This window comes from Ixodes scapularis, unplaced genomic scaffold, assembly GCF_016920785.2.
Source record: "Ixodes scapularis isolate PalLabHiFi unplaced genomic scaffold, ASM1692078v2 PGA_scaffold3__209_contigs__length_174095766, whole genome shotgun sequence".
In the NCBI taxonomy this organism is placed as follows: Eukaryota; Metazoa; Arthropoda; class Arachnida; order Ixodida; family Ixodidae; genus Ixodes; species Ixodes scapularis.
Window position 1 is genome coordinate 68,477,360 of NW_024609868.1, and position 72,089 is coordinate 68,549,448.

Here is a 72,089-nt window from a genome sequence, read left to right on the forward strand (position 1 = left end):
CTTATTTATATATGTTATAATATATTATATAAACGGTCGTATTAAAAATAGTTTGAATCGAGATAAAGGTATTAACGTTGAATTTACATTTATCATTATTAAAATGTTAGATTTGGTCAAAAAATGGTTTGACGTAACCATTTGACATACCTAAATTAATATAAAGTGAGCGAAACATTCCACTATATCGATCACAGATTAAAAATATAGCTGTGTCATAAGCGCGTCGGGCAGAAAACGTCCCACTAGGCTAAATATATAAAATGCAAAGGACTATCCAGGACTCGAAGAAGACAGGGCAGTGCTGTCCTCTCTTCTTCATGCCCTTGTCTGCGTTTTGTCCTTTATATGTTTAGTATGTTAAGCCAACTAACCTACCTTAACATTTTAGTCCCGGTAGGCTATCCACATTGTATTGAAGCATGTAAACTTATATAAATTCTGTTATTAAAATAGAAAAACAAGTATTTATAACTTTGCTTTGATAATGTACTTATTTATAGCAAGTACAGACCATCAGTTGGTAGCTTCTTTTAGAGGCATAAGAACATTTTTTTTTCTATTACGACGACCAATACAGTGTTTACACAAATAAAACTATGTGATTTGTGCACTCAAGAACACTGCCATTACGTACTCCCAGTGAGTGACCGTTTTGGCCCGATAAACTTCTATACTTTAACAAATGGCATTTTTTCAGCAGTAAAATATTTTACCTGATCAGATAGCGTGGTATCACATAACAATTAGCATATTCGTGCTATTCAGTTTGCCTGTAACTCCACGGCTACACTACTTTATATATTTGTGTAATTAAAAGTACAATTTCTCTGTAACCCAAGGCTGTGTTCAAACATGTGTGTGGTTCTAGCATGCTTTCAAATTAGGGTTCTGAATCGGAAGGTTGTGTTTTGGATAACTTCGTTTTTTATCTTTTTTCTATACTCTTTCCACAGTTTATTACCATTCTTGGAGTATTCTCTTTGAGCCTATTTTTTGCCTACCTGCTCTACCTCACCGTGGAGGCCCCCCTGCTTCGTCTTGAGAAATTGATCTTCGAACGGCCATCCGAGCTAAAGTCAGAAACAAATGGCAAGCTCGTCCTTGAAGTGAGATCGGAAAAGTCGCAACTGTGAGTTCTGGGAACTCTATTACCAAACGAAAGTGCTTCGACTATGTAGAGATTCTATCATGGCTTTTGCCTCTACCCAATTTTCGGGTACGGCAACTTTCAAAATCGCACTTCACAAACTCTGCTGCTAGAGGAAAAAGAAAAAGCTGGGTTGAACTCTTAGCAGAAATTGCTGATTCTGTTTGGCAATTTGTGTCGTGCGACATATTGCGATATATTTTCAAGTGTATAAGAAATGTTTATCTTTGTTGCTAATTGTTCATTACGTTATCTCAATGAGTGCATGATGTATTTGCAAGGTGTGTAATCACAATTCTACGGGTTCATGTTTATGTTCGATGTGTGTTTTATAACTGAACACTTATGAAAATCAGGTCGTGGCACAAATTGTGTGCGTGTTTTTCAATTAGAGATCGTGTACTTATCGCTTGGCTATTGGTGTGATTTCATTGAATGGCTGCTAATAGCGCGTTGATTGGCTCGGTTACGCTTCCATAGAATAGGTCGATTCGCTCGTTGGTTTGCGACCTGGTCTAAAAACATAGACTTTTATAAAATACGAAGTTGCACACACCATGTGTCAATCTTCAGTTACTGTATATAAACCCAAAGCGTAAGTATGGCTCATTGATAAAAGTCCATATAAATATCTTTATGTGCCTAGTTAACCTTCCGTGTGTGCCGAAAAAAGGAAGAGCGCAGAAACATGCACTGTACTCTCCAGCTTGCAAAATCTGGACAGGGCCACGACACCTAATAGTTCTGCCGCAGGGCGTGAACCCTCAGTTGTTTCAGTTACAAATACGCAGTCTGTTTCGTTGATATGATTCAGTCTGAGAGTTTACATGCGTGGCGTGTCATTAACGTACCTGGTCGTGTATCTGTGAGAGCACCATAAGTACGCGCTTACGAATTTGACTGTAAATAAAGAAGAATTAAACTGGTGTGAATGTGTATTCGTGTTATGATTTACAAATATATGTAATCTTGGATACTAAATAATATGTCCTGCATGACTGGATTTAAACTAAACTTATACAGAAAAAATAAAAATTCAACGTGGAACATAAAAAAAAAAAAATTAAAGGGACATATCTTTTTGGTGTCTTTTCTTGGTGTGAATTTCTCTGTCTGTTGTGGTTTTTTGTCCGTCTGATGCGGGTGTTTGTCCGCTGGTTGACACGGTGTATATGGTTATCGGTTTTCCATTCGTTACCAGTCTTAGGCTAACATTATGTAGTTAATTTATTAGCTTTCATCCACTTTTCTTTTTTTTTTTAATTCGTTGCGGGTTTACTAAACCTAGCATGTATTTTAGTCTGCCCATTTGAGCTGTAGATATATAGGGCAGGCGACGAACTAAAACGCTGTGCATGGTTAACAGCTTGCCTGCACTTTGTTTTGTTTTGTTATTAGTTTTGTAAAAAATATATCTTTTTATATTCAAATTGTCTCTGGAAAAGTCTCGGTATAGTTCTTGTTCTGAGCGAAGTATCACGCTCCTCAGATGTCTCGGGTTTGGAAGCTTTGGCAATTTTATGTTCCAGCAACGTTTTTTATGGGATTCATATTGTGCGACAGGTGTCATGATTTATGTTAAAAAAAATGTTGGAGAGAAAGGCGAGGAATGTCCTAGAAAACAATTACTTTGACAAACTAATTGCGTGATTAAATTCGTGGGTGTTATTTATGGAAATATGAACGCCTACTGGGCACATGTTTGAACAGAAAGCATTTTGTCCATATTACCTGCTGCAGGTTGATGCGATAGATGGCACAGGAGCTCCTCCAGTGTCGCTGGTACTTCCTTTCCCTGCCCTTGATCGCTCGGAATGTTAGATTTCGGCTTTATTCGGCGTCACTTGTGTGCAGCGGCAGCCACGGACGTTCTTTTGACATCTATCAACAAGGTGCCTCCTATTCGCAACTCTAATGTGCCTAGAGTGCAGAAATGTTCAAACTGGCCGGTCGGAATCACGTGGTCTACGGACCGCGTTGGCAATACGAGCTCCGAAGAGGTGAAGGAAACATTGATTATCTGCGAACGTCTCCGCCTCTCCCCCGCCGCTTTCCTCCCCAGTACGCGACAAAGCAACGCATGCGCACTTGCGACCAGTCTGTCCGAGAGGTGTGCGCCATTACATCGCAAAAGTTCTTCGTGTTTTGGGTTGCTCCCTCTCTTAAATCGGGGCTTTCTACGATACTCCAGAGGAGGCGCCGCCACCCAGCGGATAAGACGCGAAGGAGAGAAGCAGGGAGCTACATTCTATCTATGTGCGCATCGAAAACTGCCGAGGCCTAGTGGCCGAGATGTGAAATGGAGGGACGGGAATTGAATGCAGGCGGTTGCAGTTGTGATTCGCTCGCTTGTATCGGCTTTGCGCCATATACAGGTTGCATAACATCGGGTAATAACCCCACGGCTCACCATTGCACGGCGGATACTGCTCTCTCGTCCGGTTGCCGCATCGCCTCGCGATTTCACCAGTTCACGCAACCACGAGGTAACCCTAAGCACGAAGGTATAAGAGAATATTGCGCAAGGTCACCAGAGAGACTGCACAGGAAGACTTCACAACAGAATTGCACCAGGTTATGAAGACTACTCCTCGTTTTCGGCCCTATCTTAACTAAATAAAAAGCTTGTGTTCTTACCAGCAATTACAAAGTGTTTGAAGCAAGTTACTTGAAATGCTTGGTTGTTATATTAGAATATGAATATATTACAACCAAGAATTTGAGAACACGAAATGCGAAACATCGCGCAAACGAAAACAAAAGCCCCCTAAAAAAATAGGTGTAACTGGAGAACGTCCATAGTCATTAACTTAGTTTAGCCTAAGAAGAACTGCAAAGCAGTACGTTTAGGAGAAGAAGCAAACATATAAAAGACGAAGCGAATATATGTGTTTATTCTCTTTTACCCAGTCTGGGGGGAGAAGAAGCCATTTACCTAATATTTGTACTGGTTAGCAAATCTCACACCGTTTTTACTCTTTTCGGCCTACCCAACTAAACCCGCCACTTCTACGTAGCATGTCCGATAGGAAAGAGACATCCTTATTGAGATAAAAAATTCTCGCGGCTTTGTTGGGGTTTCTACACACATAAAACTACAACGATATCTACATTCACCACGCTTTCTCGGAGATGCCAGCACGACGCGTCCTTGCAGCCGATGGTCTCCACCCAAGTTTTCCCTTCTGGCACTTCATTATCAACAGGTCATCATGAAAAACGCCAACCAAGAACCAGCAGGATGGAGCGACACCCCGCCAACTATCAGAATCCCCAATGCGGACGACACGGGAAGCCATGCTTCGCCCAACACAGTTTACTGTGGCACACAGTCAACATCCACCATGCCGAGGATGCCGCAGTCGTCCGATGTCAACTTCCGACAGAGGAAGAGCTCCTTGAGGGATGACCACGCGCCCTAGCGTTCTGGTGCAGAGCTCTAGAAATCCCCCCCCCCCCCCCCCCCCCCGAACCGCCGACGGGTACCCGACGCTCGCCGAGAGTATGACGCCCCAGCCACCCCTAAGACAAAGAAGCGCTACGAGGCTGTACAACCTCCGCAGGGCAGCTGCGCCAAGTCCCCGCCCAAAGGAAGATTGACCATAAATTGGCGAGTTCAGTTTCCCCACTCAGAATTACGGTGCCTTATTTCTAAAAGTACGAAAGTTATCTGATAAGCGAATCAGGCACGAGCTTCATCAATCAACGCTGCAAGTGAACCGAAAGGCAGGAATCATACAAAAAAAAAATCAACGCTTTCCTTTCCTCCCGCTACGACAAACCTTGATCAACACGACCGTGCGTCTTGGCAAAACGTTCTCCAGGAGGCCTCTCTTAAACTAGTACAAATTTCTATCAATCATAGCGAAAAACAGATAAATCAATTAACTACAGCTACCACCGCCCTCCTCCGCTCAAATGACCCCCTGTCGACAGAGGAAATAACTACCTTAAAGGCGCTTGAGGAAATGAAGTACCGAAGTATCATAACCACCAAACTACGTAAGCTCGAACAAGTTTGTCCAAAGTATTGTCTTCCACAGAAAAGGGGGAATGAATAGACAACCTGGGCGATGTCTAAATGACCGCCTTTGAGAACACTCCAACAACATCGTAAGCGATAACACTAACCACTTGGGGATACACTGTCGGGATTGTGGGTGTAGCACATTTCAACAACAGCACCATGTTGGGCAAAAGTGTAAACCAATTAACAAGGGAAATCATCGAAACCGAGAACATCATACGACTAGAGGACAAATGTGTTAGTACGCTGTCCATAACATTATCACGAAAAGAGATTAATTATTTAGCCGCAAATTAGCCTAAGCGTTAGACGGGATTTTTTTACTGATATGTCGTCCTTTTTTATTTGCACATTGTCTCAAACTGAAGTAGAAGTGGAAGCCGAAGTTAAACACGCAATACAAAGTTGTTAGTGAGCGCTGTGTGAGAGGAGTGTTCTTTGTGTGTGTGTGTGGGGGGGGGGGGTGCTTGAGTGACAGTTTTTCGAGTGCGCAAAACGTCGACAAACATGAACAACCAATTCGCCCAACTCCAAGTTCTTACACCTGGGGAAGTGTTAATGGCCATGGCGGCCTCTAAAAAAAGGTAAAATTAGGTAATTGGTTAGCTAATTAACTAAAAGGTTTTAACTAACTTCTTAATTTTTTACTTGAGGTCACATAATGTATTTCGGGAATTGAAGCTCGACCTCAATATGGTCTAGCCCTGCCATCAAAGTTTGGTTAAAAAATTTGTAGTAGGTCTTACGAGGTCAAGAAATGTCACTTTGGTACACGGCGTCAAACCGAAACTAAACGAGAAAGAGCGCCGGTAAAGTAATCGCTCCGCCCTTCCGGCCCCCGTGGATCGTCATTATCGCAGCCAGCTTCGCCTAAGCAAGTGGAGCCGGCCGCGATAACAAATCGCATGCCCGAAAGGACGGGGCGAAAGCTTTACCGGCGCTCTTTCTCGCTTAGTTTCGGTTTGACGCCGTGTCCCAAAGTGAAATTTATTGACCCCGTAGCACCTACTACAAATGTTTTAATCAAACTTAATGGCAGGGCTAGACCATATTGAGGTCGAACTTCAATTCTCTAAATACATTATGTGCTCTCAGGTGAAAAATTAAAAAAGTTAGTTAAAACATTTTAGTTAATGAGCTAACTAATTACCTAATTTCACCTTTTTTCTAGAGGCCGCCATGGCCAAAACACTTCCCCAGGGCCTAAATTACTTTATCTCACGTTCCCTTTTTTTTAAATTTGGTGCAGCTAAAACAAAACAATATATATACATATATAAAGGTACGATTGATAATATGCAGATGACGAATGAATCAATATTTTACAAAACCACAGAAAGCCAAAATATACGGCGGAGTCGGGATTCGTACGATCAAGTACGCTTCCTTCAACTGTATTTTTTCGATTCTTTCCTCTTCGGAGGCCACGTACGATGATGAAAAGTGTCTGTGATATATAATGAAATAGGCAACTTAAACGTAAGATTAAAGCTTTCAAATGAAACAAAAATCGCATGCATTGAAAGTGGTCTGGAGTGCCGCTCCCGTTTGTCGCTTATGAGAAACTTTTGGAGCTTGTCGGTCAACTCGCTTCATTTGTAGTCGAGAAAGCTTCTACGAACGCGTACATGGGCTCCAGATGTTAACGGGCTGAAGGACTTTCATGCGCTGTCGCAGAGCGCGCCTATTCAGGTTCTGTTCGTTCCTTGTAACAGCTTTCCCATCATGTGACGGAAAAGATTACGGATCAAAGTCGTCTAATGGAGTCCCTGTTTGTACATAGAACTGACACCGGGTCATTTCCATGACGAGCGGGAAAGGCCGCAAGCAGTTGGAGCATAGCTCTTGCAGTTTCCTAAGATTAAAGCATATTTCGGGCAAATCCAGAAACAATTTGCATGCATCCATTGTTTGGCATTCTCATCAGATGTATTTGACCAATAATATCGAGGCACTTCAAAATAAAGCTTTCCGGTTAACCGCTAAGAATTATTCTGGTATTCCATGTTAGTCACTAACATAAACTTTCTCTCAACTTTTCGCCACTTCATTGTCTACATTGCCCGCATGTCCTTCTTTCACAAGCTCTATCACGGCTCATATCCTTTCAGACGCGCATACATCCATGTTTCATAATGTTTTGCTTATCATGTTTCATCTCGCATTGACCATCCCTTCAAAGTACTCCTCTTGTTGGCCCGCAACAACTTATTTAAAAGTCTCAATTTCTTCTCGCCATCTCCGAATGGAACAGTCTAGTCAGCGATATTGCAAAGACCACCCCTGCCCAAACGTTGACCACTTCGAATCACTAGTATAACAACGTATACAGTGATGTTTTAGAGTTAACTCGTTTTATGTGTGAATTTCTTTTTGTTTCTTTGTTTTGTTATCTCCCAACTGCATTGTTTTTTTTTCTCACTTTCAAAGATTATTATTAATTGACCTTATGATCCCACCCCCTATGTAATGCCCGAAAGGGTCTTTAAGCTAAATAAATAAATAAATTAATATATTCGTGCACACAAAGCAGTTAGTTTAGCATAAAGTTGCCTTAATTATCTTGATGTCACACAAATGTTCAGACAACTTGAGGTTCTCGGCTAGGAGATTTCATAGGGGTGTTGTTGGGTTTATAGTGAATTTTCCTGTTTTTTCTAGATTCCCTAGACTTCATTGAATAATTGGCGGACGGGATCAAATATTGTTTGACTGCCTTTCTACTAATAGGGCAGTATCACGAAACGACATTTCACTTCCACTAAGCCGCGTTCTGCCATGTTCATAAGCAGCACGTCCGCCACGTCTATTAGTTTGCATCCAGACGCAAAGTTATTGGCGTCGGTGTTGGTACTAGTGAAATGCACAAGCGTGGATACTTCGTCGACGACGGAACTTAGTAAGTACGACCGAAGACGTATTTGGCCGCATAAACTCTCGCTTATTCCGCCTTTCTTGCCCCCTTTCGAAGTCACCCGACTGCATCTACAGGGGCTATTGTGGCGCCCACGCGTGGACTTTTAGATCGCTGACACGTCTACTGAATGAAGACGGGTACGTCAAAGTCGAATTTCAATCGGTACTCTCTTATCCTCTCGAATATTCCGGATGGCGCAGTCGATCACGACGCAAAAAAAAACTCGAGTAAACTGAAAAAGACTGCTTTCCGCGTATCCGAAGACATAGGGTGAATGTACGTCAAACATGGCGTCCGGCGAGAGGGTTCTATCCGGATGTACGCCACGTAAAACCGTCCTGTAAGAATGAAGAAAATATAACGGTACAAATGTCGAAAAAGAAATATATATAATGGGTGATTTCATCTCAACTCAGGCACGGATTTAGGGTCGAATTTTTAATTTTGACGAAAAAAAATATGTTTTGGGGCAATTCCTATAATAAAAGAAGATGGAAACGGTTATTTCGTCGGATTTTTCGTTCTCAAGTTATGGACCGTTGAAGCGGTCAAGGTGGAAATTGATGTTTTTCCAGCCTATCGGAGGTGCCATATTTCACTCCATCCCTTTTCCCTACTTTTTATGCTACATCAATATAACTTTTTGGGAACACTCTAGACATAGGCTTTTTCATGATAATAAAGCGTCTAGGTCATAACATTCTTAATGATTTTTTTTATTTGTCAAACCGCCTCTCTGTGACGATATTTAACGAAGTTCAGCAAGCTGTGCTGTGTGACCTAATCAACATATTTTTATGATATTTATATCACAGTAAAGCACCAATTATGCTCTTTCTTTTGAATATAATTTCAATATTTTGCCACAAGCATATAATGCGCTACATGTGCCTGAAAAACGAATATTTCGAAAAACTAGCAAGTTTGGAGTCGATTTTCTAAAAAAACCCACTTTTTATTTTTTTCAATTTTTATTCACAGTTAGTTAATATAGTAGTCTATCAGGAACTACCAACAGAACTTGTAATATATTGTTTGTATGGCCGCTATTAAGACTCGAATCTCGTGCTATGAGCGTTTTGAACGGGACTTCGCACAGGCGCTTTGCTGAGCATAATTTTGGGCAATCTAAAGTTTTCTATTTAATGTTAGTACTTACCACAATAACTGAGTGTAAAAGCAAGTGAAGTAACAATATTTATCCTTACAATATTTATTTACTTGGCACTGGGGTGATTTGAAAGGTGCGTGAGCTTCGCCTTATGTATTGACGGAGAAGTACGTAACATCTAAACTCACGGACAAACTTAAGTCACGAGGGAAAGTCTAAGTAACCTGGCATGAATCACTGCAAATAGAAATGAAACCTAAACACATGACTAACGCATTTGAAGCCTTACACGCCACGAAATGCTCGTCCTTACACGCCACGAAATGCTCGTTATTTTACGAAAGAGCCCGTATGTGCACAAAAATGACCGTACTTCCTAAGCGTCAGATACTAAATCGCACATATGTATATGCACTGCATATCTGTTTGACTTAAGAAAATATGACAATTACATATAAAGTTCGGAATTTTATACTCAAGATGCGACACGTAACCAGAGAAGGGAAGTAATATTTCATGTTGTAGCTTAAACATGTTCATTTCATAAAATATATCAAAATGTGTTGACCAAATGTCTCATATACTCCTAATTAACATAAAATACACTCAAAGTTAATACAAATATAAACTTTAAAACGAATTGAACACCGCCAAATTCCGTCTGGTTTACGGATAGACGACGCAGTCCCTTTTCAATATTTCACGGCGCTGCTCACACAAAAACAGTGATAAACACCTGGGATAGGGATAGTCATCTTTCGACGTAGCACATTTCGAGACAATAGGTTGATGCGATTCTAAGCCAGTTTTCGCTTTGTCCAAATTGCAGTCAGTTCAGTGTCAAAGTCTATGGCGCGTCGTCTGATCACACAGCGCGCACTCACAGGGGGACAAGGATGAACGCACTGTTGAAACGGTCCGGCCTTTTCACGGTCCCACCATTTAGCTCTGTCTATTCTGGGGTTTGGTAAACTCTTTCTAGGACCACATCACCTCCCCCTTCCCCCATTGCTTTGCTCCACACATGAGAAGATTGGATGCCTTTCGATGGGGTTACCTTCTGCCACCCCTTCCTTTTAAGCTCCCGATAACGGGACAGCTCCTCTTGGTCGATGAAGAGAAGCGTTATCCCCTTGATTTTCTGGCCGAGAGCTTTAACGAACGTACGCGCGTTAGTTACGGAGCTCAGCTCAGTTGTTTTCAAGTTATGGAGTGAGGCATGATGCTTCAGCACACCACCCACTCCATCGCACGCACTTTTGCCGTGCCCTGACGCCGAGTATATCCATCTGCTGACAACAAACTTCTTCTGAAATTCGTGTGATTGGTGCCGATTTTTGAAATGGCTTGGAGCGCCGTCCGAAACATAGATTAGCTCAAAAAAAACGAGAAAGAGTTCCTCGAGCCTGTCTTCAATCATTGTGAGCGCAAAGAGCGCGTGTGCAGAATCATGACAGGTATCGTCACTCACGACGCCGAAACTTAGTGTTCCCTTCGTGGTCGTCGCAACGCAGGTGAAGATTGTTACCATCTTGGTTTTCCAGTGGTATCTCTGCACTGCATGTTGGAGCACAATATTCCAGTTTTCGGCGAAATCAAAGTGGAGGACTACGACACGTGGCTTCACATTTGCCTTTTCAAGCCATATTGCCCTCTGTTGTGCGCGCCGAATATAATAGTGGGGTATGTATTTCTTCGTCCACTTGTTGAGATCGTTAGAAAAAACAGTGGCCTCCAAATGTTTTTTCACCAACTCGCCACCAGAATCCCACAGTGCCAACTCCAGTTCATCTTCAGCGCTCATCCCTAGCATCTCGAGGGATATGTCCTTCCGGTTCGAACAGGCTTCACACCTCAGCAAGAAGCAGTTTTGGGAAAGATTTTCACAAAGAAAAATTTTCTGGACGTCTTCAAAGGTCATGGTCTTCCCCGCCGCATTTGACAGAGATGTCAGACAGAGTATGAAGTTGGCGCGGCATACACACACGCACTCTTCATGTACAGGGTGTTTCTTAACCCACTTGGGCCGAAGAGAATAAAATTTTGTCAGGCCCATTTTTGACTCGGGATTGGCCGCCTTGAATTCTTTGTAGGTTTCCCTAATAGATCTCGTCATAAATCGCTTCGTGACCGAAGACTTCCTGACCATCAATAAAAAGCCCTACGACATCCTTCTTGTTCGGGCTTTGTCTTGAGCAGTCTTTCGCATCTGATGTGTAGTAAGTCAACGCAAGAGCGACATCGTTTTCGTTGAGAGCATGTCCTTGGCATCGGTCAGGTGACGCCCAGACCCCCATTTTTTTTTTTCAGCTTTCTTGATTGGTCCAAAGCATGCTTCGTCACTTGAGGAATCGCTTTCAGGATATCTTTCTTTTTGAGGTTAGATGGAAAGAGAGTTAAGAGGCGGTAGCGTTCTAGCTGCGACGCGCTCTTGACGTAGGCTGCTCGTAAATTGCTGACCCAGTCGGAGCACGAGGAGCATGGATCTTCTTTGTCTGTGCCCGTAAGTTCTCCGTACACGTCACTTAGTTTACGACCAATTTTCTTTTTGAAGTCCGCAGTTATCTCGGATCTTTTTCGCTTAACATAGCCGGTACGACTTCGTGGGGTCACGCTAGAAGGGAGTTTAAGTGGTGTCACACTTACTTCGGCAGCATCGATTGCTTCAGATACTCCTTGGACCGGGGCTTCCTCGTAAATGAATGATCTGTCCGCTGGTTTCAGGGATGATGACGATGAGCTTGATGACATTTCCTGTCCTTGCTTATGTTCTTCAATCTGACCCAAAAAGATTGTGTAGCAGTTATTGCACAGAACATCTCCAGGGCTTGCGCGCTGGGCGTCCTCAGCCGGTAGAACTTGCTTAAGAAAACTTAGGTTTAGCTCCGAGACTTGACGAAAATGGCGTCCGTAAAACACTCTTCTCTTGTGTCTCCTTTGAATAGTCGGCGCACACTTTCCGGTATGAACTGAATAATGTATTAGCCATGGCAGTAACGAACACTCCTGGCTTTCTGAAAGCAGGAGCAGTTTTAAGTTCATCCAGCTCAGACAGCACGGAGGTAGAATGAGTACCACCTTTCCGCCGTGGCTTAGGAATTCAAGTAAAGAGCCAGAAAGGGACCGAGAAGGCTATTATCAGTTAGACGACGCGCGAAGATTCGGCTTGCTTTGGGTCCCCAATCTTCCCGTCGATCCATACTTAAACATTCGCCCTCCTCCTCGCGCGTAATCGGAATGCCACGCAGCAGCGGCGTCTCTTGTAGTGCCCGCGGATTAGTGGCACGGTTGTGTTAGAAGGACGAGGAGGGGAGCTTGGAGAGACAGAGGGGGGCTTGCGACGTAAACTCTAACCTCGAAACGTCTGTTCTCCCGGCAATCAGGGTTTCCGTGTCGGTCGCATCCAAAGGCATAATCCTTAGAGGCTCCAGGACCCCGACGAAGATAGAGGCGGTAGCCCCGTGATGTTCAAAATAAAGTATTTTATACACGCCGCCTGACTGGGGTGGCATCTGTAAAATTTCGGAGCCGAAAGCAAAAGGCCTCAGAGGACTTCTCTAACGATCTGCATTCCCCCGTATTGGGAGAAAAAAGTGCGCTCGCACTTGTGAATACGGACTTCTAAGTAACTTTTTTTAAAAGCACTACTCAAAAATTTTTTTTAATGTTTATGGTTGGATATTAGGTAACTGCTAACGATAAATAAAAAACCTTATATGAGCCAAAATTCTGCTCAGCAGAGCGCCTGTGCGAAGTCCCGTTCAAAACGCTCATAGCACGAGATTCGAGTCTTAATAGCGGCCATACAAACAATATATTACAATTTCTGTTGGTAGTTTCTGATAGACTACTATATTAAATAACTGTGAATAAAAAATGAAAAAAATAAAAAGTGGGTTTTTTTTGGAAAATCGACTCCAAACTTGCTAGTTTTTCGAAATATTCGTTTTTCAGGCACATGTAGCGCATGATATACTTGTGGCAAAATAATGAAATTATACTCAAAAGAAAGAGCATAATTGATGCTTTACGGTGATATAAAGATCATAAAAATATGTTGATTAGGTCACACAGCACAGCTTGCTGAACTTCGTTAAATATCGTCACAGAGAGGCGGTTTGACAAATAAAAAAGAAATCATTAAAAATGTTATGACCTAGACGCTTAATTAGCATGAAAAAGCCTATGTCTAGAGTGTTCCCAAAAAGTTATATTGATGTAGCGTAAAAAGTAGGGAAAAGGAATGGAGTGAAATATGGCACCTCCGATAGGCTGGAAAAACATCAATTTCAAACCCTGACCGCTTCAACGGTCCATAACTTGAGAACGAACAAAAAATCCGACGAAATAACCGTTTGCGTCTTCTTTTATTATAGGAATTGCCCCAAAACATATATTTTTTTCGTCAAAATTAAAAATTCGACCCTAAATCCGTGCCTGAGTTGAGATGAAATCACCCATATATATATATATTTACTAATTTGCCTTGTCCCCAAGCTTTTATATTCAAGATACAAATAACGAGGACACGCACACCCGTGTTATCCAAGGGGCATAGTAAGACGTTATTTCCAGAAAACCTACACTCTAAAAAAAGCCCGTGCGTCTGCTTTCCCGCACAACACTCGGAGAGCCAATCACCGCAACTTACGGAGGCAGCTCAGCGAATGACGATGCCGAAACATATGTTTAGACCAAGAAACGTAGTCTGAGTTGTGACATTAAGCAATACAAAACGTCACGCTTGCATTGCTTAATGGCACAACTCAGACTGCGTTTTTTTTTTTTTTTGGTCTAAACCATCGTCGTTCGCTGATCTGCCTCCCTAAGTTGCGGTGATTGGCTCTCCGAGTGTTGTGCGGGAAAGCAGACGCACGGGCTTTTTTTAGAGTGTATAAAGCTAAATAAATATAAACCAGGCCTCTAACTATTCTTTGTTAATATATTTCGTTTTTTAACAATTACGTCTGAGTTCGCAGCGTTTTAATTGATATGCCTGGTATTTGCTGAAGTGCAATACAAGATAATTGATTATAGACTTGTTGCAGTTTCTTGAACTTTTCGAGTTTTTCTAATAAGGTTTAGCGTTTTCAGTGAGCGAGACAAATTTATTTAGTCCCAACATAAAGAACAACGGAATCAGTTGGTAATATAAACGCTTGACTGTGTTTAAAAAGCGTTCTGGAAGAAATAAAAGAAACACTTTTTTAAGCAACTTAATATTATATTTCTACTACATAACCATTGCAGCTCGCTATTACTTCAAGAGAAATATAAATAAGTCTAAATTTCAATTGAATGCTTCATGACAGAAGTACTACCAAACTGATGCATTGTTTATAATGTTAAATATTCTGCACAACCAGATAAGGTAACACTTGATTGATCATTTTTGCTGTAATTGAATAGCGGCACGTCATTACAGAAATTTGACCTTTGTCTTTTAGTTTATTTTCGTAATAATGTACATTTGCACTGCAGTTGAGTTAGCCAATACTATTATAAGATACAAGTGGAGTATCTAACTAATCTTTAAGATTATTGCCCTTTTAATTGCCCTCCCAACCGGCATCAGCTTAAAGCAATAAGTTTCAGTTGACTACTGAATTCAAGAAACACTCACTCCCTTTGCTTTTCTGCACATAATTAAGACAGGCAGCTGGCATAACAGCGAATTCTCACAGTAAAAACTCCATAAGTATTAACCGAATACTTTTTTTCGCAAGAGAAAAAAATATAAGGCGCCTATGCAGCTAGAACTTTTAAGCAATAGTTTTCAAAACTCTCTCTTCCTTTTTTACTGAACTCGCCAACGATGTACAATTTCCATTTTTACGTGCCAAACTGACCAAGGGCATCTGGCGCGCCCTAGCGAAGGACGACCAAGGGGAATTTTCTTGACGGGCATCTGAAATCTCGCTTACGTGGGGCCCTCTTCCTAATTAGCCGTCGTCACTTTGCGGGAATCTCGGCTGGAAATCGAAACCGACAGCTAGAGATTCCTAGGCTTTACCGTCAAAGTCAGAGAGGTGGCTGAAATCGTCAACGTTTCGACACCTCTATTCTACAGGTAATCTTTGTATTGATTGTCTTTCACGAAATAAATACTGCGGCTTACGTACATTTCCTTCGAGTCCTTTTCTGGAAAACGCATGTTCACAGCATTCTATTCAATAAAAAACCGGAAACTTTGTTTTTTACGCTGTAGCCTCCTTATCGCTTCTTCATATGTCAAGTTCCCGCGAAGCTAAAAGGTCCGTTCAAAAGGAAAATACAACTCATCAGTGTAAAACCCTAATCAAATTATCTTGTATCCTATTCAAATATCAATTCAAAACCTATCAGCTCGCTTTAGTGCGTTCCATTGTACTTGTTTTTGAGCGATACTGAACTGGAACAAAGTTTATCCCTGAATATAGCTCTGCCAACATAAGAAATGAAGAACGCGACGAGCCCCGGACATGGTATTATCGCTCCCCATCCAATAAGATTGCTAGATTAGCCATTTATAACACAGATGATTGAATCACGAAGCAACCGACGTGAAAAATAATGAGTCACTGTCCTGCGTTTCTTAAGCTTTCGAAGGACCTTCGTGCATGCCGGTACATTGCTACACTTCGATTGTTTATATTTTCTATTTTTATACTTCGACGACGAACTTCTCGAATCATTTACCTAAACACGGTACCGCATATTCCCTCGCATTGGTCACCATATAAAGGTTGATCACCCTTTTTCCAGAAATGCAGCATTCTTGAGTTTTTTTTTTTTTTTTTTCCACCGATTTTTCTGGTCTGAAAGAGTCAGCCTGCAGACATAACTCTACTTAATACATGAACTATTTTTTGCACCATCTTAATTTCTTTCTTTACTACATTTTATTTTCTCAAAGATATCCTTCTCAAAGATATCCATAATTAAAAGTGTGAGACACACAAAAGATTATGGATTCCAGTGACTTTTACTGTGATAGGTTACATATCCTACGAAGGTTTGCGAGAAGTTGATAGTAGCCGTAGGGGTGGGGGGAGAGAACTAATCCCCGTCCGAAGCAGCACAGGGAAGAAATATAAGAAAAAGGTAATGGTGCGGGTTCGCCGACAAGAAAGTCGTTGTGCCTGAGTGGTGTGCCGGGATGGATAGAGGGTGCAAGGGTTAGGAAGGAATAATACAATTTGTGAAACAAAGAGAGGCTCTTTCACCATGCAATTCCCTTATGCACCACCCCGACCTCCGAGTTTTTCAACCGCTGAAACCAAGAACCAGGCAGCACACCAGAGAAACGACTTACTTGGCTTAAGTTTTCCAATATTATGTACCTCACTTGGGCCAATGAAGAGTTGCTCCAATGTGTTACTTCAGGTCAGAGTACATTATCTTTGACACTAAAAAGCCAGAGAAAAGCCAAGTCCAGCTTTTATTTAGTTTTCAAAACATTATTTCCGAGTGCATGATATGAGCTGAAGATCTCATTCGACAAACGAAAAGTGACAGTGAAGCCTAATTCTGGTATTCGCTCGGGAATTAAGGCCCAAAAAAGCACTGTGAGAACATATCAACCCTGCGGTGACGCTTAGCTCTGTCACTTATTTGGCAATTTTGGGCTGAAATATACAGACTTCAGTCAAAGTGTATCAAGTTATGCCTTGGCTCCTTTGGGTTTTCAGGTCACTTTCAGGCCGAGTGGGCTAGCGCACACAAGCTCAGAGCACTTGGAGAGAAAGTTTGCGCTGCAGAAACCAGGAATTTCGGGTTCAATCCGCACCCCTGCCAGTTTTGATCTGGACGAGTATCGTACTGGCGTGTGGTCGTGTATCACTACTGCCTGGTGCACGTTAAAGACCCTAGGCTAGCGGTGTACTGCACTGGCTAAAACTCTCATCTACAGCTGGGAGACAAGTCGCCCGTTGAGACACTAATTCAGTCTGTATAAACATGCCCACAGAGCTTTTTCTTTTTTTTGAAGCTTCGCCTTTAAGAGTGGAACACTATAGCGTTATTGGGCCCTGCTCACAAAGCTTCTCATATTCAGCTTTTTTTTTTTGTGGTTTCTTAGTTTTTAGTAAACAAATCAGTTGCGAGTGAGCGCCTGTCCGTCGTGCCTGTTTCTTACTGTGTCCTCGTCTTTTGCGCGCTTTAAAATAAGGATGAATAACTGCCAACTAGCTAAATTTTCCACCCTTCTCCTTCTCAATAAAAACCCGCGCTCGTTCCCAAGCCGTGCAAGGGTGTGTGCATGGTCTGGCCGGTAGCGTCACGTGTCACGTGACGATAGATGACGTCGCGTGTGACCTCATGCCCCGTGACGTCACACGGGGCTGTAACGTCATGACTCTATCGACCCGCTAAATTTAGCGGAACATTTTCCGTTAGATTTATTGGGGAAATGTTCCTCTAAATTGGGCGGGAAAATGTTATGCAAAATTTAGCGGAAAATTTTTCCGCCAAATTGAGCGGGTCGATAGAATCACGACGTCACAGCCACGTGTGACGGCAAACGCGTGGCGTCATTCATGGCTTCGCGCGTTGCATTATGGGATTTTTTTTGTCCCGCCGACGACGACGCCGGATTTTCTGCGGCACGAGCTCCTAAACGCTGTCGCGTTAAAACGACGAACGACATGAAATTTCCGGCGCTGCTTGTTTGGCTCCACCGAATCCTAATGATGGCTGGGGTCAGAATTAATGTGAAATAAAAAATAGTTCTTATAGTACAAGACAATTACGATGCATTTAAGTCGGAAGGAAAACGTTTCGGGCACTCATGCGGAGTTGGTTCGGACACGATGGATTCTGTTCTACAGCATGCCACGTAGTTTGACACATCTCCACACAGTCGCGACGACTTTATCTGATAACGAGCTACCACAGCCCGGCCTTGGTTCAACGACGATGACTTTGCCATAATCTTGAGGACGGAATCACCTCAGCCACTGCCTGATGACCTTGACCGTGTAATAACCATCGAAACCGGGGAGTTGGCTGTCTTTGAGTGTTACCTCAGAAGCTAATAATAATATCTTAGCGCGCTTTTGAAGCATTACAAGAAAATGCATAAACGAAAATACAAAAACAAAAACATGTTTAACACTTTCATCCTCTGCGCAAGCGGTGCAACTGTTTGGTAGGGCCAAAGACACTTAAGGCTGAAATGAAGTCCGTGGAGCGAATGTCTTACAGAAAATATTTCAGGCAGTCTGTAGACCCGGGGTGGCCAAGCTGCGCCTCACGAGCAGCATGCGGCTCTTCACGTGTTAAAGTGCGGCTAGTGGCTTCCTTCCCTAACCCCCCCCCCCCCCCCCCCTCCTTGTACCGCCTCCCTCCCGGTAACACCAGCACTTTCCCGAAAAGAGATATGGAACGCGTTTCACATCGAAAGACAGGTCGCTGTTTGGTACTCTTGTGCTACTGCTACCTTACGTACAGTTGGACTGCTTTTGACTCGGACAGATTGAAAGTGGTTCGAGTTTCGTTTATTTCTCCGGACAAAAGTTTGCCCCCCCCCCCCCCCCCCCACACTCTCCCGCGGCTCTTGGAAGCATCGCGGTTTTGTTTGCGGCTCTTAGGCGGGGTTAGCCTGGCCGTCCTTGCTGTAAACAATCTATCCACAATTAACGACTCTTTCAACTTTCTATCCAGGCACGTCGCATCGACAATTTTCAATAGACTTTCTAGAGACACTTTTTTAATACATGTCTTTGTGACGTTCACTCTGATGCACATGTGGCTGCTGCGGTGCAACAAATGATACCAATTTAGCTTTCTTCAGCGCAGGGGAAATAGACTCGCATTGCTGCCTGAAGAAATTTTGAAGTAATTTCGTTAAATTTTAAAGGTCAATTTAACGTGCTATAATGACTTTTAGCCCGTGTGAACTTGTAAGGCAAATAAATACCATTAGACTATTTTTGATGAAAGCAATTATAATGGTATTTTCCCTCTAGGTGAGCTTCGTACCCGTTGCGGCCGTGTATCACTATTGCGGGATGCGGTCGTACATCACTGGTTAAATTTCTTTTCTACACCTAAACCAGTATCGCCATACCTGAAAGACAGACTTACCTTACGCCATCTAAAATCGAATTGTTTAGTTTTAAATTAGTAATGTTATTTAATTACCTTTTAAAATAAGTTTATTTTTAATATCAGCAATCCATCGAGTCTTTTTGGAAGACTCTATTTACATCTATAATTTATACACTGTAATTTATAATCTATACATTTAAACAGAATAACAACAAACGCAAGTGGAGGCAAGTTGGCACTCAGTCACTGCGTCTATTAAGTCACCCTTCTTCTATCACAATCAGAGGTTACAAACTAAACAAAGAGATATCCTCCTTTTCGAACGCCCGCAAAGAAGACAAAAATGCTTTCTGAAAGAACACACACCAAAGACCCGTTTTATTTTTCCGACACATTGAATTATATTTTTCTAGTCTTAGGTTACTTTACATAATTTTATGGAAGGATTAGGAAGTTAGTACCTGAGATGATATATGTATTCATTAGCGTACAACATCAAGGCGCGTCAATATATTTGCTTAAGTTTGCATCTTTATTTGCAGTCAATCTCTCAAAGACATACTAATTGGACTGCCACAGCTCCCAATGCAGTGAACGAATGGCAAATTCATCAATCGTCCTTTAGAGTCAGGTTATTGCATAAATATGCCTACTTGTATATAAAACATACAAGGGTTTATTTAAACCAACAGAACGATTAGGGTACGTCCTTCCGTCCTTATTTTTAACTTGCTGATGTTCAGAAAATGTTTCTTTATTATTAAGTGTATGGCAAAGATATAAGATTAAGTTGAAGCGTCCACATTATTATGCCACATGCATACACTGGGTTTATATACAGGGAGTTTGATTTTAATTGAAACAAATTGATACAAAAAAGTCACGACAGATAAAATAATGCGGTCTCTGGAAGCGACCTATACGGTCAGGGGAACAAAATTTAGGGGACCAATTGTCACGAGAAGTTAAATAATCAACTAAAACTTGTTAACCATATTTTAATTAGTGACAGTTATCATATGGTTTTAATTAGAAACTTTCTGAGCAACATCTACAAACACTAAATCAAAATTTTTAGAAATATTTAAAGCGCGTGGTAAGCCGGGGGTGCACTTTCCACTCATGCAGCAGACGGTTCGAAAACGCGGACGGTAACCTTTTCATCCGGATCTTCTGACCGCCAGCGTTGCGCTTGTTGCACGGGTGGAAACTTTAGCGCACTTCCGCGGTTACCACGCACCCTAAAATGTTTTCAAATTGACTGGTTTTGTGGTTTTATATAACGGTCAACTTTTTGAGTAGAACAATAGGCGCATTCTCACTAATTAAAAGGTTGATTGAAAAAGTTAGTTAATAATATAACTTCTCGTGACGATTAGCCCCCTATATTATCTCTCCCTCGCCGTATAGCTCACCTGAACAAACCATTAGCGGAACGCAAGTTCGTCTGCTTCTTTTCCAGGGGTTGTGATGACGTCAGAACGTCGAGCTCTGATTGGTTCTGATTGAAGGACAGTGGGTAGACCTCAATGCAGCTTGCTTTGAGGTCTACTCACTATCCTTCAATAAGAGCCAATCAGAGCAGGGCGTCAATCTGACGTCACAACAATACCTGCGCAAGAAGCAGACGACTTGCTCTCCGCATTACTCTACCTTTCATGTTTTTTTTTAATCAAAATAAGTTTGGTCGAACTAAAATCAAACACCCTGTGCAATGACTGTTGGTTACCACAAGGCACACATAGCCAATGCGGTATTTTAGCAATGCCCAGCCTGTATTTAACAAACTGGAGTAATAAAAGCTCGTGCACTGCAGTTTTGACGTGATCACTGTGATGTTGAGGGCATCCTTCGATTGGACACGAGCGATGCTTCAGCTTTCGGCTGGACCTCGTGTCCAATCAACACGTCGAAAACGCTCGGTGTTGAGCCTGGGTCCAACTGTTCAGTTGGCGCCATCCGAGTGTGATGAAGCTACGTGGAGGTAGAGGAGGGCGTTTACAGGCTTCGAACATTCTACAGCGGGTGTTGGTTCAGCCAAAATTGTCAATATTATGCGGGTGAAACTTCCAGTTTTCCTCTTTTCCACTTACCCCTGAATAAAGAGACACTGATCAGTTTCATCGGCAAGTTATAAGCGGTGACCCAATGAGACCAGAGTAACGGCCAAGCAGTACGTACACGTTCTCCAATGCAAGAAGACAGGCCCAATATGTGTCGTGACCTAAGATTTCTACGCAATCAGTTCCAAGATAATCACGAGACACGTAAATAACACTTCGAATTGCGGTCTCACAAATCACAGTTTTGTTATGCACACATTATTATATATCCTTGAACACTATACTTCGTTTCAGCTTCCGCCCGAGCGCAGCCAAAGGCTGAGGGACGGTTCGCAACTTCAAGAAGAGCATTCCTACGCACCACAAAGTAGTCCGCCAATGATTTTTTTTAAAATAACTGTTGTTTGCGTAAGCATTGCACAATATCCCAAATGTGTACTGCTGCAAATGATTTGCAACTAAAGGAATTAAATAGCTGAAGTTTGTGTTCTTATTAATATATGTAAATGCATGTGGTTTGGTGAAAACACGTACATCCGCTGGCAACACGACTGCAGCGCTCGGTTTTTCTGTGTGATTTCGCTCCCGTGATGGCCGATTCATGTGTTTTGCTGCGATCCTCACTGAGTCGCTTCAAAAGTCCTTTCGCAAAGGCACGTTTGGGCGTCAGGCTCGAGAGGTCCTGATGAGTGTCTACTTTCAAATTCGGCAGGAGACTTCGGTCGCGTCCTACCGCGAACGCGTTTCTGTAAACAAGAAAAGCGTCCGAGCCACTCCAATTCACTGATACGCGGCGAAATCAGGGAAACCTGCCGATCAAATTGAACGGCGAGAAGCTAGTGGAAAGGACTGCGCTTTGAGCCCTGGTATATCCAGACAATACAAGGAAAGATCAACGGCCGGGGAATCGAGCACTTTGCAACGTGTACTTACATCTCGAAACTATCTTGCCGAACAGGTGGAAAGCTCGGACACAGACACCAGCGGCCAACCTACGTACTGACATCCCCTGTCACTAACTATCAGAACGTGAAAGGACCATTTTTAAACTTGTAGCAGACGAAATCCTCGGCGAGCGCGGGCGGCGCGGATGACCAGCGGCGCAGCGGAGTGATACAAAAGTGCAGGCGAAATCGTGTGCCCTATTGCCGGCGTGTGAGTGGCTCCGGTCACACGTAGCTTTGGCTGCGCTCGGACGGAAGCTGAAACGAAGTATAGTAAACAAGGCTAGAAAACTTGACGGACTTAAAGATATATCAAACTATGAAGCAGAACACCAGTTATCACACGTTGAAGTCGGGCAGTCATATTTGAACGCACTGCAGTCTTTAAAGTGTAATTTGTTTTTGCGAAGCCGTGACTAATACTTTAGCAAAGACAAACACAACAGTACAAACCGCACAACAACATGCTCTCACGTCGTTCTGACGTCTCCAGAACTCATAGATGAGACTTCTCTAATTTCACTTCAAGGGTGATCTGGCTGTCTATTTCTGGCTTCGGGTTCGACGCCCTATCGAAGATTAATTTCTGAAGACCAATCAGGGGCGCTTCCACGGTGAGGTACAGCAAATAGCCGAAGAAGGTGCTCAACGTAAACACTCCGAGAGACGTTGTGAACTGTTAGCCAAGCAAGGAGAGAAAAAAACAGAAAACAAAGCATAAAGGTAAGAACAAACACTTTTTTTTTTTTCGATTCAGAACCTAACTGTTAGACACGCTAATATTAGTACACATCTTGAAACACAAACTTTAGGGACCGGGAGGGCCTAGATTTTATCCGCAATGTATATATTGTAGAGCGAATCGCTCAAATCTACAGAGGGAGCTTGACCAATGACGAGGCTGAATATACTTTTAGACCTCCCAAGAATTGTGCGCCTGTAGCATAATATTTCATCGCGCTCAGTGCGACAGTGCAGTCTGTTCTTTTAGGTTTAAATAGGCTTCCAGCCTGGAAATTCGCCGAACGCCTTGGAACTTTCAAGTGTTTTGCAGGCAAGAAGACGCTGCAGCTTTTTGTGTGTGTGTGTGTTTCAGAGTCACGAGAGCTTCAGAAATTCAGCGCGCGGCTGATGATGCTCACGCTTCTTGCTCTCTGATTGGTCCTTCGGCGCTTTTATCGGCTAATGACGCAATCTCATTGACTCCAACTCGATAATAAAATGCACGGCACCCTTTATGCCCTGCGGATCTTAAGCTGTCGATGACTGTATAGCTTCAAGTTTAACGAACGTTGCGCTCTCGTGCACTCGAATGTCCACCGTGATGTAGCAGATTACCGGAGTGCGGCACTTTGCGATCATATTCGCTGTTTGTGTGTGAACGCGCATATGACCCAACGATTCTGAGTATTACCTTAGAGCGGCTAACCGCAACCCACGACCTGCAGCGGAAATAGCACCCCCCCCCCCCCCCCGGTAGCCGCCATCTTGCCTGTTTGCCACATTAGGGATCACGTGACATCAAGATGGCTGCGACAAGAGGTGGGCTAGATCAGATTGGCCAGATCACGGTCAGAAAAATCCGAGTTACTCGTGCGGATTATGTCACGTGACGAGACAGATGGAGCAACCGGACGCGGGTAGGTTTTCGAACCTTTAACCTATAGTGAGATCAAGTAAATTTTGGAACACGCCTTGCTGACTGTGATCTGGCCCGACCTCTGGGCCCAGCCTTCTTCACGTCATGCGATCACTAGTGCGGCAAATGGGCAAGACAGTGGCAACCGGAAAAAAAAGGGGGGGGGGGGGGGAGCCATTTTGGGCCGCTGGTGTACCTCTCTAAGGCTACTCAAGCTCGTTGATCTGGCCAGGTATGGGAATATCTTCCTTAGAATGGTTTGTTCTGGAATTTTAGTGGGCTGAAACAATCGCGTAATGGAGAACAAGCTATAGTTTTGTGTTATTTGTATCAGCGTGTGTAACCCTGTTTCTCTTTTTTTCTAAGGGGGGGGGGGGGGGGAGGCAATTTAGAAGACTTTAACGGGTATTAATGCATGAGGTAAGAACATCCAATACTTTCTTGAATACTCTTTGAAAAAAAATATAATATCAAGTAAATAAAAATAATTTAAAAATATATTTTTTGTTTTGTTTTTTAAACATTTCTTGACTTTACCAAGCTTTTTTTTATTTTTTTTATTTGACAGGTTGATGACTCTCGTGCATTTTAATGTAGCTGTTTGCCCTGAAATGACCAACATAATGTGACATATTTTTCAAGTTGCAGAGAAAGAAAAAATCAAGCCCGCTTAATTTACAGTTAAGATATTTATCTGAGCTTAATAACTTTTCTTCGCAACAATCTATTAACGTTGTAATCTTGTCAAAGACCTTGAAATTATTCCTGGAGTAACCTTTACAATGTAAACGTAATCTCAAAACACTGTAACGTACCAGAAAATATTCGTCTCCATTAACGTACGTCCTCATTCGTATCTGTCTGAGACCGTAAATCAGGACATGCACCAGGTAGATGGAGAACGCCAGACGGGAAAGTGGAAAGAAGAACGTCCACCCGAAGAACTTGTTTATCAGCCCTGAACGAAAGAGAAAAAAGACATGAAAAGGAATCACCACGAAATGACAATCACCAGAAACGTTTGCGGTAGATAATTTTATAGATAACGATTAACGAGCATGGAACAGGAATCTAGCAGCTCCGTTATTTTACATAAATTATTCTCTCACTTCAAAATGTAGGTCTTTTTTTGTACTCCTGACCTTGAAGACAATTTGCATGTTATGTCTAAAGTTTGAACGCGATAGGCAGACCTGCATAGTACGCTTTTCCGCAATGGCCGAACTATTTGCAACGGAACTGCATACAGTCCAGAAAAAAAAAAAAAAAAGGGGGGGGGGGGTTTGTTGGCTGGCTTAATTGCAGAACACAATAAAACGAATCACGGCGTAGAATAGAAGGATCCTAGTTCTGAGCTACGTTATTCACTGTGATTCTTCTATTTATTCCCGTGTTGCGCGTTGTCTCGTCTTCTGCACGAAAGCAAACTCATGCACATACCTGGCTTAGTAGAGAGAACATTTGGTCTGATAACGTGCACTGCACGTGTTTTAAATAACACATAATTTATGTCATACTGAGATACATCGTCTTGATTATATTGAAACGCGTATGCATAGTCAATTTAAAAAAAAAAAAAGAACGGGCTAAGGTTTTGAATGATTTGATACTATATGACGTTCGGCTGCGCATTTGTTATTTTAATTCAGAGTGGGGACGCTCTGGTGGGTGACAGCTAATCTAAGAGTCACAGGCCCTGGCTCAGTACGGTCAAGGTTGTTGCTTTATAATTCATTCTTGGGCGTTCTTTTCGGCGAATGCTCTAAGCTCGAAGGCTACGGAGCCATACCAAGAAGGGACTAGTCACACGTTGCGTTTCTCATTGATTGCAGCATTTTTGCTTAACAGTATGCGAGACTTCCGCATTTACTGAGGAAGCGAAGTAAGTTGACAAACAAACCTCCACGCCCGGTTGCACATGCGTAAAAGGGCCAAACGAACACGAGCGACCACAGGTGCCGATGAAAACCGGCGTACAGTGCGCTCACGACGACGCCCGGGAGGTGACCATTGTTCCAGTCATAGGTCACAAACATGACGAAGCAAGCCAGACCAAACGACGTGACCCACAAAGCGGCTTGCAGGATCTGTGAAAATAAGATCGTTTTGATTATTAACAGTTTTTATAACTAATTAAGGGGTTAACGTGCTGCTTTATTTTATGGGCGAGCTCGGGATTTCTACACAGTGATTTATAATAAGAGCCTTATCGGGTGAGATAATTATGTGAGGCACTAATGCCATAACCTCGTTGGATACGCAGCAATAACAACATGCTCCGGACTCGCCACGTCCCGCGTTTCCAAGGCTATGAGAAACTATGCGGAGCGCAAGTTCGTCTGCTTCTTGAACAAGGGTTGCGGTGACGTCAGAACGCCAAGCTCCGATTGGCTCGGTTAAAAGGATAGTGAGTGGACTTCAATGGCTAGCTGCCCATGAGGTCTATCCACTATCCTTCCGATTCAGCAAATCGTAGCTCGTTGTTAAGATGTCACCGTAACCCCTGCTCACGAAGCAGACGAACTTGTGTTCCGTATTGGACCTGTGCGGAAATAAAGACTTTTGTTGGTGCTGAAGGCCCGTTGCTGTCTCCAAGAATTTTGGAAGTGATCATCTGGCGAATTTTTTGGCCTCAAATTAAAACGAAGCCACTGCGTCTGCGGGCAAGCACGAGACGTGTGCGAACGCCAAACCGTTTGGGTGCTGTAAGACAGAAAACGTTCACGTGAAAGCAAATCGCGCGTAGAGGCCATAACGAGGTTTATAGCGGCTCCAACTCAGGCCTGAAAGTTCGCACTCGGTCCGTTGCTATAGCAGCTATGCCGCTTGTGTTGCTGTTGCAGTATTTCTTACCGGGTGCAATGACACGTTTTTATGCTGGGCGGAGATATAGCCGCACAAGACTCCAGTGAGGTAAGAGCTGACCTGTGGGAAGGGCCGCAGGTACGTGTACGTCATCGTCCGCGCCAACTTTCTGTAAAGTGTGAGAGCAAAAGTTAGTGATCGCTGTCCTACAGAGCCGTACCTACGGTGAGACCGTAGGTAATGCTTGGTACCTTCGGTTTCACCGGAAATACCGTCCCTCCCCCCCCCCCCCCCTTTCCTTCTAACCTTTCCACCGCGCGCTCCCCATTTGGCAACTCCAACGCTATACTTACAATATACGTTCGGACTATTTGGATAATCTAGAATTCGGACGGCATAAACCTTGGAGAACCCAAACGTGCTTTATTTCTAGACTGAATGTCCAAAACCAAACTTCTTCGATACTCTAGCTTGCACGTGACGTCTCTTGCAGCAGAGTAACCCCGTTGAAAGCAATGCCCGGGTCGAAATTCAGTTCATCGCACAAGCTGCCATAAAACAGATAGAAAGCAGAACTTCTCTATGATGTATTGCCGAGGCTTGTGGACGACGCTACCGCGGCGGTGAAGTGTGGGAGCGGTGAGCGTTGATGAGAGTCACCCTGGTCGCGTCTGCTTTCTACCGACTACCCTGCCGCTACCACGAAGTTTAGATAATCAGGAGCCTTGGAGCACCGAGATTCGGCGGTCGCTTTTTTGCATGGTTTACTGTATGCATTTTACTCTTTAGTGACGCGTCAGCACAGTGCTTCCGTGAGTCACCGACGCAGGAATTTTGAGCCCGTTTTACTCTGGAAACGAGCCCCGTGTACACCTTTAAGGTACGGCCTTGCTTCAAGTTCCTATGTTTAGTTATTCATGAAGATAGATGGTTGAAAAATTAACTCAATTGTATACGAACTTTATGTTTCGGGTATTAGAAACTCACAGCTATGCTTACAAGGCAACATGTGTTCATCGCGAAAATGACGTGTACAATGAAAAAATGAGAAAGTTATTTTCACCGTTGATGTAGTTTGAAAGCGGTCCCGGTGTAGGGATAACCATGATGAATGTGAAACTTACCTAGCTCGTATGTGTCTTTACCGCTGCAAATGTTTTATGTGCGTTAGTTTGTTAAGAAAAAATTACCGAGAAAAAAAAACTTTACGATAAGGAAAGAGGGACATTTAAGACAAACAGACAAGACAGGGTTTCAAAAGCCTTTCAAAAGCCTTCGAAAGCCTGTCTTGTCTGTTTGTCTTCAATGTCCCTCTTTCCTTATCGTAAATTAATAACCAACACGCTTAACCATCTACAAAAAAAAAAAAAGGAACTATCAACAGATTCTTGTATTTAAGGAATGCACCAAACGTTTTCGCAACTGCTGTTAAGCAATGATTTTCATAGTTTGGTAATAAAAGAAATTAAAGACGCGTATCAACGAAATGTATATTTGAAAACAAATATTTTGAAACCAAGTCAACCTAATATATATAATAAATACACAGCCACTGCACCCAATAGGAGTGAGTGGACGAAAACGTCTGGTGGATTTCAAGCTATCCGAAAGCGCCTCTTAGTGTTAGCTCCGCTTGTACACGCAAGAATTTATAAAAAAAAATGGAGATATATACCAAATTCACATCTAACAAGAACATTCGGCATAATACAAACTAAATATAAGTCACAACTTCACTCTGAAACACAACTGTTGTGATGTTGAAGGTTAAATATTTCCTCGTTTGCTCTCCGGACTTAAATAAAAAGAATTCCAATCTATCCTTATATATTATTTTGATAATTAATTGTCAAACCCTCCTTTTATACCGAATGTATTAAAAACAAGGTTGAGTGTTTTTTGTGTTTGTTTTTTCAATTTAAAAACACGCATTTTTGAACGCTCACTCTGCCCAACGTAGGGCATATTTTGAAACCAAGTCAACCTAATATATATAATAAATACACAGCTACTGCACCCAATAGGAGTGAGTGGACGAAAACGTCTGGTGGATTTCAAGCTATCCGTCATGTTTGTGACCTACGACCAGATGCCAAAGTTTCGGAGCTGGCCTTTAATTAATATGTAGGTTAAAAGTGAAACTCTGCATATCCGTTAATTATCCCCGAATCAGCGGAGGATATATGCAGCCAACTGGAGGATACGGATAAAAATGAGTAAGATTTAGCGGATGGCGGATCGAATTGGGATGCATGCGTATCGGCAGAAGATATCCGCGGGTCCGGATTTACATTCTTGCCGAGGTGTCTCATGAACGTGTGTAACTGTCGACTATAGAGTAAAGGAGTGAGTCGTACTAGTACATCGACAAATGTTTTGCGGTAGGAAATTACTCTTTTAGAAAAAAAAGGGTACTGATTGGGGAGAAAATTAATATAACACCAAGTAGGACCAAATTTTCTCATTAGATCACTCTGTAAAATTCTATCTCACCAAAAATTCTCTCCCAAGAAAAGTATAAAAACAATGCAGGGGCATCAATCGTTTCGGAAAAGCGTTTTTTGTTTTGCAGGGAAAGAGCGGAAAATGTTCTTCGGCCAAATAAACCTTAAACGTAGAAGCTACACGAAAAAGAGAAGCAGCCTCCTTCTCCCCTTCGAATTGTCCGGATGTGGTTCGAATGCGTATACCAAGTGTGCAGATGCGGACCGAATGCGCCAATGATGATTTAGGAACATAGCGGATGCGGTTCGGTTGCGGATAGAAAGACTGCGGATGCGGACCGAATGCTGATGATCAAACTGTTATCGGAACCGGGCTCTTGTTATAAGCCATTTTTGGAAATGTTCAATGAGAAAATGATGCTCAGAAGCGCACAAAGACATGGCGATAAATGGCGTTTGCTGCTGGGAAAGAACACGCGATGAGTCGCACGAACATGCGATTCATTCACACTTTGGCGGTAGCGCTTGACGTTCGAACCCAAGCTGCCTGAACTCTTCGTACTTGTCGCAAGTTAGTTTATTTTTGTGCACTTTTTCAGCATTTCGCCGCTGCTGCCAAAGAGTTTGCTAGAAGTACTTATTTGTCGTATTTTAGTTTTGTTTTGACGTAAACAGCATGAACCTTTGCAATGCATGTTATGAAGAGCTACACGGGGAGGAGTGTCCCTTGTCGTGCTGCGAATGCGAACAATTTTTTCATTTGGGTGTGTGCTCGAAAATCCTGGCATCTGTGTTCAAAAAAAGAGAAAGAGTTAAAAACGAGCTGGAAATGCTCGGAGTGTACAGCAGCAAGGACAAGGTCAGAGAGCAAGACCGTAAAACAAAGAACAGAGCACAGCATGTCAATCTTGCTCGCTGAAATGAACCGAAAACTTGTCTGTTTTCTGTCACTGTAAACAGGAGTAGAAAGCATTGAGCATTCAGTTCAGATGCCCTCTGACCAGTACGACGAAGTCTTGAAGCCCCTAAATGTCCAATGGAAAGATATTAATGGCCTAAAAAATCGAGTTGACCAAATTGAAAGGGCAGGGATGGAGCATGAAGTGCAGGAGCTGAAATCGCAGCTAAACGATCTCGAGTGGCGCATCCAAAGGCAGAACCTCGAGATTCACGTTGTGTGTGAGACGGAAAGGGAGTACCTTTTGAGCGTCGTAAACGATGTGGTGGCGAAACTTGGTGTCGATGAGCTAAAATCAGAAGTCTTGGCGGTGCACAGATTACCTGCTAAGCCAGGAAATACGAAAGGTATTATAGTGCGCCTTGCTTGGCAAGAAGCCAGAGAGCCCTGGTTGAGCAAAAAGCGGGCTTTGAAAAGTTCTTGTGGCACTGGTCACCTGTACATTGCCGAGAACATGACGAGGCAAGGAAGGAATCTGCTTTGGCAGGTGAAGTAGTGGGCAAGAGCGAAACATTTTCAGTTCGTCTGGTACAGGAACGGAAAAGTGTTTGTTCGATAGAGGGGGGGGGGGGGGGGGGGAACGTAGGCCCACGTAATCTCCTGCGAAGATGACTTACGCGTACTAGGACGTTAGGTTCCCTTATCGGGTGAATATTTCTTAGTGTTTCGTTTTCACAATAAGCCTTGCACCCATTGACTTCGAAAACTTTGCTGCTTTAAAGCAACCTCTTGGTTTATGGTTTTTTGACCTAAACGCTCGGTCTCTGAAATCTAAAGTTGAGGACCTCGGTATACTTTTTCACTGTCTTGGTTTTTCTTTTGGTGTCATTATGCTGTCAGATACTTGGTATAAAGATGACTCGAATGTTTTTAGTCTGCCACAGTGCAGGCATTACTCGCTTTGCCGTGAAGAGAAGAGAGGGGGGGGGGGGTGTCTTTGCTTATACAAAATGCTTTAGAGTGTGAACTGATATCTGAATTTACCCAAGTTACTGTAGATTATGAGCTGTTGTGTGTACGTCACAGGGAATATCTTTTCGCCGTTGTGTATCACCCACCATCCGGAAATGTATCCAAGTTTATTGATTTCTTCGATATCTTTTGTAACTTTACAACAGTGAACCGCTATGTCCTTCTTCTCGGTGGTGATTACAATATTAACATGCTTGCAAACACAACAGCGCGACAGGTCTTCATGCAGGCGATTGATATAAATGGTTTTGACTATATTGAAACGCAAGCAACGAGAGTCACTGGCTCCACGTCAACTTTAATTGATTTTTTTGTCACTAATTCTGATGTATCCTCTATAATAGCTGACGTTATTAGCGTTGATATCAGCGACCATCTACCAATATTTCTGTTGATTAACAAGCCTCGTGCTGTAGAAAAAAAACCGTTACAAAGAACTTTCGAAGTGCGAAATGTTACTGATGTCACAATGGAGGTGTTTAGAGATGCTTTACTGGCTGTAAATTGGGAAACAGTTTAATTGAAATTAAATGCCAGTAGTGCATATGAATCCTTTTTTAGGAACATTTAAAGAGCAGCACACTGATAGGTTTCCGTATAGAACCGTAAAACTGTGTAAACAATCGCGCAAGCCGTGCATGATGAAAGAGTTGTTGCACAAAGTGCATAAGAAAGCCGGCAGGTACCAGCGCGTTTTAAATACAAGGGACTCCGAAGACCTAAGACCCTTCAAAAGGTATCGTAACCAACTAACTGGTTTTTTAAAGGGATGCTGAACCGAAATCTGGATTCCCCAAAACACGCGGGAAAAGCGTGCAACGGGATGCTACAAACACCAAAACATCACTCATACAGCGATATCTCCGAACGGATGACCGTATTTTTCAAAAAAAGGGGCGCATTTGGCAGGAATGTTGACGTCATGTTTCTCCGAGAAGGAGAGGGAACGCCTCGCGTCTTCTCCGCCTCGCGCTTGAGGGAGCGAAGCGAAGAGAGGAGGAAACTAGGTATCTTGACGGTCACGCGCCTCGTCGGCCTGGTTCAATCTCGATCTCTTTTTCCAAAATACGGCCGTCCATTTGAGATATCGCCTTACTTGTAGTGTTGTAGGGATCGTATCGTCCCGCCTACATCTCCAGGATTGTTTTTTTGAAATCCAAACTTCGGTTCACCATCCCTTTAAGACGCGTGAAGTCCGCATGCTACACAACCCTCTTTAGAAGAAATGATAATAAAAATTCGCGCATACTCTGAGAAAGGGAAATTAAGGTCTTGCGTCCTCACCACGAGCGTCAAATATTAGATAATATAAACTGCGGAGACGGCCATTTGTCCGGCTGTGCTTTGGCGAATGCAATTAGCAATTATTTTGTTAGCCAATCAAGTGATATAGCTACACCTCCAGATGGGCTTGACGCTAGCAGCTATATGAAACGTAATTTCGAAAACTATTTTTTCATGAGCCCTACTGATGAGAATGAAGTGTTTGGAGTTTTTAGAAACTTAAAAAACTCCAGGAGTCAAGATGTAGACGATCTTAACATCAAAGTGATAAAGCATACTGTTAACGTATATATTTAATCTATCATTTTCTTCTGGTGGTTTTCCTAAAGCAGTGCAGTGTGCTAAAGTTGTCGCTTGTTTAAAGGTGGGGACAGTAATACGTTTAAAAACTACAGACCTATTTCTCTTTTATCTATTTTTTGAAAGGTCTTGAAAAAATGATTAATTAAAGACTTTATATTTACCTAGAAAAATGTTTAATAATTTCTAATAGTCAGCACGGTTTCCGAAAACATCGCTCAACCGAATCAGCACTGTTAGTACAAAAGCAACAAATTATAGAATGTTTTGAGAATAAAGAACTCATCATGGGTGTATATATTGACTCTTCCAAAGCGTTCGATTTAATTAATCACAAAATTTTGTTTATGAAGCTAGAAAATTACGGTATACGTGGAACGGCTCTAGACCTATTTAAGTCAAACCTACAGTACCGTACACAGTCGTTAATAATAATAACTATATTTTAACCATTATAAAAATTAGAGCTGGTGTACCTCAAGGTAGTGTGCTCGGGCCACTCTTGTTTATAATCTTCATAAATGAAATTGAAAATTGCGTACCGCATGGAAACCTTGAGTCTTCTGCTGATGATATTTCTATTTTTATTTTTATTAAAGGCGGCTCAGCAGATGATATAGAAAGGAAAGCAAGAGGAGTTCTTTCAAACATTGACTTGTGGACCAAAGTAAATGGACTAAAAAGGAATTCTTAAAAGGCTAAATAGCGCAGCATGAGGCTACAATGACATGTCATTGGCATACGGAAGTTTTTGAAGTACAGGTCTTCAATTTATTTTAAGTTCTTTTAGCACAGGATTTGTTGAAGGGCTGGATTTCGTGCGAAAGTGTTGCGCTAGGGAGCAACAAAGAACGAACGCCACGCACACGCTAAGACCATAAAAAATACACAGCAGATAGCAGGCAATACATACGAGGCATATAAAATAATACTTAATACGTTTCTTTAGGTCGCTAATATCAAATTTAAACATATAATTCATTGTAATTCGTGAGATTCAACGAGCAGAGCAATGTGAATCGAATCCCGATCCGAGCGAACCGCAAAACGACGCCTTGGCACGTAACCACGAGGAGGAGGCGATCGAGAGTGCAAGCAGCTAGACTAAGTATGACTGACAAGAGCCAGAGGTAGCAGGCGACCCTCGGCGCGCGCAGCCGGCTCCCTAATGACGGCGCGTGACTTCCCACGTGATCCCCAGTTTCATGGCTTCTTAATAAGTTTAAACATCTCTCGATAGTTTGGATGAACCGGGGAACACACGGGTGTGTCGTGCATGCAACGCATCCGAAACTACCCGAAGCTGTCCGAGACCATGCGAGACACAGAAAATATTCGCAATGCACGCGCAACACTCCTTGTTCTCCCCACTATTACAAAAAATGACAAAGATGCCTTTAAATTCTCAACATTCCCTTAAGTAGCTCTCCCCGCCTACTATAATTTCTACATAAACAAGCTAGCAGGACTGCCCCCGCATTTGAGAGGTAGAATGCGTGGACATCCAGGACTTCAAAAACTCTCAAGCAAAACAGAATCAAATGAAGCGTCAACTTACTCTCCGTCGTTAGATCCTGAAGTGAAGCCGTAGAACAAGTCGTGCAAGTAAACTTGCGAGCTTACTAGACAATTTAAGGCTAATGCCACGACCACCGCAGCCAAGCAAGCCGACTTGGGGTACCTGAAAAAGGTTGAAAACCACGTTAGAAAGTCTAATGTGGTACACACAGCTTCGTCGGATGTCATATAAGCCCGAAACGGATCATAAATGCATCGATGCTTGATTTCCCCGAAATTTCAATAATTTGTGAGTCTTGACATTTCGAGCATAGGCTCATTTTTAATAAAATTATTTGGTTTCGGTGTACCATGACAGAGAAAGTTAGTATAAAAATTAACATAACCCAATGCGTGTATTTAGTGACAAGACAAGATCTTTGTTACCCTAACCCTCTACAAATCATTAAGACCTTTTTCAAAGAAGACCACACAAAAAAGGCAGATACTGAAACATTTCTGTATGATCCCCCAATATCAGCCAGAATTTAGGGCGATAAATTTTCTGACAAGCAAAAAGCATGCCAAGTAAGGACTAGGCACGGCCGACCCACCATAACCAGAATTTAAAACGTTTGATTCCGCAAAAGTACCACGCAAAGTTTAATAACGTACCGATAGAAGATTTTAGAAATGCAAGAGATTTTCAAGAATGTTTAATTAGGAAAGTATATCCTTTCCTGACAGACGTCACTCATCTCCATGTATTCCTGGGCTCTGTTCGCTGCTATTAAAAAAAAGGAAAATCGCATTGAACTCTTGATTTAAATAATGGTAGCTTGTAAAACTCTCGTGAACGTAGTACAATTAAACCTCGATCGCTATGCCCTAAGATATTTTTATTTTTTACTGGAGCTCACAATGCTTTATACCAAAAGCCCCTACTCCCAGAGAACTGCCCGGGTGATCGCACATGCGTCCTGGCTTACCCATGACAAGGCATGACCGCGCAACCGGTTTGGCTACCATGGCAACATAAGCAAATTAATGTACTACACTAGCATCTTGTACGTAGCATCGCAATAATATATAAGTATTTTTCACCATGAATCGAACCTATAATTTGTCGCTCTGCTGCCCGACGTCCGACCACTCTTCCTGCGTGCGCCGGCAAAGGTGTCTGCACCGCTCCTCCTACTCTCACGAAATGCCGATATTCTCCACAATGCATTGTGATATTTGACAGGAGTGTGACGGCAATTGATGAACAATATGTTATTTTTCTCTTTCCGACTCCCTAATACATTCTACAGTCAATTATACTGTCTTAAATATTGTATTTAATTCAATATATTCGACTTTGTAGATTATGATTGCTGCCAATTTTCTAGACTGGCTTATAAAGCGACACAAAGCTCTTTCTGGACAAAACGTTTTTTTTTTGTTTTTTTTTATACAATTTAGCTGTAAGCATTTTCCCCCAACGTTGTCTGTGAAGGTGACATATTTGGGAATTGTAATGGAACTTAGGATATAAACGTATTGTTCTAGAGAGGCCGTATCTTTTGTGCCAGAAACATGTGCCCCGGCTAAAATTAGTGCTTGCAGTACACAAGGTTTCAAAGCAAGTGCCTTCTTTCTTCGTAACTATTGAGGAATAACACGACATAATTATATTATGTATATATATTGTACCACATGGGTAAAAGAAGCTATCCAAAACCTATTGGATTGAGCAATAATTGTTACGTTCCTTCGACCACTAATATAGTTCTTCCTATGCTTATGGCAGCCCTGAATGGAGTTGTGTAGCCAAGACGCTACATTGTTCCAACAATGCATTTGCGTTCATCCTATGAAAAAATAAACCTATACTTACCTCAAAAGCATCAACCCCAGTGGGAAGGCGACAAACACGAAGATCTGAAGATCTACGCTGAGGTACCATAAATGTAACAAGCACTGAAAAAGATCATCATTGGCTAGTTTAATGCAGTGGTTGAGTTTTAACTGTACAGGTATTTTTTTCCAGCTTTCCCTGGAACTTCTTTGGAATTCTTCATCGTATTTGAATTAAAACTTTTTTCGCAATTTTCGTAGCATTCCAGTTGCTCAAACTGAAGGCACTGTGTCAATTTCAATGCAGCTGGAGGTTGTAGAGCAGCACTACGACAATCGCTATTTCAAAAACTATTAAGCCTCGCTTTATCTGTCTATATTTATGAGGCACCAAAACAAACTGGTTCCTTTCGCGTGGTTGTGCCGCCATTATTCTTCTCCTCCGACAAAAAATACGGATATTTTTATTGAATAATTATAAAGAGAACACGCTTTGAAACTCTTATTTATGCTATTTTAAAATTCCGCGCTTCTTTCTCAAATTAACTTTATGATATTCGAACATTCCCCCGAAAATTGTTAATGTGGCCATATAATTATCAATCTTATATTAAAACAAATAACAAACAGAATTATCGTGTATAATATGCGCCTATGAGGATACTTTTTGAAAGTGCCCAGCGAACTATCATGCACAGCTTTCATGACGGCCGACTACACCGATTATTGCTGAGTAATCTAATATACAATACAGGTGTCGTCCGCTCCTTCTGTCTGCCAAAAATACTATGCTGAGACTAATTTCCGACGCCCAAACTTTACCCTGAACCACTTTCGTGAATTTTTATTTCTGATTTTAGTAACTCATGCCTACATTGAATAAGTATAATAGGATAAAAGTAGCAATCAAACGCATCAAACGCACGTTGCCCGTGCTGTTTCAAAAGGGCTTGGCGCCTGAAACACAGTGAAGCAATCTGCATAAGCTAGAATACTGCTTCTTGCTAGTACCGGACTCCCAACTCGTCTTTAGGCTGCTTTTTCCATTTTTATATATGTGTTTATGTGGAAGTGAGATTTTCGCACAATACTCACCATGTCTTTCATCGTCATTACACTCTAGAAACTATCACGCTGAACCTCACGCTAACTGCAAGTTTCAAGCGTGGAACCGCCGTCAATACGACGGGAATGACGTTTTAAGCACCACGTGATCAAGAATAAGCGTTTGTTTTCTTTGTCCAAGCTTTAGAGGAGCCCGAGAACTCCCGCTCGGCCTCTTTTTCCGGACGGGATCAAGAACGTTATCAATAATAACCCTGAGACGAAGGAAAAATAAAAAAACGTTAGCGTGACGACCGCAAAACACACGCTTAGATTTTCGGAAACACTCGCGCGCCTCCTTTCCTCGTCACGCTAATATATATCCGAATGGATCGACCCACCCGAAGATGTACTTGCGCGTGCTTTTTTGTTGATTTTTTGTTGATGTGAGCTTTGTTTCTGGAAGCACAGAGGGCGCCTGGTACTCTTTTTTTTTTTTTGGCGGGAAAGGCGAGAAAGCCGTTGCGTTGTTTGCGTGGCTCGTCGGCTCGGTCAGTCAGTTCCCGACACGCTTTGTTTGTGGATGGACCAGCTTGACTTTGATTGCGACTGGCGAGGCTTAGCGGAAGACGGCGTATACGATTCCGGGCACAGTGTGCCATGTTTGCAGCACCAGTTAGACGTGCGTGGAGTGCCGCGGGTGCGCTGCAAACACAACGAGTGCAAGTGTCCCGAATTTCTGCGCGAGACGGAGCTGATTGCCATCCAAGGAAAGGGCTTTCCATTTGGCTGGTGTCTTTACTGCGGCCATTCGCCAGCTATCCATCGACGACTACAATATTTGGGTAAGAACCCTGTTTTCATTTGGTTTATTTGTACAAACAAAATAGTTTTTAATAAAGAGTTTAGCCCCCAAGCTGAAATGTGTTTGCCTTTTTCTATTTAGTTCGTTTTGGACTGTTCCTTTCGGTAACCGACGCCTTCCGAGATCTCTCTCTCGTTGGGTTTTAGACACTAAGGATAAATTTGCTCAAATTTTCACACAAGTTCCACAGTTATGAACGGCGCGCAGCTAATTCGCGTAATGTACCAGGCGTACTAGGTATCTACGCGATGCATCGGAGCAATTTCTTTTGATTCACAACTACCATTCGTATATGTACGTAATTATACATGAAGCAGCACGTCGGGCTTTCTTGAACTACTCACTTCGCCTGGTGAAGTCCCTAGAAATATTTAGTAGAGTGATTTTGAGCTCCGATAACCATATCAGGTAACTATATGATCCATGGGCGCCCTTTTGTTTATACGCTTATTATCGCGTGCGTTTTCTTCACGCTTTGACGATGACGCCTTCTAGGCGTGTGAAAGGCGCGTCATGGTTGAAACCTCTGGCCGCGGGCATTGAGCTTTCTCGCATTTAGTATATCGTCCCAAAAACTAAGATTATTGGGACGATATACTAAATGCGAGAAAGCCCCATGCTCACAGCCAGAGGTTTCCATTGCGAAGCGCATTTCACACGTATAGAAGGCGTCATTATATCAGCGTGGAGAAAACACACACCGTAATAAGTGTGTAAACAGAAGAGCCCCCTCACGCCTGCCAAGCGTTAATCCATAGCACAGTTCACGCTTCGGGAGCGTGAATTCTAAGCGTTGAAAAACACCACGCTTAGAACAAGTGTGCAAAAAATCGCTTTGCGTCACGCTTGCTCTGCGTGACCATTTTTAGAGTGTACAATCGTTTCATTGTATTCGCTCATGACTCTAGTCAAACGTGAAGTGCACCATCGTTGTTAGGTACTCGTTCAGAAACTGAGAGAGGTGAGAAGACGAAAGAGCGCAGTGACGTCAGAACGCCGAGATCTTGATGGAATGATTATAGTGTGTAAACCTAAAGCAAGCTGCCTTTCTCTCTCTTGCACTCGTCGAACGCATTCGAATGCAAAAGCCAAACGCCGAACGCCGGCGTTCCGCGTTCAAACGCGTTCGACGAGCGCAGTGGAGACAAAGGCAGCTAGCTTTAGGTCTACCCACTATAATCATTCCAACCAGAGCTCGACGTTTTGACGTCACTGCGCTCTCTCCTCTCTTTCTCTCCTTCGGTTTCTACCCGCATAGCCATCGATATTACGACAATGGCAGGGTGTGTCCTCCGACCGCCCAGCGTTCACGACGGGCGCCGTCGCCTCCCGCCGTGCTTTGACTGTGCGTACACACTCGAAGCACACGAGATGCCAGAGTGCGATCGAAGGCAGAATGCTTGCGCTAAGGCGGGACATATGAAACTCCTGCCTGCCGTTCTCGTTTAGTCAGTCAGTATACAGCAACGCGCGGTTCTGACTTCACGCCGCTAGGGAGACGCTTGGTGTAAGCACCGCGCATGCGCAGAACGCTTCACCTCGCGTGAATTTGGTTGTACGTATACGCGGCGCCCAAACCTCGTGTTGGCAAATACTGAGTTTTTTTGTGAACAAGGTGTTTGTCTCCGAGAGGTTCGAAATGTTCGTACCATTTCTCCGTCCGGGTTGAAGTTGTTGGTGTGTACCAGAACGGTCCACCAGTTCCTGACACAGCCGTTGATCATTAGCATGTAGGTGTCTTCGTCGGCGGGGCCAGATCCCAAGAGAGGCAGGATGAACACTGCCAATATGAGAACCGCCGCAGGAATTGTTAGGCTGTAAAAGAAATCAAGACAGTAGTTGAAGGATTCCTTAGGAGTAGCCCATAGTCGCCGGAGTCAGGGCTTGGGCGAGGTGCGACTCCGCGTTTGACAGGAGCCATTGTCATGGTATATAGCAGTGAATATGTTCCGACTGCCTCCTCCTTCCGAACGATTATGAAGGCTGAATCCCTCGGAAAAGTTTAGACCCATGCCTCTAAAAGTGACACGTTTAGAAACAGATTTTTCGTTTTCTTTTTGTGTGCGGAGAATCAACTACTAGAATTATCTGCCCTCCGACTGTGTGCACGCTCCAAATAATAACTTTTTTTTAATCTTCTCCTAGAAAATAGATGTGACCCTCTCCTACTTGAAGACAAAAAAAAAGAGAGAAAAAACCCCGTAGTGATTTTTGTTTTAATTAATGAAAAGGCAAGAAATTGAGGGAGCCCAAAAGCCTGAATAGAAAGCACCTGAAATACAGAGTAAGCTGCATCACAGAAAATATGTTTGTTTATTCTTACATAAAAAAGAACAGCTATGTGCTGTCTGCGTGTCGCTGCCCTTATTCCTTTTTAATGCTTTAGCATTAGAACGCTCTTTTCACAAAAACCCGCCGGTGTCAGTTCGTGCTTCCGTTTGTCAGCGCCGTGCACGACGTCGCGTGAAGAGTGGAGTAGTGAGGGGGTATCGTGTCGATGGTCAGCGGGTAGGCGGCGGAAAGAGAGGGAGAGGGCGACGCTTGCTGACATCAGCGCTTCGGACCAATATGAGCGTCGCACAGCTGTTGCGGAGTCAGAGACGAGCAGGAGCCGCGTCGTTTCGGAATGCGGCCCAGCTCAATGGCCGCTCCGGCGATGGATGTGGTTCTTTCCACGAGAGATGTGGCTGACCGTATCCAACAGCGACGACGGAAGAAAACCGAGGCCACGCGTCGGAGACGTCAGGCCAAAGCAGAAGAGCGTAAGCGTCGTTTGGCTGCTGCCGTAGAGGCAAGATAACGGAAGCGTGCAGCGGAAGGCACAGAAGAAAAGCATTAATAAATGACAGGAAAGCGATGAAAAACGAATGGCAAGAGGTCCTAAAGGAATGGAAGGGGGTGAGAAGGGGGTGAAAAAAACCAATGCTAACAAAGTGTTGAACTGGGCGAGTCGGTAAAAGTTCGACATGGTGGGTGTAATAACTTCAAAAAACGAGGACGAAGAAAGGAACAGACTCGACAGGACAACAGCTGTACTCGCAACTGAAATGTTTTATTTGAAAAGAAAAAGGAAACACATAGGTCAGCGCCAGCTAACAGTGTGTAATCAAACAATACGCCACACACAAGGCACGTGTCATCAAAACAGGTTCACTAGACTAAACTTATGCCAGTCATGGTCTGGCGCAAAAAAGGACAGCTCCTTATCACATAAGGCAAGCGACAGCTCACTCACACAGCTTTCGCCGAGGCACAAAATATAAAAAGCCTCAATAATTTCGCTAGTGACCCTCTCTCTATGCCTCCCTTCAACCGTCACCTCGTCAAAGCCCGGCTGACACGTGCAGTCTCTGCAATGCAAAGGGAGGAGTTCCCCAACCGTGGCCCTCAGCGAGTAAGCATGTTCCCGGACCCTATCTTTAAGGCACATCCCTGTCTGGCCTATGTAGAATTTACCACATGACAGGGATATCTTGTACACTACACTCGAGATACAAGACACGAAAGGTTTTGCGTATTTTTTGTACACTTCGCGTTTAATCAATTTTCGGCTCTGGCGCCCACCCTTGAGCAAATCTGGCTCATTTTTTGGGGGGCCGAGAACACTACTGGTACTTCATACCGGCCTCCAACTTGTTTAGGGTTGTGGGAGACACGGTTGATGTAGGGGACCACCACCTTTCGCTTTTTGTGTACGTCGGCCATCACCCTTCTATCCCTTTTGTCTTCTTCGGAAGGGCATTTGCCACCTCTGTTAGGAGCGCTGATGGGTACCCCGACGCCCTCAGTCTCTTAATCTGCGCTAAGAAACTGTCGGTCATCATGTGAACGCATGACTTCCCGAGAGCAGAGCCGAGACAGGAAACTGCTATGCCCCTCTTCACCAGCTTGGAGTGGGACGATCAGTAGTCTAAAATCGCCTTCCTCGACCGCGGACCGAAGGACCAGCATACCTGTGTGTCCTTGAGACACAGCGCCAGATCCAGAAACTGGAGAACCTTATCTTTTGGTTCTTCAAACGTAAACCTAAGTCCCCCACCACCCACACCGAACGCACGTAAGGCATTAGCCCGCGTTGCCTCTCCATCCACATTGGACGATTTTCTGGTGGTGTTTGACAGTGTGGATGGAGAGGCAACGCGCGCTAATGTCTTACGTGCTTCCGGTAAGTCGACTCACCGGTTTCGCTGTTCATTCAACGGTAAATGTCCTTAGTTAAAAAAGATGTTTCCGTGTTTTTTCTATTTTTTGAGAAGTTATATGAATAAAGGGAAACGTTTCCCCTTCTGCCTCGGACGCAGTCTAATCCTATTCTCCCAAAACCACTAGTTGACGTATTTCCGGTCATCACTCTCAAGACGTATTGTTCCCAAACACCCGAAAAGCCCAAGTTATTGCGCATTGTCACACAAGGGGGCTAAACTTGTGCTAGGCTGAAGCGTCGCCAGTTGAGGAAAGGGACGGCGTGAGCTTCCTAAAATGTGTACTTTCCCAATGAACGCGTGGCGATATCTGTTCGTAGGTTTATTCCCGAATAAACTTCTAAGGAAAGGAAGCGAGGCATACCGCGAGTGGCATCTGCTTTGCTGGGTTCTCGCTTTTTGTCAACTACAAAAAAACATATTTCCTGCGAAGGATACGCACGAAAGGTTCTGGGTCCTTGGCAAGGCATTTGGGATTAACAATTCATTCCGGTCGTTATAGTCGGTTACAAGTCAAGAAGGTAGAAGAAGCTCCTCCCACAAGTGTGATGCGCGCGTGTCAAATCTCTCCGCAGTCGAAAGAAGAGTTCACTTGAAACGCTCCTTGTTCCGCTTCAATGGATTCCCACTTGTCTACGATCCCACTTTTTAAGAAAGCGACCTTTGTATTCATCGGAGAGTGAACCGAGCCCTGAAAGCAGCCTTTGTATCCATCGGGGGGGAAGCTAATCCTCGAAAGTCGTATTTGTTTCCGTCGGTGGGGGAGAACTCTAATCTCCCTCTCGTGGCTTCTACAATGCTAAGTCAAAGTCGAAAGATAAAGCAAATATGTACAGAAAGGCAAGACCGCCCTCGCGCCTTGTCCGCGACGTCACGGAAACGGTGGGACGCTATTGGATGCAAAGGTGGCGGAGGGATATCTGATTCCCTTTGAGGGGCATTTGCCGCTACCTTCTTAACCTGTAACTGACTATAGTTGTTCACAACGGTCGACGCTTACGGTTTGACCTTGCTTGACAAAAGACCAAAAAGGCTGGGGATCTGTTTGTCTTGTCCTCTCAGGTTTTAAAATGTGTTGACTTCACTTGTGATGCGTCTTCGCCTTGTAGGCTTTGAGCCGTTCACCCCTTAGATGAGAGTGCGGTGTAAGCTACGTGGTCGTTGGAACAGTCACGTGTCTATCTTTCGCCACGTAACCACGCTTTCGCTCATACCCAAGTGGAGAGAAAGGGACGGGTCAGGTCATGAAAGGAGGTTGATTGGTTCTGGCGAGCTCGTATTTCCCACCGCACTGTCAGCTTAGGCGTGAATAAAGTATACTATCGTCGTGATGACGTGACGCCGTGAATCTATCTTGCTTGAACTTGGTGAGCTGTGGCCATCCAGCGATGTCTTCACACATAAGCTTTTCTCCTTCGCCTTTCCAGCCAGTTTTTGTACGCCTGTCGAGTTCTTCGTGCGAGGACTGGCGCTCAGATAGCCTTCGTTTATTTGCTCTAACGTCTCTTTCACGACATTTCATTATGCAAAATATTTTTTTTAATCTTTTTCTTAAAGCTGGCAAACGAACTTTCTCATTTGGTGCAAAAGTAATTTCAAAAGCAATGAGTAATTTTCTCGATATTACTGCCTCGAAGTAATTCACTACATTACTGAATTACCAGCCTAGAAAAGTAATGCATTACATTACTGATTACTACGATAAGTAATTTAATTACAGTAATTTTATTACAGTAATGTACTGCCATATCTGGTAAATAGTGTCCCTCTCAACCCATGGGGGTGCGTTTGCAATTTAATGGCGAACGCTGCCGTCGGAAGTTGGTCGCAAGTACGCATGCGCGTCATTTTTGTGCGGTAAGGAGGAAAAAGCAGACGAAAAAAGCGTCTGCGCGCGCCTGAGAGTGGAGACGCTCACAGACGACCATCGCGTTTGTCACCTCCTCGTAGCTCGTATAGCAAACGCGGCCTATTCGCGACTCCAACGACCTATAGGGGGCGCCCCCACCAAACAAACATGGCGGCTGAGTCCAGGTCGCGGCGGCTCGGCCGGGCCGCCTGAACAGGTGGCGCGTTCAATTTAACAGATTTTCTTTTGTTTAATGCCCAATTTTATAGGTATTTGAACTGAGACGGTTAAGTGTAGCCGGTGCAGATAATATTGCAAAGCATAGTTTTGTTTTGCCGGTGTTTTTTTGTTCTTTTCGTGTCAAACTTTCGTTTCGGAGATTTCGTTCAAAACCGAAACTATGGGCTCCGGAGAGACGGTAATATACTAATCAGTTTTGAGCATCTAAGGAAAGCGGCGATGACTATAGAATTGTTCCACAGAGAGTAACTTTACAGCTAACTCGCATGCCTCGACCATGCGACTTATCTGTCCGCGAAATCGAGCTTTTGTGCTGTATCCGCGTTTACAAAACAGCTCCAGTCTGCTCGGCCAACAACACAGGCTGCAGGGAAATTACGAAAATTAAGCAACCGCTTCCTGAGCCAAGGACCATGTTAACCCGCCGGCGCCCCACTAAGCAGCTGATACTCGTATTTCAATTCAGGTTTTAGTAGCAATCGAGAAGTCATTTTGACGAGCGGGTTATGTATTATATTACGTACTATGTCCCACTAAAGCGATATTATTATATTCTTCGGGTTGAAATATGAGCTTAGTTGACTAGCTATAAGGTGAACTGCTGGATAAAAGTATAGTTGACAGAGAGAGAGATACTACCTAAACTCAGCCATATAGTTCTAGCCGGCAGCACGAAGACAAACTGAAGAGAGTCTTCATCGGAAATTCACGCAGAACCTCTCTGCATTGAACTTTGCTTCGAATCCTGAACGGAGAAAATGAGTATTTTTTGTGGCCGGTCAACCTGAGCATTGTAAACGGATATTGATGCTCGCTTTGACGGGGGTATAATATAAATATTGGGGGGCGCAATAGATCAAAATGCCGTGACAGCTTCTAACGTCGCGAAACTCGTCCCCCACCTTTTGAAGACGGATAATTTCCCTCATTAATCGTATGCAGCGAGCAGGTTTTCCCGAATCAAGTAATTGCGAAATCAGCCCAACTCCTTCAGTGTGGTCCAGAGGCTTTTTCGGCGAAAAGCAGCCAAGATGAATAGCCAACGCACAGACCGGCGTGGGTGGCTCAAACTTGAAGCCAACCGAACGCAACCAAACTCAAGAAAAACAGCTATCGAACCTTCCCATTCATTTGACTGCAGCATTGGTGTTTCCTCCAGTATAAGTTACCAAGCAGTCGTCACTTTGAATGTGATTCGAGACAGACAAGAAATCAAAAAGTTTTTCCGTGCTTCCTTCCCATCCAAGAAATCGAAAGCACGCGACCGTGTGCTGTGGAGTAAACGGGCTTTCAAACACGTAATAGAAGAAAACAATCTACTGAGGCTTCGCCACACTAATAATCACTCAGGCAAACTTAAGAAATATTCGGACCTTCGTCAAATTACATCGTTCGCCACCGCGCCGACAACACGTCTCCGCGAAAGCCATCAGAGACGCGGAGGTGCGCGGAGCGACCTGGACGGGCTGGTTCCCGGTTTTCCCGCTTGGCGGCGTCCGTTTTGCTGGAGTCGCGAATAAATCACGTGACCTTTATCGAGCAGTTTTACACGCTTTGTAATACATGCTCTCTACAAAGATGCGCTCCGGCAGGAAACCGAAACCTAGAAACACGTTTAAATTGAGCGTTTTTATTGAACGCCGTAAAAAGCTATAACTGCCGTATATATCTGAAATTAGCTTCTTTGGCCACTTTGTTTTATTCTCTGTAAGCTTTTGATTGGAACCATAGGTTTATTATCACTAATTAAAAATGTAATATATAAATTATTCTAAATTAATTGGATAATTCGTATGTTATTTGCAAACCCCATTATGTGGCTGGCAGCTTGTTCCCGGAAAGTGTTTCTTTCTTTATGAACAACCCTTTTTATGGGGATTCTTGAAAATCTTCGCTGAAACACCCGGTATAATCAGGTCACCGGAAAGCAGTTAAACGACAATATATTTGAAGGACGCCTTGAAAAATCACCCTTCGTACAAACTACTCGGGTTTATGGACCAATCCATAAAATACAAAACTGTGAGCACTTCAACGGAAAGACGGCAAGCTCGCCAAATTCTCGAACATAGCAGCTTACATCCTGCAACTTCGAGCACTGCCGCCACGTACGACTTCATTCTTGTTTCGTGTCACGCTCTCAAATTGCCTACGCTGGAGCTGCGACAAAACTATCGTTTTATCTTGGTTGTTTTAGGTTTCTTCACTACCACCCGTAAAAGACATGACGCTAGAGATGTGTCGGGACGGCCCAACAAACAAAACGAACTATCAAAAAACGATTACGGGATCCCATTTACGTTGGTAACTTACCGCATGTAGCGCCGAACGACTCCGTTGATATAGATTAAGAATTTGTTGTTTCTTATAATCTGTTCTCGTGACGTAGTTGCAACGTACGACAGGGCGAAGCCACTGTAAAAAAATAAAGCAAAGCGTTGTGAAAAAAAAAAAAAAAATCACCATCCCTTAAAAACGGTTCCAGTGACATGCTTCAATTCATTCATTCACTACCATTCAAACCGTACGCAATAGGATGCTTAGTATTGTAACAACACAAATTGGACTGTCTGAAGGAGAAAGGTAACTTATTCGAAAACTGAAAACATGCGGAATAGATCTTGACTAATTCATGTAAGAAATGTCATAGCAAGGTTCACGCAGCTTCTTTGCTCGCGTACTCTACAAGTGGAAGCGCAGGGCTAAACCCTCGATCGTAAAGACAACGTAGAAAGAGTAAAGCTGTATTTGTTTGTCGAAATTAAATCGAAACAAATTATGAAAAGAATAAACAAGAAAAACAATTCACACTTGTTGGTTTGAACTATCAGAAAGGAGCTGTACCGTGTGCCCACGAATCGGAGGGAAGCAATTAAAGTGACCGCACGAAACGGCTTGGTAAATTAACGAGCAATTGCAAACGCTCCCAATATTTGACAATGGCCCTCACTTTAATCTAGGCTTTCTACGTCAGCTTACTGCCCGATCGAGCCAAAATGCAGACAATGTTTTTGAAACACAAACGGCACGCGCTCTTTCGCTGATGTAATGGTCTGGGCATGATTTCTTTTTCACTCCCAATAAAACAGATTAACTGGACACAAAACAAACAAAACCGATGGTTGGTCAAGTGATTTAAGCTACATGCTGTCTGTTTTTGTCGTGTTCGGGCAGTAAGCTGACAGCTGACGCCTGGGTCGCTGACGTTGTCTGTCGGTTGCTGCGCCAGTCAGAGATGGCGTGGATAACACACAAAAGTCGTAAACTAAAAAAAAAAAAAAAATCGATTGTCTTTTTTTTTTGGTTTCCTTTTATTGAAATATTTATTTTTCTTTTTTTTTAATTTTGATACAATGCTTTTATAGCCTTTGGGGATTCCTCTGGAGAATCGTAGCGCGATTTACCACCATCATCATCATTTATTTTCCTTGAGGGACCGTAGGGCATTTAAAGTCTACCCCCGAATTCGTGGGAACGCGGTATAAAACAAAAATACGTTGGCAACAGGAAAATTCTAAGGGAACAGAACGATAAACGATAGTAGTGAGTTTTCATATTGCGTATACGAGCGAACGCAAGCACCGTGTGTTAGCCTTGCGTCTTGCACACTGCGCGTCCGCGGAGCTCAAATCGCGGCCTTGGATTGGCGCATGGGGACTTCGCGCATGCGCAGCGTGGAACACGCAACGTTAACGCAAACGCAGAGCGCTTGCGTTTTCTCGTACACGCAATACTAAAACTGACTATTAATCCCTGGAGGGGGAACAAGGAGAACACATGACAAATACAAATTTCTGAACACAGCTAGATGACTGGTGCGCGACAAAAAGAATCTTCCTTGTCCTGGTATCGAACCAGGGTCCTCTCCTTTTCCAGTGAAGCGCTCTACCAACTGAGCTAACCAGGAATTGGACGTTGGTAGAGTAGAGAGGTTTTATTAACCGCCAACGGTGTAACACCAACAGGGGTGAATGGCCTTCATTTGAACGTGTTTTGAGATTTGTGTTTTTTCTTTGTCCCGCTTGTTCACCATCTGCGGGGAGTATTATCGTTTACTTCTGTACAGCTCAACTGCAGCTTTGAATTCACTGCATTAACATCACAAGAACTCTAGTCGAGTCACACTAAGAACCCTATGATCAGTGAGTGAAAAAAAAAATGTTATTTTGATAAAGCCAAATTACTAAGACGGGGAATGTCCACTTACCGAATAACACTTGCAAAAAAATAAGGTCTAACGCATTAGGAGTCCGGATAAATACCGTATAAAACAGCAACAGAAAGGGAAACGAAACTGTTATTGGGGAGGGGATCGGGGAATGGCTCACCCTAACGGCCACCTCGGGAACTAACGTTGTGTGGCCAAGAAACTCTTCGACTGCAGTCATTAGTGCATTCGCTGCCGTAAAAGACAGCGGCGCAAGGCTCGTGAAAGACAACACGCTTCTTTTCTACTAAACGTATCTAAATAGAAGCAATATAATCCTTCTTGCGGTCAATGTCATAGAAGCGCTCTCGGAAGGCAAAAGAAGCGCATGCGTGGTAGTGACCGATTCAGAGAGTGGGGGGGGGGGAGGGGGGGGGGGGGGGAGCCCTTTCTAAAAATACCTGCGTCCGCCCCGAGCGCGTGTGCCGGCCAGCCGCGTCCTGGATCTTGCGTAGCCGGCATGGCGTTCCTGTCTTTCTAAATTATTCCTCAAGCACGTACATCACTTTTCAGTTACCTCGTCTCTTGCGACAATCATAGACGACATCGGCGAAAGCAAGCGGTTTCTCGTTGCAGCAGTAGACAAGCTCAACTGCAATCATGCCATTGAGCGCAGCGTTGCACCAGATGCGACGGCGGACAGCGTTCGCATCGTCGCGTACGTCCTGCAGTCCTCCGCGCTGCATGTACCCGATTCAAAAGTATGCTTCGAGCGATGCGGTATGCAGCAAGTGCGCACCATATCGCCGCAAACAAATACGCAGCGAGCGCGGAAACTATGCGGCGTACGCTAGGCGAGCGCTGGCATCCGAGTTATGTGCCACACAGCGATTGTTTGCGGTGATGATGATGATGATAATAAAACTGCGCCCCCTATAGTTTGATCTCCTCGCCTATAGCCACTGAGGGCTTAAAAAACGAAAGGAACGGCGAGTCCCGAACATCTTACCATGCCGCAGCCAATGAGATGGCGGCATCAGAAGATACGAACACCGAAGAACCAATCATGAACCAGGAAGTGTGACCATAATAAGCAACCCCTGGGTTTCTTCGGCTGTCAGGGACTGTATACAATACACCACTTGGAATCGCTTCCGCGTAGAACCTGTTTTTTGGTTATTTGCCTGTGTGGCATTTTTACCAAATGCCCTTACCTCATGTAAAAGAAGGTGGTCACGCTTAGAAAGGCATTCTGAACCAATTGGAAAGACGGGTCTTCGGTGAAGTCCGCCATATGGTACAAAGCATCTGAAAGTTACGCCTGGTTAGCCACAGCTCTAATTTAGATAAATATCTTGGCATGAAGTTGCGCCCACGGTAACGAAAGAATGTGACTCACGGTAAAATCCGGGCTGCACCAGAATATACGCGTGGCCGAAGACCACCCAGAACGCCATGATGACCTTGAAACCGGCCATAAATCGAAGGGGTTCGTTTTCTGGTTTAAGTTCAGTGTTTAACAAAAACCGTGTGTTGGTGATGGCCGAGAAGAAAAGCAGAATCTGCATAGGAGCGCCTGTCAAACATAACAACACATACTGCTTGTAAACACACAAGAACATTATAAAAGAGAAGGCAACATTTTGTCAAGAGCTGCAAACATTCGATCCTTTTGTATAATTGGCATTTTTATCCCTAAAAAACTATCTAAAACGGTAGATAAAAAAAAGATGCCACGATAGTACGTTCTCTCGTTATAACTATTGGCATAACTTCTAGGTTTGTAGCGCCTTAAAATTTAATGAGCAAATAGTTAGCAGAACGAAATGTATAGAAAGATACGCAGTGTAAAATGTATATGTTCTCGTCAAGCTAAATCTTGATCATATTTTATCAAAGCATTTGTTACCCAAACCCTAATAATATATTCCCCTTCTAATGATCATCTTTAATCAATCCTGATTAAGAACCCCACACCTCTGGTCAAAACATGACATGTAATTTTGGCAGTAATTCATCATGTTGACCGTCACATCGCAACCCGCCGCTAAAAACTTCCAAATGTATGCTCTTTTTTTTTCTATACGTTCAATTTTGTTTTAGCATACATGCGGCGTGTTCTGCCAACGTTGAACTGAAAGTACTTTGTGAATTCGCTGACCAAGTCAAATCACACAGAAATTATGCACCTAGACCAACATCGTGGGCTTATAAACAAATTTTATCATCCGTTAGGAATTATGTTTTTCTAAGTAGTGAGATGAAGGAGTAAGTTTTGTGCCCTGAAGCCATTCCTCCATAATAGCTATTGCTTGTAATTACAAGCTTCAAATAAAATTAACATCGCAGCTTCTATGAAAGCGTATTTCACCACTCATTATATCAGAGTGGTTTAAAGCGAGACGTTCGAATAATAAGTGCAATTCATCCTCTTGGCAATGGTGTCAAGTGAGGGCAGCCCAACGAAATAACATTTCCTATAACGCAAGGTGAGTAGCCCGTTTTGCCAATCATAGCTCGGATCTTTTGAAAATTTTGCCATCGAGGTTGGCCTCATCGCTCAAGTATAGTAATCATAGTCGTCAAGGAACTGGGATGTACAAACTCTCAACAGATATTTGAGACGTTAAATTCATCGATATTTATTTTATACGGGATTAGATGAAACTTAGAATATTTACACAGTGAACAGAATAAATAATTATACTCCGCGACAACTTTTCTTGGCAATGCAGTGGAAGGTACGTCCCGCGTCCCCTCTCCCATTTTGAGTGTACGCAGGCTCTCCTCCTCTCCCCGGAAATGGGGGAGGAGGAGAGCCTGCGTGCACTCAAAATGGGAGAGGGAACGCGGGACGTACCTTCCACTGCATTGCCAATAAAAGTTGTCGCGGAGTATAGTAGAGGTCAGTAACAAGTAAAAAAAAAGTAAAAGCCGTTTACAACTCCCTGTAATGCCGAGTTAGAGCGCAGCTCTTGAGGAGGAGGAGCAGGGAAGGGTACTGAGGGGAGGCTATGCACCTCCACCTCCTCCTCCCCCCCTAAATCTTCAATCCCCTCCGGGGGGTCGCGTGACCTGGGGGAGGGGTCACGTGACCTCGGGGAAGGGAAGTCACGTGGCCACGTGACCTCGGGGGGTGGGGTCACGTGACACTTTCTCCCCGAGGTCACCGAAGGAACCCGAGGTCACCGAAGGTACCCGAGGTCCTCCCGAAGGAACCCGAGGTCCTCCCGAGGTCCTTCCAAAGGAAACCGAGCTTTTCCCGAGGTCCTCCCGAAGGAACCCGAGGTTCTCCAGAGGTTCTCACAAAGGAACCCGAGGTCCTCTCCATGTCCTCCCGACGTCCTCCCGAAGGAACCCGAGGTCTTCCCAAGGCCCTTCGGGAGAAGCTCGGGTTCTTTTGGGAAAATTTACCCATAATGCACCGCGCGGTTACGCCGACGGCGACGGCGACGGCGACGCCGCTCAAGCCGGAATCGGGCGCCTAAGGGCTGCGCTCTAAAAAGGATGCAAAAACATGTTAGTTTTGCCCTGGAGACTGGGTATAAATGGTGCAGTCAACATTCTACATTGCATACTACATCTCGTGAGTGTCTAAATGTTTAAGGCGCAGCTCTTAGGCGCCCGTTTCCGGCTTGAGCGGCATCAGTGTCGCAGTCACCGTCGGTGTAACCGACGTTTCCCATAATATTGTCACATGTGACGTCCCTCGTAACCGCGTTGCATTACGAGACTTTTCCCATAATGACGTTACACGTGGCGTCACGTGTGACGTCACGGAGGTCATTACGGTCACAAGTGACGTCACGAATTCATTTGGGAAGGTCACAACGAAAGTCACGACCTTCACAGCGAAGGTCACGTGAAGGTCACTACCTTCACGAGGCCTTCACGAGGCCTTCACGAGTGACGTCCCGGGGGTCACTAGGGTCACGAGTGACGTTACGAGGGAGGAGGAAGGGAGAGGGAGGAGAATAAGAGGAGGTGGGAGGAGCAGAAGGGAGGAGGGGGAAAAGGAGGAGGAGTGGAGGAGGAGGAAGAAGGGAGGAGTAGAGGGTACGTTGGAAGAGAAGGGGCATGCTCTCCTCTCCATACCGTCCTCTCCTCGCCCTCAAAACGGGCGCTCTAATTTGGCATTGCAGGGAGTTGTAAACGTCTTTCATTGTTGAAGATAAAAACCGTCGGTAGCACAAGCTATATAGCAATCTAAGTATTCAGTAAAATTTACCAAAACGAGGAAGGAAAGGAAAATATTAAAAGTCGTACTGACCATGAGATCTCTTCTGCGATGAAAAGTGTCGCTCAATGATCCACTCCAGTACAGTGGCAATTACAACGAGGATTAAGAGAGTAGAAAGTACTGCGCTGCAAATAAATGACATGAGGCGAAGTATTTCACTCTAAATAAACATCCGCAAAGAGAGTCGAAGTAAACTTACATTGAAACTGCTTGGAGAGTCGAAATTTCCTTCGAATCGTCTGTTCTGCAGTTCGCCGCAGTAGCGTTGAGTCCGTAGAGATTAAGCACTACAGGAAAAATATTTTCAAGAAAGGGTAAGAACGCAGGACACCTAGAGTGAAAACACTTTGATAATTAACGCGAGAATAAATCAAACTTACTAAAACAGGGCAAATCTACACAGCGTGTCACACAACTACTACTTCACTTGACAATACACCCTCTCTATACACTCTATTTTCTTCATTGGTCTAGTACACTGCTACGCAAGACGGCACACAAAACTAAACGACCTCTAAACTTCCCAAGTGACTCCAGGGAACCAAGTAAACCAAATGATACACTAATGGCCAACCCCAATTTAACCACTAAAATTAAACCCTAATAATGTATTTCACGAACTCTCCGCCTTCCTTGTCAATCTGGCCTCGGCCAAAACTAATAATTACTTTAGTCACTCGCAGCTGAATAAAGCGTGGCTTAGTATGTTCACGCTCCTTGCTTCGTTGATTGGTCCTTCGCTGTTCATTGTGCTAAATACCGCAATCTCACTGGCTGCGGAGTTATGATTAAACGCTCGGGAGTCGCCATACCCTTTAGGAAATTTCTTGAGCAGTCAGTGAGTCTATAGCGTGGAGTTATTTTAACGACACCCACCCTGCAAACCATGAACTTTTTCTTTATTTACCTCGTTTAGAGACAGTGGGAATCGGCTTATAGACTTTCCCGAGCTTATTAAACGCATAATGCCTTTTAAAATACTCCATTTGCATTGTCTTTGTTTTTGCATGTAACACCCCAGATTACTTACTTCCATTCTGTTTCGCAGTTTTCGCACATTTAGAGGTGCATGAACATTTTAGAACATTTGATGTTTCATTACGCTCCAAAATCCTATCGTTGAAACCACGACCTGTGCTTCCAATGTGCGAACAGCCTACGCAAAACAAATATCGCACACAACCCTCTGTTGGCAAGGCGCCTCCAGATTCAAATGTCTCTTCGGAGAAACATGGATCAATTCCTACTAAAAAAAGAGGGTGTATTTCCTTATCCTCGCTGAACAACAATCCCATTTTACAAGCGGTTCATTCACTCTATTACGTCAAACAAACGGTGGAAACGATGGCACAAACCAGGTATTGTAACGTACGAACATGCATCCTCGTTGTATATTAGATAAATAACGTACAATGTTTCGTAAAATATACCGCTTTCAAAAGTCCGCGCAAACGCCTGTCCGCCAGCGCTTCATCAGGTACTCTGAGCAGATATTGGTCACAAGCGAGGCATCAGCGTTCGGCGAGGGCTCGGATCCAATCACGTGCTTCGTGTCAAAGCAACGGCGACCGCCAATGTTAGTCGACGGACTTTTAGAAAGGGTCTATTGAAGAAACGAATGACTCGTTATGCAATCCCTTCACCGGGGGTTTCATTATTATGAAAACGAATTGCCTTACCGCGTGCTTCCTTAATTTCAAAGTGTAAGCAGAAGAAACTTGGGAAGAGACTAGTATTGAGGTGACATACGGAGGTCACTTGACCTTATGTGACACTATGGCGTGACGTGACATTGTGGCATAACGCTATGGCGTTATATGACACCGCTACGCCACGTAACCTGACTTCAAATTACGCCGTGACGTGACATCATCATAGCGTCATGTTACCGTCCTTACGTCACACTATGATGTTACATTGACAACACTTCACAGTGTCGCGTGACGTGTGTGTCATGGTACCGCGGGACAATCCGTCGTGTGACACCATCACGTGACTAGACGTAAAGTTTTGGTGACACAGACACTGTGTCGTCACGGTTCACGTGACGCCGTGTTCGTATAACGCCAACCCGACGCCATCCAAAAAACGCTGCACACTTTGCCTCAATCTTATTGGTAGTACTACGATGCCCAGAGTTTCTTTTTTTTAGTACATTAGCAAAAAGTGCATAGCACTGCGGCTGTACGAGCTTCGTGCAGTGGAACTCTCTACAAGATCACTCACCAGATCGCACCACAAAATTGATGTCTTCTGCCGAGCAGAGAGACGGTATGCAAATGGCTCCCCTGGGATCCGCATTTTGGTAACGCTGAGTCCTTAGAGTGAGCGGATCAATACGACCCTGAAAGTGAAACCTCAATTTCGATTAAAAAAACTAAATAATATTTCTATGTTACTTGGGGACGTTAATTAGTCGTGAGGATTAAAAACACATCAATACATAAACAGTTTTTAAAATTTTGTGCTTTTCAACTTCACCAATAAATGATGCAATTGCGAATGATTTCTGTTAATTTAGAGCTAGCAATACAGAAAATATTTAAAATAAGTCATATATTATTTTTTCATTGAGAAAAGCTAATGTTAAATTCATTTATTAAATTAATTTGAGACAACTATAGATGCCATGGAGAGAAAGAGACTAGATGTATTTTAGAGAGATTGGCTGTTGTTTAGGAGGGATGCCGGCTACCCGATAACACGAAAAAGAAAAAAAGAGCGAGAGCGGGGAAAAGATAAAGATGACTATAGAGATAAAGCGAACGAGGGAAACAAAATAGAAAACGTGGGGAGAGGCAAAATCTGTAAATAATGTACATAACAAATAAGGGCACGCAAAATGAGAACACTGAGTTATAGAAAAAGGACATACTAGTGTGACACGAAATATCCCAGTCCGAGCTTGATTCACCAAGCACACCACATCACAGTTAGATGCTGTCAGACTGTCATACACATCAACCTACATTTATCCACTCTTGCAGCTAAGTTTATCAACAAACACCTAATAGTTATATATGATTCCAGTGTCTTTCAGAAAGTCACAAAATATTTTACGTGGGCGTGCACAGAATTTGTGGGTTGGTCAAGGTCTCAACAATTGCGCCAGAGACATGGGTCTGCCATCTATCACTTGACGCCGAACCTCCATCCGTCGTCTCTCTTGTACAAAGTGTTCACAATCCATGAAAATGTGCTACAGGTCTTGAAAGGGGTCATCAGATTCACATCTTGGAGAATCTCGTAGCTTCATTCGAAATAAAAAGCTCTTTGTATACGCAACCTCTAGGTGGAAGTTTGAGGTCTGGATTGACGTACGGAGGAGAGTTCCGCTGAAGATCTATCTAACCAGCATTGCCGAGAGCGTCGCCCATGCAGGTGGCGAAAGAGTGTCTCGGCGTCTCTAGATGTAAAGGCTGTCAGTTTTATGTCATTTTCATCGTGAGATTCGGCTGCCGGGTGGTCACTCTATTAATTCCCGGCAATTGGAGTATGACCCGGAATCTACTGTATGCGAATGCAATGCCCAAGAAGTTTAGCTTGTGCCAGTGTAAGCTGGATACGACACAAAAGAGCAGCCTAAAAGTTATGAATGTGCACACCCTGAAATAATTATAGAGATGCCTTTAAGTCGGCTAGAACGAACCACTTCGACGGTTTACGATATTTGACAATGAATAAGGAAGAAGAAAGTATTGCATAAAATTAATGCGACGTAAAGCCTGTAGGATGTCATAATCGAAAACTTTATGATGTGTCCCACATCTGGATTGTGTAAGCTGAAATCTACCCTTTTTGGAGGTTGACCCGTCTGTATAACCATCAATATAGCAAGCGCCACGACCCCGCCGAGAGAGCCTGTCTCCCCTGCGTCGTCGAGAAAACTGAGTGCGGCAACGCCTGGAGGTGAAGTTGCCGAAAACGACGGAAGCAAACAGCCTCGAAGAACGCCGGAGCGCTCCCACTCCCCCGACGCCCCGCAACGCACCGACGCCCCTGCAACGGTGTCCAACAACCTAAACGTTGTTATCGACGGCCACGACGCATCGGCACTCGTTGACACCGGAGCAGACAACTCAGTATTGAGTGGGAGGCTCTCTCGCCATTTTTGAAAAGTCACGACGCCGTGGGATGGACAGCAGATACGAACCGCCGGAGGACACCTCATCACGCCTGTCGGAAGATCCACCGCTCGCGTCGAAATTCACGGCGAGACGTGTTCTGTGAAATTCGTCATTCTACAAGACTGTTCCAGAGACGTCATTCTCGGCATAGACTTTGTGTGGGAATACGGCGCCGTCATTGACCTTGGAGAAACCAGATTGACGCAGCGGACACCTGTTCCGCCTTCAGAGAAACTGAAGAAACCGACCACGTGAATCTGCCACCGCGATCAAGTGTTGTCATACCCGTCATGACCGATGCAGCTACCCGTGGCGAAGTTCTTCTGGAGGGTAACCTTCAACTGCTCCTGGGAAGAGGAATGGGCGTCGCAAGAGGAGTAGCTGAACTTCAGGATGCGCGCACTGTGGTCCTCATGACGAATTTCCGACAAGAAACGCAGCACCTCACTAAAGGTGGAGCTGTGGGCCATGTCGAGGAACTCCGAAACTCCACCGAAGTCGCTGATATTGCTGAGGAATCATCGCCGCCTCAGCAAGACATTACGTCCACAGCGCAGCTCGACATTGACCCCAAGCTTCCAGGCCTAAAACGACAGCAGCCGAGTGACCTCCTCGCCGAATACAGCGACTGCTTTGCGACGTCGTCCAAAGATGCGGCAAACCACCATTCCGAAGCATCGCATTGTTACCGAGGACGACGCGCACCCTGTGCATCGTTCGCCATACCGAGTCTCAGTAAAAGAAAGGGAGGTCATACAGGAGCAAGTGCAAGAAATGCTGGACGACGACATAATCCAGCCTTCCAGCAGTCCATGGGCCTCTCCGGTCGTACTGGTTAAGAAGGACGGAACGCTTAGGTTTTGCGCGGACTACCGACAGCTGAACGCGGTGACGAAGAAAGACGTCTACCCACTCCCCCGCATAGACAACACGCTAGACCGGCTGCGCCACTCTCGATATTTTTCATCGATGGACCTGAAGAGCGGCTACCGGCAGATTGAAGTCGACGAACGGGACCTAGAAAAGACAGTTTTCGTCACGCCAGACGGGCTGTACGAGTTCAAGGTGATGCCTTTTGAACTATGCACTGCGCCAGCAACTTTGCAGCATGTCATGGACACCGTACTGGCTGGGCTCAAATGGCAGAGCTGTCTCGTCTACGTTGACGACGTCGTAGTGTTTTCGAGCGACTTCGACGAGCACTTGCGACGACTCCGAGCTGTTCTCCAGGTCATACAGACCGCCGGGCTCACCCTTAAACCATCGAACTGTAGGTTCGCCTATGACGAACTGAAGTTCCTAGGGCACGTGGTTAGCAATGATAGGGTTCGTCCAGACCCAGAGAACACTCGCGCCGTCGCGGCATTTCCAGCGCCGACAGACAAGAAGGCCGTGCAAAGATTCCTGGGACTATGTGCGTACCATCGGCGCTTCGTTCAGGATTTCGCAAGGATTTCGGCACCGCTCACAAACCTCACAAAGGACGCCGAGAAGTTTGAATGGGCCGAAGAACAGCAGCAGGCATTCGACGAGCTGAAGGAACGATTCCTGACTCCTCCTGTTCTTGAACATTTCGATCAGGATGCGGAAACCGAGATTCACACCGACACAAGTAACGCAGGACCTTGTGCGGTACTAGTACAACTACAAGATGGCACCGAGCAAGTCATTGCCTTCGCAAGTCGGACACTATCCAAGGCGGAGAAGAATTACTCCACGACTGAGAAAGAATGCCTTGCGGTCGTCTGGGCATTCACAAAGTTTCGCCCGTAATTGTACGGGAGCCCGCTCCGCGTAGTCACGGACCACCATTCGCTCTGCTGGCTTGCCAACCTCAAGGACCCGTCAGGACGCTTCGCTCGATGGAGTCTCCGACTACAAGGGTTCAACATGACTGTGGTCTACAAGTCAGACCGCAAGCATGCCGACGCCGACTGCCTGTCTCGAGCGCCCGTCGAAACACCTTCCGGCATCAGCAACGACGATGGAGACGAGTGCTTCCTAGGCGCGGTGAACACCGACGACATGGCGCGACGTCAACGAGACGATCCTGAGCTGCGCGCACTAATAGAGGACCTGGAAGGGCGCGGGAGTACCATGCCACGTGTTTTCTGTCGACCTTCGTCATGCGACAAGGCGTACTCTGCAAAGAGATCTCCAGGGACAACAACTTGTCGTGGCTGCTGGTAATTCCGACTGACCTTCGAGAGGAGATCTTTCAAGCCTGCCACGACGACCTGACATCCGAACACCTTGGTTACAGCCGGACACTGCTCGTATTCGTGAAAGGTAATACTGACCCAAGCTCCCAAGACCGTCCACCTATACACACGATCATGCCACGAGTGCCAGCGACGCAAGAAACCTCCGACGGTGCCGGCAGGTCTCCTGCAGCCAATACCTCCTCCAACTGCACCCTTCCAACAAATCGGAATGAATCTACTTGGTCCTTTTCCGCCGTCGACGTCAGGGAACCGCTGGATCATCGTCGGCACAGGTTACCTCACGCGGTACGCAGAAACGAAAGCCCTTCCTTCAGGGACTGCTGTGAAAGTCGCCAAGTTTTTCATTCAGTCGACCGTCCTCCGGCACGGCGCTCCAGAAGTTCTGATTACAGATCGCGGATCATCGTTCACGGCACAGCTGACCCAAGAAATCCTCCGAGTCAGTCATACCAGCCATCGTCATACAACTGCGTACCACCCGCAGACCAACGGGCTGACGGAGCGACTCAACAACACAATCGCCAACGTGATCTCTATGTACGTCGACGTAGAGCACAAGACGTGGGACGAGGTGTAGCCCTACGTCACGTTCGCCTACAATACGGCGGTTCATGAGACCACTGGACTCACATCCTTCCAGCTGGCACATGGTCGGAAAGTAACGACCATGCTGGACGCGATGCTGCCCTATGAGCCAGCTGACAGTGAGACCGACGACGCCCAGGTGGTTGCTCAACGGGCCGAAAAAGGCCGCGAGCTCGTTGGACTCTTGATTCAAGACCAGCAACGCGTCGACGTGGGCCGCTACAACCTTCGTCGCAGGGACGTCCACTTCCAACCTGGAGAGAGGGTGTGGGTGTGGACGCCCATCCGTCGTCGTGGCCTTAGTGAGAAATTGCTGAAACGATGTTTTGGACAGTACAAAGTACTTCCTTGCCTCGGGTGCTCAACTACGAGGTGATGCTCGACGGAGCAAGAACATCATCACGCCGCCCACTATGACCTGAAGTCGTCCACGTCGTTCGTCTAAAGCCGTACTACGCTCGATAGCACTGTGGACCTTATGTGTGCCAAAAGACTCCTTAGTTCGCCATATATTTTTATGTGCTTTGTTTTGTTTTGCGCTGCATCGCGGCGATGCACTTTTTAAAGGGGAGAATAATGCCGCGCGCGCAGGTGGCCAAGCAGGCAATGCGCTCGTGACCTAACGGTTGTCGCTCGTGCCTTCCGCGCAGAAAGCCAGGGTTCGATTCCAGGCGGCGAAGACGCATTTTTGTTGATTCTAACGTAATGTTCTGGTAAATTCGAGAATCGCGTTGCTGATTCGAGGTTAGAATGTTCGACACACCGAACCTTCTACGCCGATTGTTCCAGAAGCCCACGCGTGTACAAAAGGGGCTCCGCGTCGCAAGCCGGAGTCAGTTTCGCCCCAGCGTTCGACTCTGCTGTCACACCGACTTCGACGCCCGCGACGCTCTGCTTTCTTCGGTTTCCTTTTTATCTTTAGGCACAAGTTCGCCCCATTAAACGTTTAGTTTCTTCAGTTATTATCGCCTCATCACTTGTCATTCGTGAAAATATCTCCTTTGTAACATACTTCTAAATGGAAGGCGGACATCATTTTGGCAACCATGGGAGTTACGAAGGATTTGTATTTGAAACCTGGATTTTCGAATCCCGGAGAAAAGCTCACCGGAGAAACGCTCACCGGAGAAAAGCTCACCGGAGATAATCTCACCGGAAAAAAGCTCCCCGCAAAACCGGCGGGTGCGGAGAAAAGCTCACCGACCATTGAGCGTATGCTGAGAAAAGCTCACCGATTTGTTTCTTCTTTTTATCTAGAGGCTGTTGGATCACGCGTAACATATGCCAATTTAACATCATTAAAAATCACATGCTTTGTAAAAAAGAAAATGTCAATTTTTTTAATATTCGTTAAGCTTATTGGGTATATTGCTTCCAAATCAATAATTGCTGGTGAGTGTTTTCTGTGGCTTACTCTCTAAGCAACGAAAGCCTAACTGAAAACTTTATGAACTGGAAGAACAGGAAAAAGTTCGAAAACCTAATAATGTCTGCCTAGAACCTAAAAATCCAAACTGTAAATGCCGAAAATCCGAAACTGCATGCGCAACAACGCGGTGCCTGAAATTCTCTTTGAAGCTTTTGTTAACCTTTGAAAACAGGATAAAACAGTCAGTAGGATATCAAGTCTTCTTTCTTCCACGGACATGCACGTTTTCTAGCCGTTCGTGCTGGTGTTTCCCCACGTTGCCTTTGTGTGATAGTGCACTTCTACGGCGAGCCACCCATGACCTTCAGAGCTGCACACTGGAAGCGTTGTTGCTCGTGACCTATATAAGAAGTGGTCCTCGGTAAGGTAGCGAATAGAGTTGGTAAAGGTCATGCATAATAAAAACCGCCCAAACGACGACTACGGAGTGAAGACAACAAACACGACAGGACGAAGCTGTTCTCGCCAGTAAAGTTTTGTTAGTGAAATATCATAAAGAAAACAGCGTACCCGACACTGATTACATCAACGAACACCTACTTACCTACTAGGCACTGCCCAATATTTGGAGCTGAAATGGTTCACACACCGCTATTCATATTAGCTCGTAAAGAACAAACCTCTTTATCTGACAGAGCTACTGACGGCGCACAAGCAGCTGTCAATAAAGCGCTGTCTTTTTTTACCGGTGTACGATGTTCTTATTTTATACTTGCGGTATATACAAACTAGGTGATTACAAATTTCTGAGGAATTAGTATATATGCCCAATGAACCTCAAGAAAATTACAAAAAAGTGGACATATTTCTAATGAAGTGACGAATGCGAATTGTGTTAAATTGCCACGTTTGACGCAAACTCCTCTAAGCCAAAAAAAATAAAAAATATATTGGTGACCTTCTTTCCGCATCCGCTCAAAGGCCGGTGAGCTTTTCTCCGCATCTGCCGGGTTTGAGGTGAGCTTTTCTCCGGTGAGCTTATCTCCGGTGAGCTTATCTCCGGTGAGCTTTTCTCCGGTGAGCTTTTCACCGCCGCCCAGATTTTCAGACTGCACATTTGGAGGAGAAGTGGTCCATGGCGGATTCGTCAGACATGGAGGCCAAAGCGCGTGATGAGGGGCCACAATGGGCAAGGTGACAAGGAGGCGACGATAGTGACACACAGTTTGTCGAAAAAGTTCTTGAGACAAGGGACGGGCTCGAGTGTGTGAGGCAAGCAGGAGGTAATGACGCCAAGTACCTTAATCCCGCAGAACGCACAGGTGGTTCTCTCGCTTCGGCAATACCGAGCTCACTACACGTTGCGCGAGAAAGTACAAGACACAGGCGCATGCTTCGTGAGATCATGTATGTTAACCTTTTTTTCGTGGGCCGGTGAGTGTCCATGTAACATGGGTAAAGAATATGCCATGGTTTGGCGTACTAGAGCTTTGTGTAGTGGCAGAATGCCGTCAGTCGAACCTCCCCATCTTGCGCAAGCCACGTATCGTAAAACATTATCTACTTTCTTCACTTTTGCTTCAAGCATAGTAATGTGTCTTGACCACGTAAGGGATCAGTCGTATATCACACCAAGAAAACGGTGCCATTAGATTTTTTTCTATGTTACTCCCTCGTAAATTCAGTCCAAATTCTTTTAGGCGTTTTCCTGTAAATGAAAGAAAATATGTCATAATTTTTTAGAGTACGCCGCCTGCGCATACGCTCTGGGACAAGTTTAAAATATCTGACAGTTTGCTTCCTCATGGTGCTTAAAGGGTCTACTATCAGGGATCCCCCTGTAAAGGTTATTGATAGCACTTGTTGCGCAACAGAGAATTTATCGGTGAATCGCTTCGATTTCCTTGAAGGGGTAACCTCACGGTGAAATATACACCAGGCGCATGCTTAGTGCCGCCATTCAAATAACGTGGCAGTGCATCGTTGTACAGAGTTAAATAAGACTATACTGTTGACACTGCTCGTGAGAATGGCGAATCATAAGTCCTTTCAAAGTGATTTACGTGTAAGTGTTCAGCAACAAAGATTTTAAACTCCGTTCTACGTTGAATACGACCGAACAAACGCTGTGATCCCATGGAGTCAATCAGGCGGCGTCAAAAGTGTATCGTCAGTGCACGCGTCGTCTTTGAATGTTCGCTCTCACCGCTAAAACAAATTACGGCCAGTAAATGCGCCTTCATCCTGCGATGTTTTTATGCGCGTTATTGGTTTAGCCGGGAATAGCGAACGCACAAAGAAGACGAGCGCCATGACCATGCAGATTTGGCGCTGCGGGGTCAAGCATGATGTGGAACGGTATATACACACGCACTCGAAAAAAAACAACCTCGTTGAGAAAGAAACAAATATATACCTTGAGTTCCCCCATTTCCTGGAAGCTCTTGACTAATTCGGCGTAGAAGGCCTTCGGAATGTCCAAGAAGAGGTTACAGTACTGACCCTTGAAGTACAGCTCTCCGCTGGAGGAGCGCACCCTCGTTCTCAGGCACTGTTCGTAGCCACCTATGGCAATGTAAGAGCCTTCCAGGATGCTCGATGAAATTAGCGCGTTAGACAGGGCCACTGAAAAAGTACCGGTGTTCAGTATAAGAAATTGTGAAAAACATTCTCTCTTCCTCTCATTTTATCCCATTGAAATTCCTCGCAAGATAATTTGTTATTGTAACCTGGATATCAATGATTCAAAAGTTTGCTGAAGCTTATCATTAAAACAGCGTTTTACTCGATTGAGTAATACTGAATGGTAGTACGATTATATGAGAACGGCGTTTTTTTTTTATTGTGCTACTATTTTGATTGCTTATTCTACTACCGGGTTCAAACGAAATGCGAACGGTGAAGCAAGTGGCCGTTGTTACATGCCGCGCCTCCTGAAGGTCTCTTGAAACTGATAAATCTGCCGGTTGGAAAGGATAGGGCGACGTCTTGGCTGGTGGCCCCCAACGGGCGACGTCTTCTTGGCTGGTGGCCCCCAACGAACCAATGCCTACCCGTGACGGTCACCCCTGGGGCGCCGCACGTGTCAAGGAAACCGAAAAAGAAAAACATCGCGGAAACATGTTTGCCCCTTCTTCCATTTACAAAAAAAAAAAAAGAAAAAAGGGGGGGGGGGGGGAGAAGGTACGGAGTTGGGGTGGGGGGGGGGGGGGGGAGGGTACGTTTGTGAGATGTGATTAATGAAACACGTGTGTAAGAGAAAAGCGCGGGAACAGCACGGTTTCGTAGAAGATAACATCCACAATACAGGAGTCGTAATAGAATAATCACGAGGTCCGATTCCAGTCGAAAATACAGTACTGCTATGAAAAGGTAGTCTAGGTTAATGCTCTTATTGATGCAAGTGTTCCTGGACTCTCATTTATTCCTTTTTATATAGTATTGAGTTTGTATATGAGGTATGACTCTCGCTCTTCGCGCTCCCGGTTCGACCTAAATCCAGTTTCCAGTAATGTCGCAGATAATTCATCGAAAGAATGCACCGGGAGACGGAGGTATTTCGAAAGAGGGAGGCCTGGATTAGTTTTAGAGTGAGATGTGCGGTTGTTAAAGCGTAGTCTAAACGCTGTCTCGGTCTGTCCTACGTATTGCATCTTGCATACTCTACACTCTAGCAAGTACACTACGTTTGAAGAGTTGCATGTCAGTTCCCCTTTAGTTTTCATTGAGTACTGCAAATGCGTGCTTTTGGCTGTGTCTGATTGTCGAATTTGTAGGCAGATTAAACACTGCGGTGTATTACAGGGCCTGCATTCGTTGTGTCGCGGTGTAGTGTTTAACCGAGAATTTACTGGCGTGTCTCTAATGGTGCGTGATCGTCAATAGGTCACCCCCGGTAGGGAGGGAAATGCGCGTTTTAGGCGGTCACTTTGCTCGAGTATGTTGTAGAGTCGTCTTAAAATAATAATTACGTTAGGATAGTTAGTGGTATAGGTGAGACAGATGTGTGCGTTGTGTGTTGCTGTGCATTTGTACAGAGGGTTGCTGGGTTTCGGGTTGCGGGGGGAGAGGGGGGGGGTTGAAATCCCATAAGCCAATTTCCTGACTACGCCACAGCTTCATTAATCATTTGCGCGGCCCATCTAGGTAGTTTTCGATTGTTCAAGCTTCAAAGAATAAAAACTCACAACGTTCGATTTTGTAAATTGGCAGGAAACACTAATAAAATTAATTGTTATCTTTTAAATTTTGCATGTATAGAACTCACGAGACAACAACTCCTTGTAGAAAATGTCAAAACTTCCGGTAAATATTAAGACAATATTTCTTGTCATATATTGGTATTTTTTTTAATTAGAACCATTACCTGTTGTCTTCTATTCTAGAAGGAAACCCGCCAAACATTACAAATACAGAATTCTCTTTGAAATGATAGGTCCCAGCAGCGAGAGTTTCTAAATAAAAAAATAAAATTAAATGAAAAAAGTATGGAAACTATTTGGTGCGCATTAATATGCCCGGTACCGAAACAACCGCGTACCAAAATCACCGCGCTCTAAAACGTTCGCACCGAAACATCCGGTCTCAAAACTTCCCGTATTGAAACGTCATAGACCCACTTTTTTAATTTTGTTTTTCGTTGTTGGATCTTCAAAGCCGCCAATGAAAACTCCCTCATAAGAGTCCTGCGCCTAACCGCCGATTTTGTTTATTTAATTTACCTCAAATGTCATTCTCACAGCGGCATTTTTATCGAGAAGTTAATGTAAAACGTGTCATCACGATTTGGTATAACCGCCCTTAAGCAGATCCCCCCCCCCCCTTTTTCTTTTACTCTCTCTTTCTCTCTATCTTTCTCGTTGGTATAGTCCGTTACAGCTCAACTCAGCTCCTTCTCCTTTGCAGCGTTCCGTTTGCTTCCTTCTCCCCGGCCCGTCTCACTCTCGCCCTACTTTCTTGAGATGTAAAGGACTATTCGCAACTCCAACTAACTATAGGTGCCGCCACTCGTTTTTCAAAATGGCGGCTATAGTGAGGGTCGGAGATGCGTGCAGTTGCTAAGCCTGTTAAGTGTGCTGGCTTCACTGAGCGACACAAATTATTTCTGGTAATACGAGGAAGCTAGGGTGCTATGAGCGCAGGTCACCTCTTTATCCTGAAAACAAAAACGGTGTTTAGCGTAATACTTACTGCAGGAGGCAATTGTTTTAATTCTGGAGCGAAACCGAAACTAACCTCTATTTTTGATTTAATTTTTCGATATAGGCCTTAATTTCGAATCCTTTCATTTCTCAAGATGTGTCTCATATCATAATTAATTATTTAAAGAAGTTTTTCGCGGAAACTTTATTTTGTGACATACATGTTCGATTCAGGCAATTCAATATATTTTGGAGATTTCAGTGTTTTTCTTTTTTTTTTAAAGACAGGGTCTTTCATACACCTTATAAGCAACATAGAATATTGTAGTTGTTGAAATTATTAGTGTAGATATTTGTGCGTTCTCACTGCCTTTTCTTGCTTAGATAGTTGTCATTATTCCCAGAAAAAGAATAACAAAATAAATCCAATTTTTGCAATAACTCCACAAAACATATAAATTAATAAACGCTGTTCTCACTGCTACAACTCAAAGGCGGAGTCCGAGTCAGACAGCTGAAGTGTGTGTGTGTTTCTATAGCAATGCGTGACGCATAGGACTTTATATTGCATCCAGTGTTTGACTGTTTGACTATTTTGATAACGATGTAAGAGGTTTTCATGTGCTAAAAAGAAAAACAAAATATTATACCTGTCATGGAAAGGCTATTATGGTTAAATGGCGTATTTTTGTAATCGTGGCGTTAACTGGGGGCATATAATGCCGTAATTTGTGGTAATAATAATAATACTAAAATTAAGTTGTTTTAATGCACAATTTTTCAAACTCTAAAATACTTTGTTGGTTATGATCCAATTCCAAACACGCGAACAAGCATGACAATCAAAACTGTGCTAATTATCATCACTGGTGCCAAATGCAGTGTTTCTAATTGCCAAGTTATAAAATAAAAATAGTCTTAAATCAATCAAAACATTCTCGCTAATGAGAGAAATCCATGTGAAGTTACATTAATTGTGGGTAAAGCGTATTTTGCTATCAAAGTCGCGACTTTTGACAAGCGGCAAGAGTTGCTAAGTCGCCGGCAAAATTCTTCCAGACCAAATGCCCAAAATAAAAAAAATAAAAAAATAAAAAGTTAGTATTTTTTTTTTTTAATTGTTAATCTTTTCATAACTGATATAGATACTTTCATTTTTACGCGCCGTCGTTTTGCCAATCTCAGCCCGTCCAGTTCGAAGGAACGACTACCTGCGTGCACGTCTGCTCACTGCAGCACGTTGCGTTGGTGTTGGAAACCGGTGAAACAGTTGTGAGTTGTATTATTGCGTATACGAGCGAGCGCAAGCGCTGTTTGTTTGCGTTAGCGCGTGCAGGGAGTCCGAACTTGCGGTCTTGGATTGGCGCATGGCAATGAGGCGCACGCACAACGTGGGGCACGCAACTCTAACGAAAACGCACAGCACTTTCGTTTGCTTCCATATGCAATGCTAAAACTCTCGAATAAAGTACAGTCCCATACCGGCTGCAGCACTACGTTGAGACAGGGACTAGTGTTGCTTGCGTTCGGAAATTAAATTTCGCGACCCAAGATCGCGCGCAGTTGCGCCGTGCCCGCTGAACAGGAGATTCGGGGGACCCTCACTAGAGCGCCTCCCGTTTCCGCCGCTGTAGGGCGAGCAACGAGCTGGAGACGCGAATAGCGCCGCAGTGTAGCCAGGTTATTATAATAAGTGATAATAGACTGGAACGTTTTAACGAAACCTTTTTAACAGAGGACAGAGTGTTCAGGAGGCCGCGTTATTTCGCGGATATGTTATATACGTGATTAACTTCGAGTCTTCATATTATGAGTTTATCTAGTTACCTATGTTAATTAACTTTCAATTTGTTCTTGCTACCATTTTAATCAATGGATCTTAGGCGTCTTCTGTTCATCATTCAATACGCATGGAGTTTCAGCGGCACATTTTTCTTCTTACGTAGCGTTTCAAGGCAGAGTACCCACAAATGAGAATCCTAATTTTCGGGAAATATAAAATTGTTTTCTATATTCAATTCCTGGGTATATGAATGCTCGACGGCATTGCCGGCTAAGAAGGCGGTGACATTAGGCATTAAAATTATAATGCAATTAAATGCAAAGGTGCAAGCGAGCTGGACAAGAATGACGAAAGTAATCCCTGGAGAAGGGGATTACTTGTTCCCCTTCTCCAGGGATTACTTTCGTCATTCCTGTCCAGCTAGCTTGCACCTTTGCATTTAATTGCATTATAATTATAACCGTAAATTGCAAGCTTCACCCTTTTTGGTGTTCGACTGGTGGCAGCTGATAAAACCCGTTTGCTCTACTGACGTCTAACCCCTGGTTAGCTCAGTTGGTAGAGCGCTCCACTTGTGATGGAGAGGTCCCGGGTTCGATACCCGGACCAGGCGGATTTTTTCGGTCGCTCACCAGTCACCTAGCTGTGTTTGGAGATTTATGTTTGTCCTTTGTCCCTCTTTTTCCCCTTCTCCAGGGATTACTTTCGCCATTAGGCATTGTTGATTGAAGTCAACTAGAAATTGTCTGACTAGATTGCGTGACTTACAAACAATTGACGTGTAGTAAATGGCATCACACGTATTAATAATGCACTTGGAACTGCGCTCTATGCCTTATCCGTGAAGATGCGTTACAACAAAATAGATTATAAATGCAGTTTATAATATAACAAGACAAAAATAAGAAAGATGTCTCAAGCTTAGAAATAACGAAGTATTTCGATTTTGTTTGAACATTTCGAAGGGATGCACCAATATGGGGAAGTTAAGCATTGGTGCAATATCGTTTTATGTTCCAAGAAGGCCAGAAAAACTAATTCGTGGGAAGCATATATTCCTTAGCACTCTATCAGCTTCTCAGATTCAGTTATACTTCGAGCGCAATGCTTAAAATGAAAGCCATTTTGTCTGAACGTTTATTGAGAAAGCAAATGTTGGAGACGCAAACTAAAAAAAAACCAGTCAAACCCGTTTACAACTCCCTGTAACGCCGAATTAGAGTGCAGCTCTTGAGGAGGAGGAAAGAAGGGTACTGAGGGGAAGGTATACCCCTCCTTTTCCTCGCCTCATTCTTCAATCTCCTCCGGGGGGGGGGGGGGGGGGGGGGGGGGGGGTCGCCTGACCTCGGGGGGGAGGGGGGTCGCGTGACCTCGGGGGGAGGGGTCACGGGACCTCGGGGAGGGAGGTCACGTGACCTGGGAGTCACGTGAAAAAAACTTAATATAGATTATTTTTAAAGGAATACGTTCACCATTATATTCAGTTTGAAATAAAAAACGGAATTTCTATAGCAAAAAAAAATAATTACAGAATTAGTGACAAAATAGAAGGCCGCTTTGAGTAAGGGTCAACGCTACCCAGCCTTTATCCTGCCCCTGCCACGGCAAAGTTTATCTTATAAATGCAGTGTTGAACAGCGAAAAACACTTTTTGCGTAGATACTTCGATGCTCAGCAACCTCCGACTAATTGTTCATGGGCCATTTGGAATTAATATAAGGTACGCGACCTTTGTTTTCTCGTTGAGGCTACTAACGACCATTAAAATAGCCGCCTCGGTGGCTCCGAGGCGAGAGCGTCGGCCTACGGATCCCCATGTGGCGGGTTCGAATCCCGGTCGAGGTGCCCGCAATCTGACGGAGGCTTATGCGGAGGGCAAGTTCGTCTGCTCCTTGCGCAGGGGGTAGCGGTGACGTCAGAACGCCGAGCCCTGATTGGCTGATCGAGCCCCCCTATCTAAGCGTCGTCTGCTTCTTTGCAACGTCGTCTGCTCGCAACGTCGTCTGCGTCTGTCTTACGTTTCCTGCGACTTTCGGAAGTGCAGAGGCCAGATTCACGAAACGAAATTTTCGTAAGTTTTGCGCAGGTTACGGCGAAATCCTACGACAGCTCCGAAGCTGTCTTACGCACTTCTTACGATCAACTCAGCATGGCCGACAGCGTCGCGGTCGCGACGACCCACGGACGTTTATTTTTCTACGTGAGCTTCTCACGCGTCCTGACTTCAAGCAGCAAAAAAAAAGTAAAAATTACTTGAAACAGAGCACGACGAACAAGAACGCTGGATCCACAGACACAGGGGAAAAGCTCCAACGGCGACGATTCCACCGAACGCGACCAAACGAGCTGGGCAGTTAGGCCTAGCAGGCACTCCGCGACTCGGCGACCGTCTGCCCACGACCGGCTGACGTGTTGAATGGAATATGCCCGCGCGACCCTTGTGAACCCTTCCCGTGTTATACTTTGATCGCTGACCTCAATTTTAGATTAAAAGGTCAATTTTTTCCTCTTGTTATCTCCTTCTTTCCCGAGGCAACGGTGACTCTCGCCGGTGAAAAAGCGGCGAATCTCCGACAGACGCAGGAAAGGTAAAGCAGCCATCGCTTTGACTAGCAGACGTAAAGCAGACGACGTTAACTGCGCCAACCCGCCGGCGCCGTTAAAGAGTAAGGGGTCTCGCCGCACACGAATGGAGGTAAAAAGTATTTGGGAGGGATCTTGCGGACACTAAGCAAACAAACCTCGGCGCCCCAGGACACCTCGCCAGTGAGTCCTTTGCCTTCCCTCCTTGATGCGCGTCTGCTAGTTGTTAGACGAAAACAACGTAACGCTCGAGTTATTTCGTCTGCCCTCCCTTAAAGGCGAAGTCGAGTTCGCTCCGAAAGTCGCAGGAAAGGTAAGACAGACGCAGACGATGTTGCGAGCAGACGACGTTGCAAAGGAGCAGACGACGCTCAATAGGGGGTCGCGATCAGCCAATCAGGACTCGGCGTTCTGACGTCACCGCTACTTCCTTTCTCATGCGCAGAAGACGAAAATGAGCCCACTTGCGGAGAAGACGCCGTGTAACCGAGCTTTCGGTTGCACGGCAAAAGATCCCCAGGTGGTCGAAATTAATCCTCAGTCCTCCGCTGGGGCGTGCCAGATGCCCGTCGTTAGTTTGGCACGTAAAACCCCCAAATTTGACTTTTTTTTTGACGACCATTAAAATAAAAGTTAGGCCATGTCTTTCCTCGAACAACTAGCTATTTCAAGTTCACGTTATTGATCGACAGCTTCTTTTTTTATTCACGTACGCCGACGAACCATATAATATTTCTTAAAGATCATTATAATGAGGCCGTTAAAGCAAAAATCTTACGGCAAATGATTCTATTAAATATGTGGTTTGTACGCTTGACGCCTTAGGTGCCTATGCCATTTTGAGCTTCATGGGGAGCGTAGGTTCGTCTGCTTCTTGAACAGGGGTTGCGATGACGTTAAGCCACCGAGCTCTTATTGGCTGATTGAAAAAAAAAAAAAACTAGTGGGTAGACCTGAAGGCGTATAGCATTGAGGTCTACCCACTATCCTTTTAACCAAAACCAATCAGAGCTCGGCGTGGTTCTGACGTCACCACAACTCCTGCCTAAGGAGCAGACGACTTGCTCTCCGCATAAACTTCGATAAGATGTCTTTTTGTTTGCACTCCGTTTCCTATTAAGTCCTACCGCAATTAACGCAACGATCCGATAAAGCCAATCAAGTGGCGTCAAAAGTGCGTCGTCATGGCGCTCGTCGTCTTTTTGCGATCTTATCACCGGCTGAACCAATCAAGCACAGTGAATGCGGTGTAATCTTGGGATTTTATCTCTGATTGTTTGGTTTAGCCGCTGATGTTCAACGCACAAAGGCGACGAGCGTCGTGACAATGCACTTTTGGAGCCGCCGCTTGGTTGACTCCATCGGGGTGCAGCGCTGGCTATGGTCAGACTTATTGTGAAATGGAGTATAGCTATACCTGCGTTGTGGCCTTAAGCAATGCAATGCAAAGCGTCATACTCGCTTTGCGTAATGCCACCACACACACTTCATTTTGAGGTAGAAATGGATGTTCCGACTCATCATTCATTGAACTGATTTTGTGGATCGCAAAGATTGGCGCTACGAGTGATTTGCGGGTAAGTAGACGCACAGGAATTTTTAAGAGAGTAAAGTCACTGTCACTCTAGTCTAAAATAAAGCTATATGAGAAACACCTGGCTTCAACTCACAAATTGTGTCAACTGATTCGTGGATTCCTTGGGACAACTG

General features: G+C 44.4%; 1 protein-coding gene across 1 annotated transcript; it reads right to left on the reverse strand.

The window, feature by feature from the left end:
* Positions 1-25,721: 25,721 nt before the first annotated feature.
* LOC8050421 (nose resistant to fluoxetine protein 6) lies at positions 25,722-49,783 on the reverse strand. Its single transcript, XM_042292757.1, has 7 exons — positions 49,726-49,783; positions 49,541-49,634; positions 39,538-39,703; positions 36,020-36,102; positions 34,202-34,324; positions 26,734-26,854; positions 25,722-25,967 (listed from the first exon to the last, which is right to left on the reverse strand). Exons 1-7 carry the CDS (start codon positions 49,781-49,783, stop codon positions 25,722-25,724), a joined length of 891 nt encoding a protein of 296 aa, XP_042148691.1.
* Positions 49,784-72,089: the final 22,306 nt, after the last annotated feature.

What these genes read in the sequence shown, in the direction of transcription:
- LOC8050421 (XM_042292757.1), bottom strand. Translation starts at nt 49,783, where the DNA reads ATGGCGTTCTGGGTGGTCTTCGGCCACGCGTATATTCTGGTGCAGCCC. An exon ending in TCAACCCGGACGGAGAAATG is followed by an intron (nt 36,103 to 39,537) that starts GTACGAACATTT and finishes GATCTTTTTCAG; the next exon opens with TGCTTGTTACATTTATGGTA. An exon ending in TCAGGATCTAACGACGGAGA is followed by an intron (nt 26,855 to 34,201) that starts GTAAGTTGACGC and finishes CACACTTTACAG; the next exon opens with AAAGTTGGCGCGGACGATGA.